This window comes from Prosopis cineraria, unplaced genomic scaffold (assembly GCF_029017545.1).
Source record: "Prosopis cineraria cultivar Desert tree isolate PC_DT_omini unplaced genomic scaffold, ASM2901754v1 PC7, whole genome shotgun sequence".
Taxonomy (NCBI): Eukaryota; Viridiplantae; Streptophyta; class Magnoliopsida; order Fabales; family Fabaceae; genus Prosopis; species Prosopis cineraria.
The window spans coordinates 17,692,234-17,764,322 of NW_026555338.1; the positions used below are offsets into that span (position 1 = coordinate 17,692,234).

At 32.1% G+C, this 72,089-nt stretch overlaps 5 protein-coding genes across 11 annotated transcripts; 4 read left to right on the forward strand and 1 right to left on the reverse strand.

Moving 5' to 3' along the window:
* The first annotated feature begins 15,716 nt into the window (after positions 1–15,716).
* LOC129315132 (U1 small nuclear ribonucleoprotein C-like) lies at positions 15,717–21,379 on the forward strand. Of its 3 annotated transcripts, XR_008594394.1 has the most exons (8): positions 15,717–15,913; positions 16,029–16,085; positions 16,157–16,199; positions 18,813–18,854; positions 18,985–19,255; positions 19,594–19,851; positions 19,965–20,023; positions 21,101–21,379. XR_008594394.1 is itself a non-coding variant. In XM_054958691.1 (7 exons), the coding sequence occupies exons 2-6, from the start codon at positions 16,078–16,080 to the stop codon at positions 19,845–19,847; spliced, it is 618 nt and encodes a 205-aa protein (XP_054814666.1). In that variant the 5' UTR covers positions 15,717–15,913; positions 16,029–16,077; the 3' UTR covers positions 19,848–19,851; positions 19,965–20,232. The 3 variants fall into 3 exon arrangements, 2 of the variants coding, with proteins under 2 accessions (XP_054814666.1, XP_054814665.1); XM_054958691.1 differs by lacking the exon at positions 21,101–21,379 and having other exon boundaries at positions 19,965–20,232; XM_054958690.1 differs by lacking the exons at positions 19,965–20,023; positions 21,101–21,379 and adding an exon at positions 20,024–20,232.
* A 9,871-nt stretch (positions 21,380–31,250) lies between these two features.
* LOC129315886 (uncharacterized) lies at positions 31,251–39,663 on the reverse strand. 2 transcript variants are annotated; one of them, XM_054960020.1, is made up of 6 exons: positions 39,399–39,663; positions 35,691–35,854; positions 35,048–35,163; positions 34,056–34,672; positions 33,154–33,262; positions 31,251–31,508 (listed from the first exon to the last, which is right to left on the reverse strand). In XM_054960020.1, exons 2-6 carry the CDS (start codon positions 35,763–35,765, stop codon positions 31,466–31,468), a joined length of 960 nt encoding a protein of 319 aa, XP_054815995.1. In that variant the 5' UTR covers positions 35,766–35,854; positions 39,399–39,663; the 3' UTR covers positions 31,251–31,465. The 2 variants fall into 2 exon arrangements, with proteins under 2 accessions (XP_054815995.1, XP_054815996.1); XM_054960021.1 differs by lacking the exon at positions 39,399–39,663 and adding an exon at positions 36,586–36,947.
* Positions 39,664–44,633: 4,970 nt separating this feature from the next.
* On the forward strand, positions 44,634–52,247 carry LOC129315712 (pentatricopeptide repeat-containing protein At2g15980-like). Its single transcript, XM_054959679.1, has 2 exons — positions 44,634–44,954; positions 51,471–52,247. The coding sequence occupies exon 2, from the start codon at positions 51,484–51,486 to the stop codon at positions 52,093–52,095; it is 612 nt and encodes a 203-aa protein (XP_054815654.1). The 5' UTR covers positions 44,634–44,954; positions 51,471–51,483; the 3' UTR covers positions 52,096–52,247.
* Positions 50,620–51,484, forward strand: LOC129316538 (pentatricopeptide repeat-containing protein At2g15980-like). The gene is made up of 2 exons (XM_054960958.1): positions 50,620–51,316; positions 51,471–51,484. Exons 1-2 carry the CDS (start codon positions 50,620–50,622, stop codon positions 51,482–51,484), a joined length of 711 nt encoding a protein of 236 aa, XP_054816933.1.
* A 6,617-nt stretch (positions 52,248–58,864) lies between the features above and the next one.
* On the forward strand, positions 58,865–69,024 carry LOC129316145 (uncharacterized). 4 transcript variants are annotated; one of them, XM_054960431.1, is made up of 17 exons: positions 58,989–59,041; positions 59,890–59,974; positions 60,773–60,851; positions 60,930–61,032; positions 61,173–61,275; positions 61,550–61,615; positions 61,742–61,809; positions 62,014–62,125; positions 62,345–62,805; positions 63,373–63,454; positions 63,559–63,732; positions 63,810–63,863; positions 64,125–64,217; positions 64,302–64,370; positions 66,430–66,476; positions 66,601–67,317; positions 68,079–69,024. In XM_054960431.1, the coding sequence occupies exons 3-17, from the start codon at positions 60,812–60,814 to the stop codon at positions 68,455–68,457; spliced, it is 2,568 nt and encodes an 855-aa protein (XP_054816406.1). In that variant the 5' UTR covers positions 58,989–59,041; positions 59,890–59,974; positions 60,773–60,811; the 3' UTR covers positions 68,458–69,024. The 4 variants fall into 4 exon arrangements, with proteins under 4 accessions (XP_054816403.1, XP_054816404.1, XP_054816405.1 ...); XM_054960428.1 differs by lacking the exon at positions 60,773–60,851 and having other exon boundaries at positions 58,865–59,041; XM_054960429.1 differs by lacking the exon at positions 60,773–60,851 and having other exon boundaries at positions 58,865–59,041; positions 61,173–61,269.
* Positions 69,025–72,089: the final 3,065 nt, after the last annotated feature.

Below are 72,089 nucleotides of genomic sequence, written 5' to 3' on the forward strand. Positions count from 1 at the left end.
ACACCACATAGGCTAATGTTAGACTTGTTTTAGATACAATCAGGTAAGGCATATTGCCAAGTATTGCCTCAAAACATAGAGCACCCTAGAGTAGAAGTTGATCATTCTCGGTTGAGTATTCATATTGTCTAAGGAACAGTTCGAGACTTAACCGAAGCTAAATTATATCTCTTTATAGCCACTATACTTATGCATTATTTAATTCTAGAGCCACACATTCATTCATATTGGATGACTGTGTTAAAAGGCTAAATTTGTATATATATGTACTACGTTTTGTAATGAAAGTGTTTACACTGGCTAGTGCCATTATACACATCATCCTTGCTTGTTTAAACATTGAGTTGAAGTTTAGTAGTCAAGTTACAACAATAGACTTAGTTTGCTTACCTATGAATAGGAGTGATGTGATTGTAGGCATGAATTGATTTTCAACAAATGGGGCTATTCCTGACTATAGTAAGAAAATAGTCCTTACCTATGTATATTGCCTCCAACCCTATCGTGAAGTCATCAGAGCTATTGTCTACTACTTAAGTAGAGAGATGTGTCAGCACGTATGTTAGGCATATGCTACTGTGTTCTTTTCTGTTTAGTCTAAGTTAAAATGGAGTTAGTAAGTGTGATGATGTGTTTCTCAAAGAGATGTTTGGGTTACCACTTGAGTGGGAGGTTAAATTTTCAATCAACTAAGTAGCAGGAACTGAGCCTATCTTTAAGGTCTTATTGGATGTCACCTTTTGAGTTGGCAAAGCTTAAGAAACAAATAAAGGATTTGTTAGATAAGGGTTTTATCCGCCCTTGTGTTTCACCTTAAGGTCTCCTATATTGTTTGTGAAGAAGAAGGATGGTAGCTTACGGTTATGCATTGATTACCATCAACCTAACAAGATGACTATGAAAAATAAGTATTCCTACCTCTTCTCATGATAGGTCGCCATTATGTCTCCTTAAAGCCCGTTGCCATCTTCACTGGTTGCTGGACTGGGTGGTCTGTTGGAGTTTCTCTTACTACCATTGTAGTTCCTCCTAACTGTTGTCCTCATGACAACTTCTTAGTGCCTTAAGGTTAGAAATTCTATCTTTTAGTCCATGGTTCTACTCGCCTTCATTTCAAATTAGTGTTTTGAACAAGTGTAAATTTCCTGTACACTATAAACATGTGTTTAGTTCCTTTAAATCCATGCAAAATCATTATTTTGTTGTTAAGTCTGAACCGTGTCTAAAAACCTTGCTTAGACCATGGATCAACTTGCTAGAGGTTGTCACAATGCCCACCTACAAGCTTATGAGGAGTAAAGAGTGTGGCAGTTGTTTGAAACATTCCTCTCACTTCAATATAATTTTAAAAAAAATACAAGCATTATGTGTTCAATGTAGTAATCATTTCTAGTCATAGAAGTTAAGCAAGCCTCGAATAAGATATCTATTTGTTAGAAAAAAGTATGAACAAAAATTTTAAGGAACTGCAAAGTCATGAGCCATCTAATGGGTCAAAAAGAAAAGCTGGAGGATGAGAATAGTGCTGACAAGGTTCATGAGATAATAAGTTATTATTGGAGTTAGATGGATTTTCTGATCTATTTCATACCAACAAGAAACATATATCTTGCAACTATGGTTTATTCACTTGGTATTAATCAGGCCATTTTTTTAGGGACCCATAAGTTTAAGAAAGCAAAGAGAACTAAAATACTAAATATATAGAACTATATACCTTATGACAAATCAATTTCTTTTTTTTTTCTCTCTTTGGGCAAAAAAAGTCAAAAGCAACTAAGAGCAAGTTTTTTACTAGAGTTAGTAATTTGAATGGGTTGAGCTTATTCGAGCTAGATTTATTCAAATTGAGCTTAAAATATTATATTCAAAATGCCTATATAGTTAAGCCTGGCCTTAAATCTTCGAGTTTCAAGCTTATTTGGGCTAGCCTGAATACTTAAAAGTTTTTAAAAATATTTTTTTGCTTTTTTTGAACTAATTTCAATTTTTAATTTAAAAATTAATTTTTCCTGAACAATATAAACATAATAGTGCATTCTAAAATAGTAAACTACATGTGATAAATCGTAGAAATTACATCAATATGAAAATATTAATAATAAAATTTGGAAAGTTAATTGCATAATTTAACAACAAAGTCATGTTACCAATAAAGCCTGCAAAGGTTCAAACAACATGAAAGTAAGAGTTTAATAGTACATAACTATATAATTCCTTCACAAAGAAATATGAAAATTTAACCATAAAGTTCAGAACATCATGCTATCAATTTTGTCTAATTCCTTATTCTTCTTGACTCTCTTAATTGACATTGTCATTATCATTTGAAGCTACATTTGAACTCTCAGTGGTAGGCACATCAACATTTGAAATGTGATCAAATGATTTCCTCTCATTTTCAATCACCATTTCATTATCTACAATGAATGAACAAATTTTACAATATAACTAAACGAAATTAGTTCCTAATCAAGAAATAAAAATATATATAAGAATAATCATATATTACCATCATCTTGAAAATCACACAATCAATTATGAGTGCAAATAAGAGCCTAAAAATTATTAAGAAGAATAGTACTCTGGTACTTTGTAAGAACATATGAACTAATATTGAATGCAGATTCACTTGCCACTATAGTGATTAGAATGCTAAAGATATTAGTTGCCATCTTCGAAAGAATTGAAAATCTACCTTTATTAGTATTCCACCAATTAAGTACATCTAATTGTTGATATACATGAGGCTAAAGTATTACTTCATCCAGATAAAATTCCAACTCAGAGTTGCCAATAAACATAAAATCTATACTTGTATAATTAATCCAATGCAGCATTATGTAAAAATTTGAAGTAATATATTTCTTAAACAATTAAAATAAGATTAAAAATATGGAAAAAAAAATTAAACTTACATCTAAAACCCCTTGAATATTGCTTGTTTTTATTGAAACACTAGAAGTAATGGAGGATTGAGATTGATTTGGATATTCCCAATCTTCATGACACCTTATAGGATCAATCTTGGCATACATATACTTTATCATTTAGAGCTTTATTTGTGGATCAAGCACAACTATAATTATAAGGATAGTATTATAATCATTCCAATACTTATCAAACTTTTCTTTCATTCTTTTAGCCATTTCACTAATTATAGGATCACCATTGAACATATTTTCATATAATGAGAGCCAAATTTTTGATAATTGAGAGAAATATAAATTTGAAGTGGGATAACATGACCCAGACATCAACCTTGTCTTAACATCAAATGGCCTTAAGAAATTGCATATCTCCTCCCCTCTCCTCCGCTCTTTATGTGTGGGCCAAGATATGAAGCTATACCATGGCAAGATAATCTATAAAAAGCACAGTGATATTTTAATGCACTTTCAAGCATTGCAAAAGTTAAATTCCATCAAGTGGGCATGTCTATTTATTAGCCCATTGCACTATCAATGCCACCAACCTCTTCAACACATTTCTTGAAAGCAATCATCATGGCCTCTGATCATCTCAATACTTAATGCTTTCTCTAATCTTGTTTAAAGCAAAACTTGTCACTTTTAAACCCTCTTAAACTATCAAGTTTAAGATATAAGCGCAACACCTTATATGAAAAGATTCCCCTTTATAAGTCAAGCTTGCACTATCTTGCAAAGCTAGCCTCTCTTTCAATTTCTCCTACATATTATCATTTGTAGAGGTATTGTCTAGAGTGATAGAAAATACTTTCTTATTCATCCCCCATTCCACCAAACAATTATATACTTTTTTAGCCAATTCTATCCCAAAATGTAAGGGTTCCATATGACAAAAAGAAAGTATTTTTAACATCCAATTCTCATCAACAAAAAGAGTAGTCAAACATAAATAACTTTCAAAGGTTACAGTAGTCCAACAATCAGATGTCAAAGAAATTCTTTTAACACTATTTAACAATTTTTGTTTCAAGGCTTCTTTGTGCATATGATAGACTTTCATGATATCACTTACTACTATTTTTCTAGTAATGCACTTTACAATAGGATTCAAGACTATAGAATAGTGCCTAAACCATTTATATTCAATAGTAGAATAAGGCAAATCATGTTCAATTGTCATCATAGATAAAGAATTCCATGCCTCCTTTCATCAAGTTTCCATGACCTTAATTTTCTATCTTTATCCATCAACATTAACCCAACATCTTGATAATTAGCTAGTTGTAGACAATTCTTAACATGTCATACTAGATGACACATTCCATCAGCTCCAAATTTTGCTAAATCTTTATTACAATCATAACATCTAGCCTTTATTTTTCCATCAATTATAACTTTAGAAAAAGACTTCCACACATTAGACGTGCAAGTTTTGGCTCTTTTACTATAGAAAGCTTCCCTTCTAGTTCAAAAAGTTGTTATTTTACAAGGACAAATAAATTTTTTCTTATTCTTTTGAGATGCAGACATAGCATTATCTACCATACTAGTATGTAAATGATCACCCACCTTACTCTATTAGCACCCACATTTTTACTACTAATAGAACGCCTAATTTCAACATATTTCTTTTGACTTGAAGACATTTTTTTATTGCATATAATTGGGACACACAAGGAAATTAAATAAAATTAATTAGCCACTAGATAATAAATTTAAATCAGATAGCAATGGAATAGCAAAAAGGTAGAAAAAATCAAACAATGGAACACGATTGATGACAAAAAATTAAAAGCACAAGATCATCATAAGGCATCAAGGCAATTAGATAATTAAATTAGACTTTAGAGAGATGAAATCAAATCTGAGACTCTGGGAGAGAAAAGTGAGAGCCTGAGAGATGAATACAATTGATGCTTGATGGCGAGAGGAGCAAAATAGAGCAAATTGTTGAACACGCAAGACTACATGAACACCCACAGTTACTCGGATAGAGGAGGAGTAGGAGGATTGAGGATTTCAACACTATCACAATTGCAAGTTATGAATGAGAAAAAGCAGGCAGAGAAGGCACGAAAGGGTTTTGATTTTTGTCTCCCTCTAACTGTTAACACCATTAAAGTACAGAAGGGGTGACAACAGGTAAGCTTGAGTTGGGCAATAAGTGGCGGCATTAAACTCAAAGCTGAGCAATGAGAGGGGAAGGGTTTGAGTCAAAGTTAGAGGAAGATGCTCTCATCTCATTCGTCTTGTCTCGTCTCATGTGGGGTAGGGGTAAGGTCTCTAAGGGATGTCATTTTGTCGTGTCTCGTGTGTTGGCAACCTATAAGGGACCTCCTAGGTAATTTAATTCTTTTTTTGGTCTTTTTTAATATAAGATGCAGGTATTTGGCCTAAGCCTAATGCTTGGGCTTGGCCCGAATTTTTTTGAGCTTATTTAGGCTGGTTGAATAAGCCCAACATTAAAAAGTACTATTTTGTAGGGCTTAACCCTAAATTTTTTAGGTGGGTTCAAGCTAGCCCATCAAGCTTAACCCAAATTATTTCTATTTTTTACACATCTTATACACTTTTGGATAAAAAATTTTAATTTCCATGGTGTCACACCTGGAAATGTGATGTGGACGGCGTGCGAGGGTGAAAGTTTCGGCCTTCAGGGCAGGAACCGGCTGAAACAGGAGTCACCACTAAAATTTTAAGAGAAATCTTAGGAAACCAATTAAAGGAGAATAAAGATGGTTTGTAAAATCAGAGAATAGGTTTGAGAGTCGAATAAGTGTGGGAAAGGTATTAGACACTCCACAACACCCATTCATAAGAATAATTACCTGAATTTTGTTATTCTATATTAATATGATTTTAAAGTTATTTTAATTATCTTTGTTTTTATTCATGTGTTTGATATAAAAATGATAAAAATTAAATGAGAAATATTCATTTATTTACAAGGAAGGACTTGACTCAGAATCTAACTTTGAGACCTACGTACTCTATGATGGAGATCAAAGTCCACGTAGTTTGGGCTTAAAAGTTATTGGTGAAAATATTTTTTTGAAGAGAAATTAATTAAAAATAATTCACCATTTTACAAATAAAATAATTTCTAAAATTTTAATGTGTGTTTTAAATTACAAAAATTAATTTAATTTTAATTATTTTCTCAATTTTTGATTTTTTGGGAAAAAGAAAAGAAAAGGGTAAATTATTATTTTTTTTTATATTTTATGATTGAGAATTTAACCGCTATACTTGCAAAACATTATTGATTCATACGGTAATGTAATTGTTCTAAATATCTGTAGAGATTTTAAAATCTCACATGATAAAAGAATTTAGCAACTTAATTTATTTATTTATATTCTTATGTATATTTTTAAGTATCAATAATAATTTTTTAAGTATGTATGTACATAAACACTTTTTTAAAAAAAATTTAATTATCATACCTACAAAGCCTTATCGACTTATACAGTAATATGATTATTCTAAATATTTGTGGAGATTTTAAAATCTCATATGATAAAAGATTAAATATTATACACTTAAGTACATTTTTAGTTTAATTAATTTAATATATAATTTATATATATATATATATATATTAAAAACTTAATCATTATATCTGTAGAGTCTTATTGACTCATACGATAATACGATTATCTTAGAAGTCTATGGAGATTCAAAAATCTCACATGACTAAAAGATATAATCAATAAATATAATTACAATTTAAATACATTAATTTGATTAATTAATTTTTTTAAATTGTGTATTATATCATTATTTACAAAAAATCATTTATTTATTATGAAAATTGAGAATCATTACATCTGTGAGGACTTATTATCTCACACGATGATGTAATTAATTTAAGTCTCTATGAAAATTCTTGAAATCTCACATGGAACTTAAATAAATTATTAATTTAGATTATAAAAAGAGAATTAATTTTAATGATGGGCCTTTGGAACCCATATTAACATATAAATTTTACTCTCATATTTGCGAAACCTTATTAATTTACATGAGACGAGATTATCCTAAATATCTGTTGAGATTCAAAGTCTTATACAATAAAAGAATTAAATAATATTCACTTTAAATATATTTTAATGCGTAATTATACAACGTATATTTTTAAATATAGAAATCTCAATCGTTTTACCTGTAAAGCTTTATTGACTCACATGATAGTACGATTATCTTAAAGGTCTACGGAGTTTTAAAAATCTCACATGATCAAAAGATCTAATTAGACAATATAATTATAATTTAAATTTATTAATTTAATTAATTAATATTATAAAAAATGTTTATTATTTTATTTACAACATTTATTTACTTACTACTATGTGAATTGAGACTCATGATATCTGCGAGGATTTATTATCCCAGATGATAATGTACTTAATTTAATTCTCTACGAAGATTCTTGAAATCCCACATGAGACTTAAATATTTTATTAATTTTTAAAATTTAAAAAGAAAAAGAATTAATTTAAATAATGGGCCATGGGAACACCATTAATATATACAAGTTTGATCCCTATACCTGCAAAACCTTATTGATTTACATGATATGAGATCATTTAAAATGCCTGTGAAGTTTCTTAAAATCTCACAAGGTGAAATTTTGAAAGCGGGATGTGAAGAGTAAACACAAATTCTAACATTAATATGACTACATTAAGCTCTACCAAATGTGCATAACATGTAAATTTGAAATTTCATGCCTATACAAAAATGGCTTACTTTTGGAAGTAACTCTAGATTGATGAAGTGGTATGAGTAACATGAAGATCGAACTAATATATAATAACTATAAAATAAAATACTCTAATGCACGCCTTATGTTCAAAGTCATTTAGAAGCAATTTGCGTTAGGCCTCATTTCATTAACAGCACAATTTCAATTCTCATGATTCCACCTCAAAACAAACAACTGAATCGAATCCTTACCTTTCTCCATTCATTCGCTGATGATTCTGAATAACTAGTTTGCCATGATTAGAGCTTGAGAATACAGAGGCCAGGCTCTCTAAGAAGCTCTCAATCCCAAGGTTAATTTTATTCTTGGACTTCACCTTATCTTGTTTCATGTATCCTTCCATTGCTGTAGTGAACTCTCCGAAATGATGCAGATGAGATAGAACCATGAAACTCTCCATTCTCACTTCCTTCCCCACCATGTTCAACAGATTCCTCCAACCTTCTCTTTCTGTCCACACCTTATTGTATTGAGATACCATTCCACAAAGAGGAATGCGTGCGTACCTGTTCACGTGGTTCAGTACAGCAGCTTCAAACATCTTCCTTGCGTCAAACCTTCCCGGTCACTGGTTCAACTCAACGTAATGTAACAACATGTGCGTGGGCGTTCGCAACATGTCTGTCACTGCTCTCTCCTTCTCGGTCTCTCTCTTTCTCTAACTTCTTTTCCATTTTTCTCTCGTTCCTCCTTCCCTTCAAGTCCTCAACTCCCTCTTCTCTCTCGCTCAAACGCTCCGCCGCCTCCTACCCTCGGTCTCTTTCTCTCTTTTTTTTTTTTTTTCTATCTCTGCCATTGCTCTCTCTCTCGTCCTCGGTCCCTGTTAGGACTTTCTCTAGTTCTCTCGGTCTCCTCTCCCCCTCTCTGTCTCTATCTTACTTCAGCCTTCTCAACCCAGCTCTCTCGTTCTTGTTTTTTTTCTTTCGTCCCTCCCCCGTGTTGTGTCTGTGCTCTCTTTCTTTTTTGTGTGTGCGCTCTGTTTTTTCTACTTTTTTCGCAACGTGCATCTCTGCCTTCTTTTATTGCATGCGTCTCTAACTCCTTTTCTTTGCGTGCGTGCGTGCTGTGTTTCTACTCCTTTTCTTTGCGTGTGTCTGGCATTCTACTCTTTTTCTCTGCATGTGGCTGAGCATTTTTTTTCCTTGGTCCGTGGCTCTATTTTTTTTTCCTTCTGCTGGCCGAAAGTGTATGTGTGTGCGTGTTCTAGTTTTCGTGTGTGCTGTCTACCCTCTTCTGTCCTTGTTTCTGCATTTTCGTCTGGCCGAACGAGTGTGGGGCTGTGGTTGCTTACTCTACATTTCTCTCTCTTTTCTTTTCTTCCTTCTCCTCTGCGTGCATGACTGCGTTTTCTACTTCCTTTGCCCGTGTGTGGTCCAAGTCTGCCCTCCTCTACCTTTTTTCTCTTCTGCATTTTCGTGTGTGTTTAGGGCTACTGTACCTTCATGTCTCCTCTTTTCTTCTTCATACGTGATCGTTTGCTCTCTCTCTCTCTCTCTCTATCTCTCTTGCATTTTGTCTCTGCTTCTTTCTGAAATGCTCGTGTGCCTCTGGATCCATCTCTTCTCTATGCCTTATCTCGTGTGCGCCGAAAGCTCTCTCATTTTTTTTTTCTTCTCGTTTGTTCTTCCACGTGTGACTGGCTGTGGGTGAGACGCTGAATCATCAACGTTTCACCACCCCATTATTCTTTTTTTTAATGCCTTTTTTTTCAATTTCACAAATTAGATTGATAAAGATCTAATTTTGAATTAAATGATGATATTTCTCTCTCTTTTTTTGGAAAATAACAAGATTTAAGGGAAGTAATTTAAAAATAGTTAACTTTTAAAAGTTGATTTTCAATATTTTTGAATGGTTGTGATAATTTGGGAAAGATTTTTCAAGATTTAAGCAAGATATATTGTTTTGATTTTGTTAGATTATTATTTTCTTAAAATATAGGATTAATTTTATTTTTGTATTTTTATTTTTTTAGTTAAATTTATTATTATTTTATTAAATGTAAAATATGCCCGGGCAAAATATAATATTCACACATGAAAAACTATATAAGAATATGGCATCTCAAGTTTAGGCATTATATTTCAAATGAATATGACTGTAACTATTTTTTATATGCTGGTGGTGTTGATTGACCTTTGCCCCCTCTCTTGACAATTTGAAAGCAAGGATGGTGCATAATTATCTCTTTGCTTAATGTATATTGTTCAATCTTAATAAATATCAGGTAAATAGCTCTTGCTCTTGTGTGGCTGTATCATGAAACTTTTTAGACTGTTTTAGAATTTTCTTTTCAATGTTTTGTCTTAATGAACTCAAATAGGAGAAAAAATCTTTGTCTAAGATATATAGACATTTAGATGAAATATGAATTGTTTTGTGAGGAAAATCTACACTATCAAATTATTCTATCATCTTCTGTATATAGTAATTCTTTTTCATGTTTGAAGGAGTAGTTGGCATTAGGATTCCTTCACATAGCATATGTAAAGTCCTGTCTCAATCCAGGCTTTATCATTCCCATCACACAATTGACCAACATAAGAATAATAAAATATCATAGTAATAACTCTTTATTTATTTTCAAATTGTAGGATCCGGACTTCTTAAAATATATATTCAAATAAAAGGGCAAGCAGAAGTGCAAACGCATTCAAAAGACTCAAAAAGTCATAACTTCTCAACCCTGAAAAAGGACCATGCGCTATAACATGCAATATGTGTGTTATGGCATATGGCACAGAGCCATACGCCTGATTTCTCTATGTCATGCCTGCGGCATGAGACGCCATGCACTGCAGCTCGCTTCTGAATTTTCTATTGTCATTTGACAACAAAAATGACAAACTATCAACGTGCACCATTTTCACACTCGATGTCTGATTAGAGTGATACAAGCACCATAGGAAGCTTACAATGTATACTAACTAATGTAATAAGTTTGGACTCGATCTGATGATCCAATCTAAAATTGAACACCCGAGTGTAAAAAGTTATTTTTTCTTTCAAAACTGACACCCTAATTGCTTAATTATCATTTCTTGTCCCATTAGACCACTTCAGGCCTTGAACCAAGTTTAAAAGGACCACATACACTTAATTAACAATGCAATACACATATATCACATCAATAGCCCATCTTCACCTTTCAAAGCCATATTATACAATTGTGGTCTTATATGAGGAAAATACATATACAACACATATTCATAAACACAACTACACTTGTTCCACTTTCAACCCTCGGACTCTTACATATGGGGCTCCACCTTACCATATGGTCGAGAATTACAAATGTACTTGACTATTTCAAATGGGGCTCTGCCTCACCATTTGTGTCAAGTTCTCACCATTTGTGTTAACTTCTCACATAGCAATACAATCCACATTCAATTCACAATCAACACATATATACACAAGTGGAACAAGTTACAACACAACATACTTGCTTGTTTTGCATTTAGGCCTATCCACGTACCCTCCACTAGGACACCCTCGACTCAATGCAATATCATATACATATATATAAGCAAGTTTCACAACACAATTAACTTTCTCATATTCATGTATACTTATGCATCCTAGTTAGCAACTTAACTCTATCAACATATTATACATTCATTTTTACTTAAAGATAGTCATATCACTATCAAATGAAGCTACTCTTTCCTTGCTTCCTTTGCCAGTCTTCTCGTGCTCTCTTCACATGTGTTCAAAACTAACGGAGTAAAACATACATACTAGTAATTCAAAGGTAATCCCAATTACCGGTTAGTAAGCAAAATCATTAACAAGCGATAAAGTAACATGTATATCAAATAAAACAATATCAAATGCATATACAAGAATTCACTCTTATTAATCTTATTATGCTCATGCAATGCATTCCTAGTTTCCCCTGGTAGAGTAATCTCTACACCCGAACCAAGACTTCTAGTAACAAGGAATAAGGCCCACCATACCACTGCTCACACCAGGTAATCCTCTTTGCATATAGGTAGTCTCCTAGATCCTTCATGACAGAATTAAACTCTATGCTCTGGATCATCAGGACTTCCTAACCTTATATAGAGTAGGACCACAACTCCTTACCCTAGTCTAGGGTAACCTCGTGGATCATTCAATATTCTAAGTCCATCATGGTGGAGTCAAGCTTTATGCTCTAGATCATCAAAATTCTTCTCCTAAATCCGTCCTGGCAAAGTCAAGTTCTACACTCTGGATCATCAGGACTTTCTAGACTTCCTTATGGTAGGGCCGCTTCCCCCAACCATAATCCAGGGTATATCTCACGAATGCAATACATGTCAGTGCACGTGTTACTTCAAATTTATCTCTATCAATAATCGCACACCCACATGCATATGCTTTCATAATGTTACTACTCTATCAATTCACAATACAATACACGTAATTATATCAAAATACTTGTAAATAATTTCACAAACAAATAAATAAAAGGGTTACTCTAGTTATCTTTAACTCTTACTATTAAGGGTTACCAACCACACTAAGCTCCTAGGGGCACAGATTCTCACCAACAACTTCACATGTGCTCAATTTACACAATACAGTGCCCCTTAGTCAATTCTCAACACTTTTTACAAGTATTGATTTGGCTAAATCAAATCCCTTAAAGTATAAAACAGTTCAATTGAACCATTTTCAATTCACTTATCAGTCATTAGCCTTATAGACTACTCAAACAACCATAACAATCTCCCAACACATCACTCAACCAAAATTTTTCATTTAACCTAACTTTCTTAGGCCAAATGAGCTTAAATCTTCAAAGCCCAACCATTCAACTCCATACTAGTCACAAAACCTCAGTTCTGTATTCAATATTCTATTTTAACCTTTTCTTTTATATTACAACGCCTTAGAATCTCATAATTTGATTTCTCAACTGATGAAATTAAATAAAAAAAAGGTGGAATTGAACTTAGGATTGCGCAATACTTACCCAACAAGTTATCAAATGAAGCAGACTCCCGAGCTCCAATTATGGCTTGCCCTAGTAGCCTTCTCTTCCTCTCTAGATGCGTCTCCAGCCTTTTCCTTTCTGATTTCAAGAGCTAATCACATTAGCTTTAGGTGATTCCTGAACAGTGTGCCACGACTCGTGGCACTGTGAGAAAATTCTCACTTATGCTCACACGTCTTGCCCCAAATTGTCTTTCTACCCTTCAATCCTATCATTACAACATCCAATCAACACTAATTATTAGCTCAACATTCAAATCACAATCAACCCCCTAATTACTAATTTACTCCTAATTAACAACTAGTTCCTGAGATTGAAATTCAAGATGTTACCTGTCCGTTTGGATTGAGGATTTAATCAATTTTAGGAACAAAAAAATCGATTAAGCCATAATTTACCCAAACATTTACTTTTTTCTAAAATCGATTTTTTCCCAAAAAATTGATTTTTTCCCAATGCTCCAAATCTCAGCTTCTCCGCTTTTGCATTTTTTTGTTACAAAGTTATATGAGCAAATTACATAAAAAGTCCAAGAAAAAAATCACAAAAAAAGCACAAAATTTAATAAAACTAAAACAAAATTTTTTCTCTTCTTTTTTTTCTTAATAAAATTTGAATCTTTAAAAAAATTACTAACATGAGTATCCAAACAGATTGCGTTATAACATAATCAATTATGATTAAAATCTACCACTTAATCAATTATTTTCATAATCTATTATACCCAACTGAAATCCAAACGGACCCTACATCCTATCTATTCTAACCTCTAGAACTAGGAGGGCAATATTTGGATTTTACACCCAACCCTTACCCTCAATGATAGTATCTACTGCAAACAAGATTGCTGAAAAAAAAATATTGTGCTTGTTATTAAACTTGTAAAGAAGTATCCATATATTGTACTTAAATTCTTGTGATTTTCACAAGATATCATTATATGATTGTACTCATATTCAATCCAATTATTCCATGTAACTAGCTTTCCAGTCTTAGGTGGGAATAGCATCAATTGTCTAACCCCAACAACCAGGAAAGATTAAGTGTGATGTAAGTACTTAATTTATTCCAATTGGGATTCTTATCCTTACTTTCAATTGCTTGGGTTACTTGGTGTTAAATAATCTAAAATTTAGGGTGTTAATTTTACAGTTGCAAGTGTTCTATTAAGGTCAAGTAACTCAGATTGTTATGATAGGCAAGTCTAAAATCTTTTTTTAATTTAACTGATAGGGTAACAGAAAATTGTTTCATAAGCAGGTAAATGATTGAGATAATATGCTTAAAATAATAAAAAAATATGCTTTTTTAAGGTTTTGATTATTTTAAAAAATTTAAACAAACATTATAAAATTCATAAAATAGATTTCTTTAAAAAAATAAGTGATTTTTGTTATAAAATAAGTTGAAACAAATGGGCTCTAAGTACATAACTCAACTTTTACCTTAACAATAATGTGTATTTTACTTTCTTTTCACCCTAATTTTCCTTGAAACTAACATGTTTCTTCCATTCAAATTGGAAAGCGTATTTTTACCCCTAACTACTATAACAAAATTTTTAAAAAACATTTTCAACTTTTGAAATAATATTTAAATCTCACTTGTAGTATGATTGGAAAGCATGTATAAATATATAACTTTGATTGGAGAACATGTGTAGTTTGATGGGAAAATCACTTATTTTAATTTGATTGGAAAGAGGCATAAGGTTAAGCATATAAATTTCTACTCAAATAAAATTGAAAAACAATCTTTTGTAAAGATAACTTTAAAATAAATGAGCCTTTTGCATATATAGCCCATATTATAGAATTAAACTAAACAAATAACCCAACATTTATTAATTTTGCATTATGGCTGATTTATTATATTTGTCCATGATATACAATTATATATCAATAATAAACCCTTTATAAATTTTTAAATTTTTAAAAATAAACTATTGAATATCAATATGAACCAGTCATAGTCCTAAATTTTTAAACATTTTATCCATATTTTTTAAGCATAAGATTTTTTTTCAACCAGTAGGTCAATTTATCTATAAATATATTGATAGAACAATTGAATCACTCTCTATAAATTAATTAAATAATTAATTAATTAAAAATTAATATTAATAATAATTAACAATAATTGTTAACAATTTGTTTTTAAATTTTGATGGTTTAAAAAATAAAAAATGATAATAAAATTTTTTTAAATTATATAAATAACAATCTAATCCTTTAAAATGCCATTATTCCATTGAAGTTCTTAAAGATTTTTCTATCATTAATAAATTTATACAAATGACCATCAAATTGCCCTTGTAGCAATATCAAAATATAACATTTGAAGTTGTAATTTACCATTACATTGTTATCAATATAAGAAAAAAAGTTGTAATTATTTAAATAAAACTTGTAATCATTACTTGTTATTTTTTACACTTGTAACAATATCATGAATTTGATATGTGAATTTGTGATTTGCTGTTACATTGTTATAAATATAAAATGAAAAGTTGTGATTATTTAAACAATTTGTAATCATTACATGTTATTTTCAACACTTGTAGTAGCAATACCAAAATTTTGATATGTGAAGTTGTAATTTGTTATTACATTGTTATGAATATAAAAAAATTGTGATTATTTAAATAAAATTTAATATCATTATTTGTTATTTTAAACCCTTGTAGCAATATCAAGATTTTGATATTTGAATTTGTGATTTATTATTGTAAATATAAAAAAAATTGTGATTAAATTTTTATTTTCAACAAAGACAATTTAATTATTTATATAAATTTATTAATGATAGAAAGCATTTTAAGATATTAAATTATTATTTATTTAATTTAAAAAAATTTATTATCATTTTCTTTTCAAAAAATTCATATGGATATGTCACGTTGTCATACTATGCGAAGTTAAAATTAATTAAATTAAAAGACCTTTTTAGCCCTTCTCTTTTTTTTTTTTTTTTTTGTTGGGGTCAAATTTAGCCCTTCTTAATTTCGAACAATTTTGGCGATGCAGGGGTATCCATCTCTGCTGGGGGATATGAAGTAAATGATCACGGAGGAGCCAGATACAATTTTGGCGATAGGGCGCATAGACGACGTTGCAGGTCCTCTGTCTGAGTCTTCTGCTGGCCATTCCATTGGTGGCATTCTTGTCAGCTACGAGCACAGTTACAAATTCAGCAAAACCTAGGGCTTGATTCTATTTGCAAGCTCAGGTAACATCCTTCTCTTCAGTCTGTCAATTTGGCGAAACCGTCTTCATCTTCCTTCACTTCGCAAAAGATCTCATTCTTCTTCTTCTTCTTCTTTTTTTTTTGGTTCTGTGGCTAGGATTATTTTTGTGTCAGCAATTAGCTGCGGAGTTGCCATAGAAACAACGATGCCTAGGTGTGTACTCTGTGTTATAAGTGGTTGATTATAGAAAAACTTGTCAACAAATTTTTTAATCGAATATGCAGGTACTACTGTGACTACTGTGACACTTATCTGACCCATGACTCAGTAAGTTCTATGGCTCATGAATACTTTGCACCAGTTATTCACTGATATAATCTTGATTATAGTTTTGGGACAGCTTTATTCTTGTTTACTCAAGCTCATGCTTGTCAATGCCGTTATTATTTTCCGTTTGCAGTCAATCCATATGTTTATTCTGATCAGAACGCTATAGATATTGATACAAAAAATAGACAATGTCCATAATCGTGTTCAAAGCGTTGGACCTCTAAAACATCTTAGGGGCAATGCATAAAAAGGCATAAGCCCAGGTGAAGCAAGAAAAGGTGCAAGTTCTCATTAAGCCAGACTTAGATTAGAAAAAACGTATGCTATGTAGAATAATGCATAGGTTTGGAATAATATTTGCATACGAATGAATTAACTATTCAAATGTATTAATTAAGTCATCATTACCACTACTAAAACATAATCATCAAGAAGTCATGACTCATCATAGTATCAACTGTAATTCTTAAGTTATAGTTTAAACCATATGTCAAAATATGAAGTGAACAAGTCAATATAAATTATAAAATAGAAAAAGTACAAAGAGCCATAGTAATCACAACTATCAAGCCATTAACAAGATATTTAAAAAAAAAAAAATTGAAGTAGCCCAAGCCATTAATATTGTGACTTATTTTAGGTTCCGTGCAAATATGGTTTAACTTTATGACTTCAAAAGTGAAGTAGCCCAAGCCATTAACAAAATAATTAAAAAAAGTGTACCAGTCATGTCAAAAAAAAAAAAATCTTAGAAGAAATTAAAATAAAAAAGAAAAGCCGTATAGCCTGTTACTTGAACCATTAGATTCAAATCCATAATTGTCATCTCCATTATCGGACATCTGTTACTGAACAATCCCTTACTCCTTTGAATCAACTGCTATACCTTCCATGTTAGCAACTGAAGTTGAATATTTTGCTGCCTTTGTGCTTGATTTTGGTGAGCTAGCTCTTTTAGTCTGGCTTCTTGTTTGGCTGTTTGCTTTTCCAATGCCTGTTGCTCTTGTTGTCTCATGTTATATTTTGATGATCATTACTAAGAGCCTGTACTGTTCAACCCCATTGCAACTTAGCAATGGTAATAAGGATTGCATTACCATTGGGAGAGCTGTTTGGTTTCCTTTTCATGTGGGCCAATGTGATTATCATTGCCAAATCAATTTTAATACTCATTCATACCTCCGCCCTATGAATCTTCATTGCACCTTGCTACCATTTCCCATTCCACAATTGCCCTTTCCCATTTCCTGTCATACAACTCTCCCCTCTCCCCTCTTTGCCATCTCCACTGCACTATCCACCTCTCCCCTCATCTCCACTGCCAGCCTCTTCCATCATCTCCGCCTTCTTTGAACTCACTGATGGTGGTGGCCTTCTTATGCTTCAAACTCACTGACAGGGCCCCTTCTTCATCTTCGAACTAATTGACGATATCCTTCTTCTTTGATATATGTCTAACTAGTCAAGTTCATTGCCCTTTCTATAGTTCTTGATACTCTAAGTATTTTTCCAATATCTTCTAATGAAATATAAGCACTGTGCTACACAGGGTGTCCAGTAAATGGAGTGCCTTGTCATTTCTAATAACCCAGCAACTGCATTAAAGTTGGATCCATGATCATTAAGCTTCTGTAGCCATTCTCTTTGCCAGCTTAATCTGACTTTTTTAATTGTTTTCACATTTGATTATGTGTCAATGGATTTTACATTAACTAGTCAAGCAATGAGCTCCCATTCGACATAACAGAGCACCCTTGTTCTTTCCGTAAATCTTTGTGATTTTGCATCATATCATTAGTGAGCTCAACTTTCTGTAACATTGGAGCCCTCACCTTAGGGTAACTTGGGGTTCAGATTGGGACCATCACCTTGGGGTAACTTGGGATTCAGATTGGGGCCATCACCTTGGGGTAACTTGGGGTTCAGATTGGGCCCATATTGTCCAATGGCTTTAGTCATCTACTTATAAAAGCTTCCATTCAAGCAACACTGAGTGAAATCCTAGCGTTTTATATAAACCTACCAATTTATTGATACACCAGAGTCTTTACCTTAACTAATTTATGAAGTTTGACTATTGCAACTTCCCTTCTTTCTAGAATTAAACTACTAATTTCAATTTTATTCTTACAAAAGAATTTATTGGACCTTTTTGCCCAGGCTTCTTTGACAATAGTACCACACTTCTTACCTTGTCTGCCTGTGTTCTTGTCAATATTTTCAGTCTCAATGGCATTGCCAATCATTTCAAAATCAATATTTGAAGGTTTATCATATGTTGTTTGGTTCTGTTTTTCCTTTCCAAGTATCCTTTCAACTCCTTCCTAACATGCGTGGGAAAAGAAAAAAAGAAAAAAGAAAGAAAAATATGCTGAAGGCGTTTGCTTGACAGGCCAAGTTGAAGGCAGCACCTCATGATGTGAGAGGTGCTAGCCTTCAATAGCGCCTGGCCTTGTTGAGACAAGCTGCTTTCACTCACAACATTATTATGTTCACCATTTTAGAATGCTGTTCTTATGCTGGAGCCTGGATGCTTATGTTTGGTATACTTCCATGAGAATTTATTGTCTGCATTTATCTCTTGCTAACAGTATTTGTCTTATATTGCAGCCATCAGTAAGAAAGCAGCATAATGCAGGTTACAAACATAAGGTACTGTGTCTGTGTACAAATAATTTCCTCATTTTTACGGTCTATACACTACATGACATCTCTCTCTCTCTCTCTCTCTCTCTCTCTTTCTCTCACTCTACTCATTTTTACTTCCTATTCTTAATGACAGGCAAATGTGAGAACCTACTACCAGCAATTTGAGGAGCAACAAACCCAGAGCCTAATTGACCAAAGGATCAAGGAACATCTTGGGCAAGCTGCAGCATTTCAGCAGGTTGGTGCAGCTTTTAATCAGCACCTGCTGACTCAGAGGCCTCGCTTTCCAATCTTGCCTACACCAGGAGTGCCAATTGCTGGAAATGCTCAAATTCTGGGAAGTCAACCACTAATGCCAGGGATCAGACCTCCCATGTTGCCTAGACCAGTTCCTGGTGCTCCAGGTGGATAATACTCCCTGGCACTCGTTTCTTGACCTAACTATTTTTGTCCTCTCTTTCTATTGAGGCACGGGTCAGGCATGGTTGTCATGTTTTTGCATTTTACATGTAAATGTCTGCAGTTACCTATGCGATGCCAATGACTACGATCATCTCCATCTTAAATGATTTTCCATCATAATATATTCTTGTTTCCATTACTACATTTGCCTTTTTAGCCAAATTTCACATTTCTTCTGCGTGACCATTTTTATCGGTGCTAGTTCTCTCTACAATTTTGGTTTTCTTCCAGATTTAATTCGACCCATGTGTGGTTTGAATGATTTTCAATGTGTTCACAGGATATGCTTCTGTACCTACCATGCCTCCCATGGTACCTCCACCAGGTGCTCCCATGGCACCAGGTCAAGCAGCTATACCCAGGCCTTCTACACTAGCACCCCCAGCTACTGGTCCGGGCAGTGCTGCTACGCCAACTTCTAGTGGTACCCCCTCCATGGTGTCATCAGCTATGTATCAAGCCAATCCATCAGCATCATCTGGGGGCTATGAAGGTTTCAATGCCAATGCTCAGTCAACTGAGGGCAATCACTGACGTGGTAATATTGATGCCATGCTATTTTTTACAGCGTATAATGCAATAATGGTTTATCGTCATTTTCATCCTAGCTTTTATTTCCTTTTTTATTTATTTTTATTTTTTGGCCTTCAGTTCTCTGCATAATTCCAGAGGAGAGTTATGACCGGAACTATGTTGTGTTCTTCCTACAGGTATTTGATCAACGGATTGCACTTTTGGCAATATCCAGAGTAATCATATACTGATAATTTCGGCACCTAGAATGTAGAGTTTTACTTACTGTATTTTTTGACCAAAGAAGGAATTTATATCCAAGGGCTAATGGTTCAGAATTTTGGTGACCTTGTTTTGTTGATAAATCCTATTTTGACTGGAAGGGCGATAAAGAATTGATATCTAATGCTGTTGTGTTAGTTGTCATTTATTTATGTTTAAAAAGAGTAGCATTTGCATGATTGCTAAAAGCTTCAGAGGTCAACATGCTGAAGTGATTGATCTTGTGATTAGATTGGATGTACTCAACATCCCTTCAGAGAGTGATTAAGCGGGCTAGAGTGGTAGAGTGTTTGAATCATTTTATAGTAGTGTCTCTTAATTTCATGTATAGAGAGGTTAATTTCTGTGCTCATTTTCTAGCTCAGCATGCTTTTGATGTAACAGGGTGCTTTTGCGCTTATGCTCAGCCTCTACTTTTTTTAAGAGATGGTGGATGATACTAAGATTAGGGTCCATTTGGCTACTAGAAATGAATATCATGAAATTGTTTGAAAAAATAAAGGTCAAAATAAGATAATAAAAAAAAAAAGATAGGTGATCACATTCATAAGAGAAAGGGGTAATTTAGTTCATGAGATTTGAAATCATGATTTGTGAGATTTTTAGAGGGTGTAATGATTTTCATATTTATAGTATATATTTACGAGCTTTATTATGCTTACCATGATAGGGAAATGTGATTTAGCTTGTTTTCATTTTAATTTTTTTTAATCTATTTCATTTTTTTTCTAGTAATTAAATGAGACCTAAGTCTTTTGTTGTGACCTGATGACTCTTGTATCCTGGTTAGATAAATGTAATATTTCATATTCAAAAAAAGAAAAAAAACGCTTCAAAGGTCTTACTTGGCAAGAGGACTTTTCTCCCGTGCTAGTTTCATGCACAGTGGGTCCCATCTCCTTTTCTTTTATGTTTGGCATAGGATAGGAACTATACCCATGTGACCTATTTTGTAAGCTAACAATTTCCTACCTCCAATTATTTACATGCAGGAAATTTTTTATCACACATAGTTTCAATTGGATGACCCGAGAGGACTTAGTGCTACGTATGGCATGTTAAGGAACACAAACTTGATCAGTTGGTAGATCTGGCATAACATGGTTTGCTTACTATAATTCCATACGACGTGAATCTGACGTGGTCAGACTGAAAGACAATACGTAAGAGGCAATTTATGGGCTGTGTTATCAGAATCCCAATAATTTTGCAAGAGAACATGACAATAAAATTCATTTGAATAATATAAATGATATTTTTATCTTTTAAAATGTTATAATTTTTTTAAATTTTTTAGAGACTTTTTCGTTATTAAAGAATTAATGTAAATGATTAAATTGTTTTTAATTTAAATATTAATTTTTATTCATAAGTTGTTTTAAAATTTACAATTTTTATTCTTAAAATTGTAAATATTCATCAGTAATTCGCAAGTTTGCATTTAAAATTTTAATATTCCTTAAGTGTTACAAATATTAATTGTTATTGACAAGTTTTGTTTAAAAATTTATAACTTTTCTTATTAAATTTGCAAAAATTCAATTGTAATTTTTAAGTGTGAATCAAGAGCAATTCGGTTATTTAAATTAATTCTTTGATAACAAAAAAGCCCCCAAGGACTTAAGAAGAGTTATGATATTTTGAGTGGTTAAAATGTTATTTAGGATTTCATTATTATTTGTTCATTTAACAATGCACATGAATAAATTTAGCAAAATATTTCCTGCTCTCTACCCTATCTTTTGCCATCATTGTAATTTCCTTGAAGTAGGATGTACAAAAAGACCATTCAAACTGTGGCTGAAAAAAGACCGTTAAATTTTGTAAGTAACTGCACAAGGCACTAGCATGCATGCTGAAAGTCCTCGAGAAAATGAGAACTCCAGACCCACCATCAAAAGGTGTGTTTGGGTATTCGTAGGAAAAAAATGATTAACAAAATTGATTATGTTATGTAGTATATAATTAATTTATAAAATTATTTTTAATCAGAATTGAAAAGTATAATTAAAAATAAAATTAAAAATTAGGTAAAAAGATGGTGTTGGGAAAATATATCCAAATATTTTTGTTATATATTAAAATTAATTATGAACTCAAAACCATATTTTTTAAAACATATATAAACACTTGTATTATACTATATAAAAATATTATTACCTCAAAATAATAGTTTCCTTAAAAATATCTAAACACTTTTATACATGTCAAAATCAGTTATTAACCCAAAATTATAGTTATCTCATAAGTTATTATTATTTGTTTTTCAATTCAGTTTTTCAATCATATTTTCAAAAAAAATTTTATCAAAAATCATATTTTATGTTATAAATCATGATTTTAGGTTATAATCGATTTTGGCATGTACAGGTTATTTGGATATTTTTAATAAAATTATAATTTTAAATTCATAATTAATTTTAATACATAATATAGGTGTTTGGATATGCTATTACAAAATTATAGTTTGAACTTTTAAAATTGATTATTTGATGTGTACAAAACATGCACAAAGGATGGACAAGTGGATCAGTTTTGGTAAGCTCCACATGGACAAGAAAACCGTCATCTTTCATATCAGTTGTGACTTGTGATCCACATACAGGTTATAACGCCCTTTTGTGGACCTTCCCAAAACGACGTCGCAACTTGATTTACGAAGAGTTTTTTTTTTTTTTTTGGTATATAAGAGGGCAAAGCCCGACAGAGAATTAAATTAGAGCAAGGAATTGAAATTCCAAACACTCTGAATTTATAAGGCTTTTAAGAAAGAAAGTACTTTGCAGCCCATCTTTTGCTAATCTATCAATTCCTGTAGACAAAATCCACCCAAACTTCCCACTCCATTTGAAGCATCGAGTGTATCTGATGTTTGCCATAGGCCACATAAACTCTTCATTTTCCAAACAGGAATAGACTTTTGCTAGTCGCTACGTGTTGCAAATATTTGCAATCCAAGGGATCCTATTTGTTGCCACCATTTGATTCTAGAAAAAGTTACATACAAGTCTCATGTAAGAAAATTAGTTACTAAAAAGTCTGTTAACAGCTGAATTAGAGTAGTTGTGTTGTCAATAATTTTAATTCAGTTGTTAATAAATTTTATAATAATTAATCTCTTTATTTGAAACTTCAACATAATTCTTTATTGATTCTATTCCTAAAATTATCAACCTGATTTGGATGCTTGGATTAGCATCTCAACTGAGATTTGGATGTCCAAAGTTCAGTTGAGGTATCAAAAGCTTATTGGAATGTTAAAAATTTTCATTAGATAAAAAATTGGGAGAATTTCAATGAAGGACTAAGAAAGAGACTTAATTTCATGTGGGTCTTAAAACATTTTAAAATTTCAATTCAGAGAAAAAAAGTCAAAAGATTGTCAATGGTGAAAAGATCAAAATGTCCTTCACCTATTATGTAGAATCACTAATTGTTAATTTTTTATATTCATTTGTTAATTTATGAATATGAGTTGTAAATTGCATGAGTTGATATGTCAATAATTATATAAAAATTGACATTATTTTTTCAATTATAAGTAGCAATATCACTTATTAAATTGCTAACTTTACTAGTTAATTTACTAATATTAGTTATAAATTATTAATAAGTTTTGTAATTCATTAATATTAATTATAAATTGCTGACAAGTCTTGTAATTTACTATTGATGTTAATGAATTGACAAATAAAGTTAACAATTTATTAACTAATATTACTGATTGTTTGATAAACAAATGTAATTTACAAGTGATATTAGTAAATTCACAAGTATAATAAAAAAATTAACAACTAATAATTCAGCATAACATATGAAAGGTATTTTGGTCTTTTTATTGTCGAAATTTTTTAACTTTCTTCCTTTTACTGAATTGAAATTTTAGAATAATTTTTAAATTTTAAAATATATTTAGACCCATCTAAAATTAAATCTCTTGTATGATCGTTAACTAAAATTTCCCCTAAAAAATTCTTGGAAAGAGCATTGAGGAGTGAATGCCCATTCTAATTAAAGATAGGAAGATGAGCTTTGGACGAAATCTTCCCTCTTCTCTCCTCGAGTATATCTGTTTAATATTTCTTCTCTATTTGCTTTTTTGTCTTTTGCCATAAGATAGAGAAAATTTATAGTAAAAACAAAACAAAACACTTAAAAATATTGAAATAAAAGTTAGAAATAATAATAATAATAATAAACTTTATTAATGTCAATATATGTGTGTGTGTGTGTGTCTATACATTATGGGGAAAAAAACTCATTTCTCAGTCCTTTTTTTTTTTAATTCCAATGTTCGATATTCTTGGAAAGCTGGAGGTATTACCACCTCATGTCCAAATTAATCTGAACTCCTGCTACATTTCTCAGTCTTTATACAACATGTTTTAACTTAAATTGTAATTGTAATTGTAACATAATGCTCATAACTTATCAATGTATTTTATATTCATAATTGACAAACTGACTTTTGATAAATAAAAAATTAAAAATAAATTTAATATTATCCTATCCTTTTCTTTACCCCTTTTAAGATGCAACAAACTACCTTATGAGTGGCTGATAACCACATGTGATTGATAATACTCTTCTGATTCTATTTATAAGTCACTTTTAATATGTTTTATTAGTACTAGAGAAAATTTTAAAACTTATTAACTCTATCTTAAAATTTAATAAATTTTTAAATTTATCCCTATTAAACATACATACTTCAATAATATATTTTCTATTCCCAACATTCAATGGAGGGTAAAAAAGAAAATCTATAATAAAAATTTAACAATATAACTTATAAATAGGATAAAAAAAAATTTTCTCTTTCTACCCTATAAATAAGACCAGAGGGAGTAATTGGCTAACATACCAAACTTAGAAAATACCCCCAAATTCTTTTTATAAATCATTTCTACCAATCTCACTAATACAAATGCAAAAAAGGTATAAGGAATAAAAGTATGTAAAATTTCAAATACGCCTCTATATAATAAATTTAAAAAATAATGTCACATTACTTTTTTTCTCATAAAAGTAATTTTAAAAATACCTTTTAAATATCACTTAAAAAGTTGCATTTTGGCTCATAATGAAATTAAATAAATCTTTTAAAATATAACTTATAAATGGAACAGGAGGGAGTATAGCTCATATTCTATTGTGCCTCTTCTCAAACTCCAGTTTCTGGGTCACTATTCCACTCAGATGAAGCCCCGAACAGTACACAGCAATTCCTATATTGAAATTTGACACAGAATGATCACAATAATTCTCAGAAAATATAGATTGTCTTTCGCCATATACCTCTATGAAGGAACGGGCAACATACTTTGAAGTCCTCCCTCCATTTCAAAATACAAGCGATTTGTAACAAAATCTAAATCTCAATAAAGTAATTATTTATCTTTAAGTTAATTTTATTTTTTTACATTTATTTCTAACAGGGTGTTTCACCCTAAAAAAATATAAAATGATATATTCAATAGAGAAATTTTTTAAAAAAGGTAATAATTATATTTTAAAAGACTAAAAATATTTTATATTTTTTAACTTTTAATTTATTAAAAAATACCTTATATTTTTTAACAAAAGGAGTATCATTTAATAAGACCCAAAATGTCTATAAAAGGCAAGATCTCACCACTTTTTTTTTTTTTTTGCTGCCTGATTATAGTATGATACTCTCATCCAAATGCCAGCTTAATAGAACTCAAACATGTGGCATAGAGAGGGGAATAAGAGTTGGATATGATAGGCCACCTATGAGGGTTTAAATTTAAAAAATTGGCACATTAAAAAAAATCAACTTTGAAGTCTGACCCTAATAAACCTTAAAAAATAAGCTCGGGTTTAGGCTCGAGCGGCCTATTTAGACTCATTTTTGTTTTTTCCCTAAAATAATACTTTAAAATTTAAAATTAAATTTAAACTTCAAAATATATGTTTATATTTTAAAATTAAAATTTTTTATTTAATTTTAATTTTTAAAAATTATAATTTGTATTTTAAAAAATAATATGAAATATTATAATTGAAAATTTTAATTTTAAAATAATAATAATAATAATAATAATGAATTTATGGGCCCAATCCTAAACCTTATGAATAAAAGTCAAGCTTCAAAAATGATTAATTTTGAAATAACTAATCTTATGAGCTTGAATCCATAAAAATCAGGTTCATACGGGCTCACAGCTCACTTGTTTTTGTTGTCTCAGATTTTTCCCTATCAAACCTATTGCATGCTCCGAAACATCTAAAATAATAAGCTCCTTCAAAAGGTAGGATTTTGGTGGGTTTTTTGTTGCTTGGCTCTTTGTGACGCTTAATTATACAAAGAAGCATTGGCTTTTGAAACCTTTTTGCGCGCTAATCATCCTTCATCCCAGCACCATTTAGGTCTAATTTGATTACTAAATATGAATGGAATGAAATGAATTGAAAAACTTAATATAAAAATAAATTAAATCATTTGTCCCTTTTATGGTAAATATGATAAAATTCATTAATATATACTACAAATGTAAAAATTATTACACCCTTTAAAAATATTATAAATCATGATTCCTAACCTTATGAAATAAATTATCCATCTTCCTCATAAATATAGTTCATCATCCCTTCTAATCATATCATTTTTACTTTTATTTTTCAATCAATTTTATTAAATTTCTTTATAATAACTAAACGGGACCTTAGTGTTTGATTAGTTGGAGTGATTAGTGTTGATCACTTAATTGTTGATGATTTTAAAATCTATATAAAAGGCATCACATTTGATTAGAGGTTAGGGACCTGTATCTTACCTCATAAGAGAGGCTAACAAAAATCCTCACCTCATTATTTCTAGTTTTTACCTCAAAATAGTTTTGGGATTCACCTTCAAGTGAAGGATTATGTTGTAATGCTCAATAATCATTTTCATAACGTTCATTTTATTCTATCTGTTCAATTGTTTACTTTCACAGCATTAGAAAGTGGATGGATGTTAGGTAAACATCCTTCATTCTCATTATCTTCGCCTTCTACGTCTTTCTGTTGCAATAGAAATGATATCATTTTCATTTCCATTGATTAATGTAGACTGAGTACTCCAATTTCTCGACTTTTTGTTTTTCCTCTTGGTCCTTTCAGATAATGCCATTCAAGGAATATTATAAATAAATAATGTGTCAAAAAATGGAGTCAAGTTAGAGTCATATAACATATCCAAATATAGTAGAATACACCTGATTAACTACCCACACCGGATTGGACTACGAGTCCAATTTAAATTGCACAGCAAATACATTAAAGAGAAAAAGACAGGGAAAAGAAAAATGAACATTGACAGAAAGGTGTTCACTTTGGAATGAGTTTTTCCTTCAGCCACCCACTTTTATTTATAGTGCGGAGAGGCCGTCGCAGAGAGGGAAAACCCAATTGCCATTAATTTGCCTTATAATAGAGGAAATAAATTGATTAGAATAATCACATTAATTACGAAGGAATCATTTCCTATTTTGGAATCAACCAGGATTTATTTCACAATTAATTCCTGATTTTCAGTCAATTCTCATAATTTCAGAATATGCCAAATCTCTTCTGATTGACCCGACTCCCATAATGGACAGATCAGTAAATTCCAACAACCATGAATTTAGACTTAAAAGGCTGTTGGTAGCAGACACACTTGAACCTGACAATTCAAACTGCTCTTCGTAGCCATCCCAAGTACACTCAGAGCGGTCTTAAGACATTCTGTATCACAAACCAACTTGAATGGATTGGCTGTTAAACCAATCCTTTTCCTTTTGGATCTCACAATCATTCCTCTTTCTTTCTTTGCTTGATGTGATCCTATTGTGCATCTGCTATCTATCAGGAGGGGCCAAATAAGCAAAGGCTTCCATAGATTCAGGCATTGTTTTAAAAACTGAATAGAATCGAATGGTTGGACTGTCATGTGAAGCCTTTAACAACTTAGTTTGGGCCAAAATATCATTTTTATTATTGAACCAAGTTAGACGTAGTTAAGCCTTTATTAAATCAGAAATGGGAGTTGAACCAGGAATTAGAATAGTTTTTAAAAAATTAAACAGTCCTAAACATAATATTAAAAAAGTTTGAAACATTTTAAAAAAATTCAAAAATTAAACTCTATTAAAAGCCAATTTCGTATTTTATAATAGATGAATTTTTCTTCATATTTTGTATTTTTTATGTTCTTGTTTAATTTTGTCCATGACTGCAGAGAACATAGCTGAAAAGAAGGAAGATATGGATGAATTTGAGAGTCAGGACAAAATGGACGTCCGGGCATTAGGGTGGGGAAGGAGTGAGAAACGAGAGTAGGAGAGAGAGGAAGAGTGCAATTTGACACCGGTGGAAATTGCACGTCTAGCCTTAGTTTTCTTTTTTTAAGTAATAAATATCTATGCCAATTTAAAAGTAGGAGAAAATTGTATTAAATTTAATTATTTAAAATTTAAAATATATTAAATATGAGTTTATAGTTTAAATCCCCCTTGAATTTATAATTCAAGTATAAATTACCATTTAATTCTTTTTTTATTATTGTAACCAAATATAAAACGATGTCTATTTTTTATAAAATCTCTACAAAATAAATATCTTTTTATACAATCTCTAAAATTTATTTAAAAATCACTTATTTTTTTAATCTTAAACAAATATGCCAATACAATGAATTTTAAACTTCTCATATCACACTACCAAATGATACGGATGCAATTCGTCAATTTGGGCTTCTCTCATGTCCTTTTGAAAGGAAAAACACTCATACAAAGAGATAACAAAATGTACTAATACAGTCATTAAAATGTTTGGAATGATAAAAAAGTAAATAATTTTCATATAATTTTTTAATATATAAAACTATAGTTTGAAAAGCAAAAAAGCCCTCATTGTAAAGTACAGTATGTTAGAACAAATGTTTTTTTTGAAGACTATGCTAAGAAACGTGTGAATATCACATTGTCCTTAAGGTGTTATTCATCACCACAGTATTTTCTGTAAGGCATCCGAGAAACCACCCCTAAGAGTCATCACAAGAGCTATAGAGACTAGCAGACAATAACTTCTAAAGCCTCCTTGGTCACATGAAAGAAAATAGGTGGAATTATGGAGAGAGACAAATTTTGAAATTGCATAAATTTTATAATTTCATTAAACACAATTTAATTTTATTGATGGCAATAAATATGATTTAAATTTATTATTGGACAATTATTTGGTGATTTCAAGAATTTGAAATTCAAATACATAGTTATTGAAAATAAAAATCGTTCAATTGTCCATCATTCAAATTTAAATCATGATTTATTTAAGAGAGAGAGAGAGAGAGAGAGAGAGAGAGAGAGATTAATATTAGATCTTATCTCCATTCAATGATCCCCTAGCTTCTCAATTTCCAAACTACAATACTAAAGGCTCGTTTGAATTTTAGTTAGGTATAATTAATTTTAAAAAAATTAATTGATATGATTAATTTTAATTAGAATTGATTATATTATAACATGATCTTATTTGAATATTATTTTTTAAAAATTAATTTTGACATAATTAAAAATATTGGATGATATATTTAGAATCAATTTTAAATGTACAAATTACTATAAAAGATATTACTTTTAAAAATTAAAATATTGATAAAATTATATATAATGATGTTAAATCTGTTCAACTCGTTTAACAAGTAACATATATTATTTAACTCATATATACACTTGATTAATTATAGGAATTTCAATTATATTATATTGTAATATTAATAATTTAATGTATGTAAAAAATAAATCAATATATTTAAGTTCAAATAAATTTATATGAGATTTAACATGTATGATTAATTATGAAAATTATATTTAAAAATAATATTAAAAATAAAAGAATATTTTGTAATTTTAATAATTAATACTCCATCCGTTTCAAATTATAAAATATTTTTAAAGGGATTTATATTTTTAAAATATAAAATACTATGAAAAAAAAAATTTATTAAATAAATTTATTTTAATATTACTCTCTCTCTATTTCAATTTAATAATTAAATGTAAATTTAAGATTATATTAAATGAAGGATATTTTTAAAAGTTTATATTTTTATCTTAAAAATAAAATTATTAAGCATTTAATAAAAATTTATTAATAGATAAGATTTTATTTAAAAATATTTTATAATTTAAAATGAAAGAAGTATTATAGTATAATATTTAAGAGGTATGATCTTATTATATTATAACGTTTTATTTAATAAATTTCACAAAGAAAAGCGAGACTACAACTCTACAAGTGCATACAGGGGTGTGTTGGGACAGCTAATATTTCTGACAAGCAATAAATGAAAGTAACAGTAAAATTACAATTGACAAGCTCCTTAAGCAGCTTAAAAGAAAACCAAGATTAGCATCCAATAATCGATTATGGAAGAATATATGTGTTTGAGTTTTTTAAAAAATAAAATAAAATAAAACCATGGTTTGAGGGTTGAAAATCGATTATTTTCCTTATCCAAGCAGGCACTAAAACAATCCACTACCATCATCGTGCTCTTACCTTTTTAATGGGTCACATTAGACTTGTTACCTTTATTCCATATTACTACAGTATCATTCCTCGCGTTTGCTGAAAAGGAAAGGTAGAAAGAAAAGATTCCATCATACCGAAGATGGCTGTTATTAATTTTACACCTTTTCCCATTAGACAAGCAAAGACATGTTGATTGCTCGACACAATAACCTCAAAACACCTCTCGAGCGACCCGGCAATCCAACCGCTAGAGCCGTAGCTTACTCAGGCTGCATGAATCCAAATGAACTTCACCTAAATATTCAAATTATTTTTTATTAATAATAAAATTAAACTAAATTATTATAAAAATTGAAATCCACTATAACATAAAATAAAATTTAACAACTCAAACATTTGAGCTACCCCAAATTAGCCCAAATGTCCGAAGTGTTAAAATTAAACTTAACTATATGATCTTTTTTATATGTTCAGATATTTTATGCCCAACCCAAATAAACTTAACCCAAATTAAATTCAGTTTGAATAAATCCAATTTACTTGAATTACTGATTCTAGTAAAAGTTAGTCATCACCAAAAAGAAAAAGAAAAAGAAAAAGAAAAAAAGGAAAGAAAAATAAAAGAAAAGAGGGTAAACCTCTATTACCAAACAGTTTGGCTTAGATCTCAACCAACAAATTCATGTCAGAAGTAAATAATGGGAAAAAGGCGTCGACTAACAAAACCCAACACTCTACATTGTGAAAATATGTAGACTCGTCACAGTCGCTTGATACTACTAGGGTTTTGTATTACAACCATTTGGCTTCACGGGAAGTTCAAGCGGCGATTGTTATTCCTGTCTTCTGTTTGCAATGGATTTTTCAGTGAGGAACCTGTTTCCAAGACAGTTTTAATATCTCATATTATCATCAGAGCTCAAAGATTACACAATATGAACAAGGTGAGGATTCAAAGGAAATGACAAAAATACTTCATCTATACATTAACAATTAACAAGTGAAATTCAAATTTTAACAATTATCCAATCAATCTAAAGTCCTTGTCAGATATTAAATCATTTCGGAGCTCCTTTATTGATTTTCTCTCTAAATAGTTCCAGTTGATCCAAAATAGCATACCAATGATGTGCAGACCCAGCAACTTGTGGAGTCATATTGTCAACCATTTCACAACTAGATGTCAAGACAAAATTGATATAGCAATACTATAAAATTTTATCCAATCAAATGTTATACAGCTAAATGCACAAGCAGTTAAACAATTCAAATGTCATTTTTCCCACGGGACAAGCAAACTAATACCGTGCTTGGCTAACAAGAGAAAATAAAAAGGAAAGAAAATGATAGGAGAGAAAACAGAAAGATAACATGAAAGGATGTGATTTTCTCTTTCTATGCTTGGCTGACCAAGAAAAAATAGGGATGAGAGAAAATTTGCTAATTTTATATGGATAATAATAACTTCATTATTTGCAAACAATATTTAGATATAATAAATCCTAAAATTTTTAACATACTATTTATATTTCATCATACATTACTAATGGAATAAAAATATATTTATTGCAAATTATTTTATCTAATTTTAAATTTTATTTATAAAATTATTAAATATACAATAATCTAAAAATTACAGCAACTATATATAAGGATGAAAATAGATGGAGGTAAAAGCAGGGAAATGAAAAACACTCAGATAAATTTGGAAACAAATTTTCTCTCCCACTTTTCTCTCCCTTTCACTTTTTTCTCCCACCAACCACACTATAAGTGTTACAGTACTGTATGTACTATGCATTTTAGTACTTTTATGAGAAGATTTGAGATAAAGACCCTACACGTTGAGAATCAGACAAAAACTTTGCCGACAAAAGCGTTACCCCAAGTGCATTTAGTTTTGAATCTTTTGATAGCTCATTTTAGAAGGCAATTAGATAACAATGACCATCAGATAAGAGGGCTTAATACCTCCCTAGTTGAGGAGGTTGGCCCGTGTGCCCGCCAATAAAATTAATCGAAGTTAACCAGAGAATACAGTGATTTTGACTAAAATGTATAATTAATCTCTACATAAACACCTAAATGCTTGTTAAAACCATTATTATGTACTCCATCCATCCTGTATATCGGGTATTTTCTAAATGTTTATTTTGTCCCTAAATATAATGGGTGTCATTATATTTTTGAGTAATTAAACAATTTTGTCCTTGCCTTGAAAAATAGAGAAGATATTAATTGTGTATTTACCCACCACCATCATGATATTAATTGTGATATTATTAGGGACAAGACTAGAAAATTACTGTGATTTCATGTGATTTCAATTAAATAACAAACTTTTATTAATATGCGAGATTCGATTAAAAACACCTTATAGTAGATGACTATTTTGGAAGATGCACATAAAAATTCTCATCAATAACCTAATGGACACAACTAAGGAGTTCCCGTGAAAATAGAATTAAAGTTCTGCAATCACCAATGGGGAAAAAAACTTGGGCAAAAAGTGAAGACATACTTTCCAGTGAAGAAGCCAGCAGAATACCAAGCATTCAAAACAACTGTAAGATCTGTTTCCATTTCCATGCCACGATGTTGATCCTGTTCAGAGTGGCTTCTCTCTTTCTCTGAATATCAAAGAAAAAAAAATTAATAAAGAAAATAAAATTTGGCAGTGGATCGTGAGAACCTCTAGAATCAAGATAAAATTCACTGGTAGTAATGAAAAGCCACTGAAACAAAAGAGCGAAGTGCATGATTCAAGAATTCCCAGATTTGTACAGTTTCGCCAATCAACTGAACCAAAGAAAGGAAAAGGAATATAGCTTGGACAAAGTTTAAAATTCAATCCAATAGACAGCGAGACAGCTGACTGCATACTTCTATTCATTAATGTAGTGATGACCTGTTATGGAAACTATATAAACAGAAATAACGTCTTCACATATCAATTTAAGCAACTACAACATGCTGCACATGCCCTCCAGTTTATTATTCAAAGGCCTTACAAGGCTACAACTACAATTGCACAAAACAGAGAAACCTACAATGGAAGTCCAAAGAATTATAGGCTTGAATCTCCGAGGAATATCAAAACACATCAACCAAGTTAGGAAAATTTATCATGGGTTTTAAAGGACCAGAAGTAGATTTTTTTTTTTTTTGGAAAATAAAATAATTCTAGCTTTTGACTAAATTTGTTTGAGAATTAAAAGCTGGGACTATGTTGAAATTATATTTTCATTGCTGCAAGCAGAAAAATGGCTCTTGTAAACATCTCAGAAAGCCAATTTATATCAATGATGAAACTATGAAGATACAATAGAAAACTATAAGAAGGGATAATTCCATCTATAATTAATTCAATCTACTTACTGCAACCATGATATTCAAGCATCTACTTTGGGGAGGCATAGTTACCTTCATTTTTATCAGAATTGCCAGAAATGGTTGTTTTAATGGTAGACATTGCCTTCTCAGCAGCTACCATTGCTGTTTTAAGAATTTTATCATCTTCACATGGAAATGGCTTTTCAGGACACTTTGTCACAGAATAATTATTACAAGGTTTGCCAACAGAAGTTCCACCCAAAGAACAGCCAGGTACTGATGTACATGGAGGCACCAAGCATTGATCACAACATGGGCAACATGAACAGGGTACGTTTGGATCAGAAACATGGCATGCAGACATAGAACAACTCTGGAAATTAGAATATGGTACACCAGAATTAAAAACAGAATCTGCATATTGGTAATTCAATCCGCCATATTGATTAAGTTGCTCTAAAATCTTCTGTCGCCGCTCCTCAAGTTCATAGTACTGACCAACTAACTGGTTATAATCATCGACACCTTGTGCATGTGAATAGCTGTTCTGCCCATCCACAGAGTGTCCCATGTTTTGACCAACTGATGAGTCTAGACAAGATTGGGCTACTTGTGAATCTGTATGATAAATTTCTTCGAAGTATGAACCATTACTAGTCTCTCCTGCTTGTGCATTGACCGGAATGCTGCTTACCTCACCAGCATTGCTGTGTTTAATAAAGCACAAAAGATGATCAAAAATATAAAATAGTTACAATTTACAACATTGCCTTGATTATTAATGCAGAAACAACTAAAGAAAGACATACTGATGGAGGATGGAAAGAGATAAGAAGCAATGCTAATTAACTTTAATTGAAGCCTATTTAAAGGCATGCTTAAATAACTTTAAATAGGCTTTTAAATAAGCTTTTAGGCTGGGCTTTTAACAAGAATGGCCTTGAGCCTTAAAAAATGCCTTGTACAGGCTAATAGGCTAGGCTAAGGTTTTAGGCCTACAAAACAAGCTCAAGCCTATTTAATTAAAGCCTGACATATTTTCATCCTACAGGGGAGAGAAGGCATAATGGAATACACGTTACCTTCTAGTCTCAAGATTTTCATAAACATGTTCAGACTTAGAATCAATTTCTCCAGTGCTGCTAGTCATTTGCTTTGTCTCAGCTGAGTTATTATTGTTTTTGCTGATGTGCATCATCTGTTGCAGGGTTTACAATGAAATGATATACTTAAAAGGCCGCCTCAAAATCAACAGCACCAAAAAAAAAAAAAATCTAGATCCCATAGAATAACCGAATATCCAATTTACATGCAAAGATGAAAACATAACTTTAACAATTCATGACAGACATAATAAGGAACTACAGCTCCCATCTGACCATGCTCGATTCATTGATTGATTGTGCAATAGGTGAGGTGAACATATGCTACAAAATGGCAAATAAGCATGCATAGATCACATTGCGAGTGCTTCAAATTAAACTTGAGATGCACCAACTAGAGATGAGCCTTTCATCAAGGGGGAAGTAAAAGAAAGAAAGATTGTGGATTCAACGCTTTCAGTTCCTTTACCAACTGATATTGGCAGTGGGTGAATAGAAATATGCAGAAACTTGAGACTACGTTGAACCTAAAAGCTAGTGAAACAACTATGATGAAATAAATACGTCAGATTAAGGAAAGAAATTGAAATATGCATGTATGATGTCTCTACAGGTTGAGAACCTTGTAAGTAGAGATAGCCTGATCAAAGGCACTGATAAGAGCAGAATCGTCCCAGAGATCACCTTCCTTCCCCATTGTGAGTCAGCTCGACTCTGTCACGTGCCTTGTCAGAATCTCTTTCTTTTGATGAAGCTTTCTATTGTCATTAAAACTGTGTTTAAGTTCTGCACAACATAAACATGTTGATACATTTTTTAATAGCCATTAATCAAATTATACTGGATACTTTTAAAAATATCATCCTATTTTCTTAACATTTCAATCATTTGATATACATCAAGAAAACCCCATATAAGATCCCTTCTATTAACCAAGTTACCTTTTTACACAACGAATTCCATTGGAAGTATCTCCATCAATTTTTTAAGTATTCTTTCTTTGCGCTCTAACTGTTTTGTTGTGTATATTTCTCTATGATTCATGCTACAGTCTTTTTTAGGAAAAAAAATTGCTCTTATGTATGTGCTTTCAATAAACGTGCAGCAAAAATCAATTCATGTAAACATGCACTTATACTTGACAAGTGCACTGAAATCAACCAAATCAAGACTTATTAATTTGGTTTGTCCCACAACATTAAATACCAACAAAAACCATATTCACTTGTGCAGGAGTTCAAGAAACATCTCTTATTTCTGAAGAAATAAAATGGCTTGTGATTGAGTAAATGAACCGTTGATTACAGAGAGGAAATCCAAGAAGCTTGTAAAAAGATGATAGCAACCGTAGATTTTCTTTCCAAAACACTAAAACAGGATGTTTCAAAAAATAATTCCAAAACCAAAATATGTTACACAAATCCCTATCCCACCCATAGAGTAAGCCTAAGTTACATGACTTCTTGAAAATAAAGCATCTATATCTTTAAAATCAGAAACAATATTTGCAGTCTCACATGCAGGGGACATGCACCTCCCAGGTCACAAAAAGGAGCCAGGTAAACATGCTAAATAAGCACCCAACCTAAGAAATTGCAGCATGCCCCTTCATTCTAACTCAAGTTAGTTTCTGATATAAAAATTCTGGGGTTCAGCACTAAGCATCTCAGCAAGATTCAGCCTCCACTATTTATGAGAAGCATACAACAAGCCTTATTCCATTAGGAGGGGATTTATCATAAGCATACATAATAAAATGGGGTTACAGGGCATTTTTGCCCGTCAACTATACATGCAGAAATGTCTGGTGTTCTAAACTTTTTTGCAATGCACTGTCCTCTTTCAACATTTGAAAACAGTGCAATTTTACCATTACCATTAAAAAGATTAAGTTTGACCAATAGTTGACCTAGAAAATTACATAAAAAAACTCAAAAATTACATTGAAATATCCTATAAGAAAATCAATATTGATCAATCCCTTAAATTATAAATAAATTCAAGAGACTAATATTATTTCTTGTCCACATAAAAGACCAAAATTTCATTTTGACCCACAACTTTGACCAACTATCAAGTGATTATCGATTTATCATTGCTTGAAATAATATCAGTAAAAATGATTAAATATTAAAGTGTTAATGTTTTAATAATATATTATTGAAAAATATATTATTTTATAATTGATTACTAGTGTTGTTACCAGCAATGATCCGGTAATTATTTTACATGATAAGAAATAATTTGTCTCTTAATATTTATTTGTAGTTTAAGAGACTTAATCAGCATTAATTTCCTTATAAGGTACTTATTTATAATTTTTTTAGTCTTTTTTTGCAATTTTTAGGTCCCTTTATGTAATTTTTTGAGTCAACTAATAGTCAAAGTTAACCTTTGTTAATGGCAGAAACAAGTGGGCAACATTTTAATTGTTGAACAAGAACATTGCACCACACAAAAATTTTAAGATGCTAAATGCTCTTGCACAAATAGTTAAAAGGCCAAAAATTCCCTTTAACCCAATAAAAAACATGATGACATTACTTCTACATCAAATTCACCATACACAGGATCCCATTCAGATGAGGGAATGCATAAAAAAAGGTGACAAACATAAACAGCTCAACAACATGCAACTTAAGTGAACTGCATTAAAAGTAGCAAAAGCTCACATTCACATTTCACAATAGAAGTACCATCAACAAATCTAAACTTTCCCATATGAGGTATGGTCTGATCAACCAATTAATGGAGATGTTGCACATAGGATACAAGCAGGGTGGTTTAATTGGAGAAAGGCTAAAAGAGTTATCTGCAATCGTAAGATACCTCATATGCTTAAAGGAAAGTTTTATCAAACTACTATAAGACCAACAATTTTATATGGTAGTAAATGTTAGACTTTGATGGGACAGCAAGAACATAAAGTTGGAGTAGTAGAGATGAGAATGGTAAGATGAATATGTGGATATACACATAAAGATAAAATTCAAAACGAGCAAATACGGGAAAAAATGGGCATGGCACCTATTGAAGGAAAAATGGTAGAAAATCATTTGAGATGGTTCAGACATATATAAAGAAAACCACAAGAGACACCTGTGAGGAGAGTGGAACAGATAACTTTGAGCCCTACCAAGAAGAGTAGAGGAAGACCGAAGAAAATACTTTTAGAGGTTGTTAAGCAAGACTTTTTAATTAAAAATATTCCTAAAAATATAATAAATGATAAAGCACAATGACGTCATATAATCCATGTAGCTGATCCAACTAGTGGAATAAGGCTTATTGCAAGTTGCTGCTGCTGTTGAATTTGTACCAAATCCTCTATTTGGATACACAAAAATCTATGAAATCGAATCCAAATCCATTTCACATTCTAATTCCATTAAAAAATCAAATTCACTTGATGCCCTAGTTATTTGAAATTTCAGTTATGTCAAACCTTCCGTTCTCATCACATTTTTACCATTTTAGCATCCATCACTCTCGCATCTTCTCTCATATCTCCTTCTTGTCCATCATCAATTGAAAAATATAAGTAAGCTTATCAATTTGAATTTTCTTTTTCACTTTAAATATCAACCCATCTCTCTTCTTCCTTTAAAATTTTTTTAAACTACTTAAATAAAGGATTTTAAATGTGAGATTTGAAATGTAGATTTTAAATCTAAAATCTAAATCCTAATCCAACATAGTAAGATATGTGAGATTTTGCTCAACTTGTCTGAAGGAGTACGGTAAACTGCACATAGTAAGCAAAGCAAGCAGGGCCTGATGGAGCATACATTCCAATTGAATCAGAATCTAAGACAGAGTTATGAAGTTTCCAAACCAATATTAAAATTAATAAGTTTATGAAGTTCTGAATACAGGGCTTGAAATTCTGAAATTCATTAGTTTCCTTCGCGAAGATCAAATTTCAGAACTTTTTCCGCAGATTAAATTATTTTATCTCAACTTAAGATTAGTAATATTAAGCACGAAATAAGAGTTCTGATATTCACATTTAACAGACAAAAGAAAGCATAAACCAAAAGCATATAAATAGAGAAGTGATAGCGCTGAACTTTAATCCCTCCAAAGTTACAAGAAAGAGAAACTAAAATCGGCTCGCGATATACTTAATCCATAGGTTCGCAGGTTTAAGCAACGAGAACCTTCCAACTTTAATATCCATATAGGCGTTTTATCAAATAGATTGATAGCACTAGCTCCACAATAATCACTGGGAGATTATACAGTACGTTTCTCTTTTCTTACTAGATCCAAAAAAGAATCACTGAGATTATAGTAACAAAAATATCATCAGGAGTGGGAAGAAGAAAACCTGGACCAAATAAGAGAAAGTAAATATGGGACTTGTAGAACTAAAGAAGCCGCTATCAGAAAATTCCTTCTAACTCTGAAGAAGCAGGTGAAAGAGATCAAAGACAACAAAAACTAAGCAGCACGAAGGTGGGGATTGAATCGGGAACAAAGAGATCCAAGTCGATGAAGGTAGCTATAATGACGACAGACGACGAGAGCGAGTTTTGAACTAGGTTTTCGGATTTATCAGTGGCAATCTTAGCAAGGTGAAGTTTCAGGGCTCATTTGGGATGAGGAGATAGTTTTTAATGAACTCGAAATTAGGATTGAAATTATAATAAAATTAAATTTTAAAAGTACGTTTGACATGATAAAATTTTAATATAATATTAATTTATATAGGTATTTAAAATAGAAAAAGATTAAATTGTCTTTTTTTAAAAATCAAAAAGGCCTATCTTATTATAAATGAACAAAAAAAATGAGGATAGTGAGGTTCACAAATTAAATTCAAGGGAATTGAAGCAATTTCATGATTAATATAATGAAATTGGATTCTAACATTTTTGATGGAATTAGAATTCTTAAAAATTACAATTCTTGCATACCAATCATGCTTAAATTAAGATTCTATTTTTAATTTCATTTTCACCTTACCAATTCAATACTATCAAACATGGTCTCAATTCTACCTCGAGTATGTTCGAGGCCCAATTACGTTGCAGCTAGATTTGAATACCTAAATTTTCTGTGTTTTTATTTCTTACATATAATAAATCAAGACTCACAATTTTTCTTTAAAAAAATTAAGTCTCAAAAATTTGTTATACCAAAAGTATATTATATATTTTTATAATAATAAAAATAAATGATTTTAATGTAAAAATTCAAATTGGTTAAAAATGAAAATAAAAAATAGCTATTCAAATATTTAGATTAACCCAATTAAATGTGAAATTTTAATGTTGAACTTAAATAAACTTAATTCAAATTAAGCTTATCTTATTCTAATTGACTCGCCTCGTGAATGGTGGTGGTGTTGTGGAAGGAATGCTTAACGCCACTGGAGGTAGAAACTTGGGCTCGGGCTATCTATGAAGAGGTCCAATAAATTTTAGGCATGAAATTAATATTATATTAAGAGAAAATGATAATTAAAGACTCATAAAAATATTAATTATAATTTCAAATTTTAAATTATTAAAATCTCAATAATAGTTAATAATTTTTATTTGTAATAAAATATTTTTTGTTAATTAGCTTAAAGTTCACAATTGACTTTTATAAATTCTTAATAAATATTACAAAGATTTTTAAATATTTTTGTTGATTTTTAAAATGATTTATCTATATATTGACAATAAAAAATTATAAGTGAGTGACTCACGATTTACAACTTATTTTTGTAAATTTCTAACTGATATTATAAATAATTTTAAGTGTATTTTATGGATTATTTATATACTGATAATAAAAAATCACAAATAATTGGTTTGCGATTTACAACTAACTCTCATAAATTTTTAAATGATATTACAAATAATTTTAAGAATATTTTTTATATTTTTTAAGTAATTTATCTATATATTGACAATTAAAAAATTCAAGTGATTAGCTTGCGAATTACAAAATGATTACAAGTATGTTTTCTTAATTTTTCAAATGATTTCTCTATATATTGACAGGAAAAAAACAAGATTAATAACCGAGTCTAGTGAATTATCAACTCATGTTACAAATAATACTAAATATATTTTGTTGATTTCTCAACTGACTATTCATTATTTTTTTTTTGCGCATGAGCAACTAATATCTTGAGCATACCTCACTCGAGTTGTGAGAATTTAATAGGGCCCAAACTAATTCAAATCAGGCATGACAATCACCACAATGGTGGGCACCCCTAGTCACCTATATTATTGTATTCTCAAGACTCAAACTCAAGATCTCTGATTGACCATAGTCTATTATTGAAATTTTAATAATTCAAGATCCCTAATAGCCATTTCCCTTATATTTAATGCATTATAAAAAGAATTGTCTTCCTATCCTAATAACAGTGATTAAAAATAGTAATATTTTTAATTTTATTTTTAAATGTTCATAAAAATTATTAAATGATAATATTTTAATACAATCATTTTTTATTTTTTAAAAATTAAAACTTAATATATTGATATTAACTTATCAATGTTTGACCCAGTTCTATGATTTGAATTTCCATTCTAAATAAAATTCTTTTGCAGCCATTCAAGATCTTTGCAAACATTTTTGGGAATCTCCCCAACATCACATGAAAGATGAAAAGTTGGGCCACAACAAACTGGGCCAACGCATAAGTCAAATCTCGAACACATACTTTTTCTAATGCTTACATTTAGTTTTAAATCATGTCGCGAACATAATTACCCCTAATAAAAAGATATTCTTAAATGAAAAAAAAATGCTTAGCTTTTCTTGTGTTTCCTTAATAAGAAATTTGAAACCTCATTTACTATTCCTTTTTTATTCATCAAACTAAGATACTTTTCAAGCACTTCAATCTCAATAAAACTATATATTCTTATTCTGTATAAAATAACTTATATGTAATTGAAAATATTATAACATCATAATTCAACCACAACAAGATCATACACTAAATTAGTACCTTAATTCGTTCAACAATTAATTCTATTAATAATATCTTGATTTTATATTAGTTTTGGTTTTCTTGTTTTCTAACAAGTTGATTATATTATGTAAAAAGTAACTTGACAAGTAATGATTTATTACAAGTTAAATGTTCAACAAGTAACATAATAGACTAAACAAGCAATGATAGAGAATTAACAAGTATTATTACGTGTTTAAAAAGTCAAACATTACTTAATAAGTAATTTAAATAATGTATTTATTATAAGTAAGACGTTGAACAAGTAACACAGTGAACTTAACAAATAAAGATAGGGAATTAACAAGTAATATTATTCATATAATAAGTAATTTAATTGACATAATAAGTAGCTTAATAAGTAATGTGCACAATTGAAAGTAAAGTTATAGAAGGTTATGTGTAGATCATTTTTTAGCACATCCCAAAATGCAGCTTTGAAAAAAAGATGAAAGTGAAATTTTTTTTAAGAGCAAAATTATCCTTCCATTAGAGACTCTTCTTCTTATCAATTATTTATTAATGTGGAATAGTTGTAAAATTCACACATGATGATAATAAGGTATTTTGTCTATTTGACAAGAGTCAAAGAGGCTTGAAGTGGCAGTGGCAGGAACTAGACCTAATTTTAATCATGAACTGATGGCAAAATGAATCAAAATACCTTGATATCATTGTGTATATGCCTTATTTTATTTTTCTGTGTAGTTGAAGCAACATTTCTCCTCCCTTATGTTTCTCATACAGGATTTGAAATGGAAGATAAATCATAAAAGAGCTACCAGAGGTCTGAGATTGGGAAGTGGCCCACCTACAAGAAAATTAAATATTTCCTTTAGAAAGCTACTTAGGATCGTCTACAAGCCAAGTACATGTATACTAATGAGAATACTCCTCAACTACGCTCATGTCCCCTAAGTTGTAATTCTACTGACTCTTTCATTCATATTTTGCACGATTGCAAGAAACCTCAAAAGGTTTGAAAAAGATCAGTGAACCTCACAAAACTTAATACCTTTTTCTTTTGTAATGTGTAGGATTGAATAATTTAAAATGCTAAGAATGAGCCAGGCAATTTGATTATAAGAAGGATCCCTTGGTGAAACATTTTGCCCAAGCTTGCTAGAATACATAGAAAGCCAAATGTAGGAAGATTTACTTTAAAGGTGATTTTCTAAAAAGCAACACTGCCTTCTCTTGCACATAGCAGATAATGAATGACATAAAACTTTAATCCAAGATCAACCAATTGAGCAAAAATAACAACATGTATGAAGGTAAATAGAGTCCTCTTGAACAAGGTTGTGTTAGACTTGATGTTGATAACTCAATTAATACTAATTGTGCCACTACCTATGGAGGCATTATTAAAGATGACAAGGGAAACCAGATTAAGAAATTTTTCAAGAATCTTAGCTACTATCTCAATATTGCAACTGAGCTCTTGAGAATTTTAGAAGACCTCAATCTTTATTGAAATGAGAATCCTTCTAAAATTAACATCTACTTTGATTCCACGGAGGCGTTATCGCTCATTGATAACAATTATTGCAATTCGCATCCCCTCTTTTAAATTATCAAGAGCATCAAAGATCTCATTTTGAGAGATTGTGTGGTTTCTTTGGATCATGTCTACGAAGAAGATAACAAATGTATTGATTCTCTAGTCCACAAAAAATTTTATGAAGATTTTGATATTTTTATTTTTAACAATCCACCCCCTAATGTATAAATTTAATGGCTTTAAACATGACTCAACACTAATCTTTTTACATGGTTTACCTGTGACTTTGTATTAAAAAAAAAACCAAAAAACCTACCCGAGGGGAGAAGAGAAGATGCTTCATATTGGAAAAGCAGAGCCTTCAATCAGCGGTCATATTTTATTTCATAAGAATGCTATGATTGTTTTACATTTATTAAAAAGATATGACCGTACAGTCATCCTTCCATCACCATTCTGCTTCATTGAACTCACGCATGTCAAGGCAAATTTAGCCTCCCATTGCACATTTCTATCCCTGGGAATCCCCAATTTTTGCAACATCAGAAAACTTTATGGATATTAAATTGTTTAATATTGTTAACACTTTTAAATTATAACAATATAAATTTATTTTTTAATGTTATTTTTATATTCTTGCTTTTTATTTTAAATAATTTATCATGACCAGTTTGCTTTCACTTCAATATCAATTGAACCACTGTTTTATGAATTAGTATATCTTGACCCATTTAAAACCAGTCAAGTTTTCAAAATTGACACTATATTAAATGATAGAAGGAATAATTTAATTTTTAAAGAATGAAATGATAAAGTAGTACTTATATTTTCAGCTTATATTTAATAAAAGTTTATTTGGGGATCTAACTATTTATTGGATCAGGTAAAAGTGTATTTCAGATATAATTTGAACGTAATTTTGAGAATTATCCAAACATATCTCTAATCAACCCTGAAAGAATAAGTGTCAAGTCACCGCATTTACTTGTTGTTTCTTACCTCTTTATTTACTTCTCATAATCTTTATTGTTATGGCAGTGATCGTACTCTACTGACTGAGACTCTGCATGGCTGTGACAGCCTTATTTTGCTCGAGAAAAATGGGGTTAATCTCCATATGAATTAGGCTCTTTTGTCTTTTTCATTTCTCTCTCTAGCTCTTTGCTTGCCTCATCTATGAGGAAATAAAAAAAAAAAAAAAGAATTTTAGAGTTCAGACGCTGCGTATTGCTCCTGCTTCTTCAGTTACATCTCAGTTCTCATCTCCCTCGACCCTCGTCGTCGTCGTCCCTCGGCGGCTAACGGGCTAAGAGTAGCGGCGCCTCCCTAGAACCGTGCTTCCCTGGTCTCTCGAACTCACTGTGTCGAAGCTCCCTAGTCTCCGGCGGATCCGAAGTTCTGAACTCCGAAGCTTTCAGGTGAAGAATTATATTGCTGATGGTCTTCCTTTTACTGTGGCTTGCTCTGGAAACTAACTAAATATAGTTATTTTGCGGGAAGAAAGTGGTTATTTATCGAGATAGCTGATACTTATTATGTTTTACTAGGCATCGCCTCCTTTTCAAGCAGTGCTTTATTTTAGCAATATAGCACATTTGGTGTTCCTTTGTTCTTGTAGAAATTGCCAGGTCTAATGGATAATATATACCAAATCTTTTATGTTGGACTTTAGTTATGAGGAAAATAAGAGTAAGGCATCATAGTAATTTGTTTGTCTCTTATTCTATAGGCATTGAAATTTCTGGTTTTCAATTAGTTCTCAGTAATCTGCATCGCTCTTTATTGTCTTGGCCTTTTTCCTTTATTTTTGTGTTTTGAAGTATTTGCTAGACTGACTTTGATGTAGGAATATAATCTGAATGAGAGAGAAATAGCGAGAACGAGGGAGAAATAGAAGAGTAGAACAGAGAAGGAGAGAGTTTAGAGGGATTGAGTTAGAAGAAGAAGAGAAACAGAGGAAAGACTGAATTGTGTGATCAATTCATTAGAATAGCAAAGGATAAGAGGATTACAAATGTAGCTCTTAACATAGACTCTAGTCCCCATTTATCCCCTAACAGCCACTAACGGCTATTTCAGTAACTAATACTAACTAAAAGTAACTAAACTTCAATATGATAATTATATAACAGCCTTCAGAACCTTATATCTTGCCCTAGTTTTTATCCCACTTCTTTCTTGGCACTGTAAGATCAGTGTTCATTTCTTATAAGAAAAGAACTTATACTGTGGATGAAATTTTGAATTCATCAAGCCTATGGTTTATACTTACTGATTTTTTGTTTTTTAAGCTAGGCACTCATGAAAATGCATTGGTCCAGCACATTTTAGGACGTAAGGGCTCGCCCAGCTTGTTTTAGCCAAAATAGGATGGGCTATTGCAGTCTCTCAAGCTAGCCTGTCCTGTTCGTTGCACAACCCTAGTCTAAATTAATGGCATCATTTTCCAAATCCCCTTCAAATTGATTTTGAGTCTAGGTCTGGGGGCTCATTTTAATCTGGTTTAGGGGTTATTATATTGGGAGAATCACATCTAACCCCCCTTCAAATAAATTAATCACAGATAAGGACCAATACGAAATGGATTATTGTTAAAATGAAAACGTGACTTGTTTTTTCTCAAATGGAATTTGTTGTTAGTTCTTATTTGTTATTTGTGATTAATTTCTTTAAAGGGGGCTGGATGTAATTATACCTATTATATTTATCAACACTGAAATCATTCCAGTCATTTGGGTTGGGGGAGAGTGTAAAATCAATACCCAAATCACTAGTGGGCTTCTTTAAAGAGTTTTCATAAGCTTCAGAGTGGGACCCACTTTTCTATTACTTCCCTTGACAATTGTGTGGATTTGTTTGTTGGATCTATTTTTAGTGTTATTAGTCTGCTATTGGTTAATGGTCTTCAAGGAGTCAGCATCTAGAGAACTTGGGGGCCTTCCTAAGTGACGTTTAGCCCAACTTGCAACTTCTTGTTGCTCACATGTGAGGGTTTTTTTCCCCTCCTTGCATCTGGGCTCCTCATTGTTCTCATTAGGTAGGGCTTCCATTACCTCATCAATGTCATTAGGTCTGGACCTCTTCCCTCCTGTCAAGTCTTTCTTTCCCCATACTTTTCTGGCATGCTTGATGTGGTGAGTTGAGAATGTGATGTTTTTGGGGTTCATCTTTTCTTCTCTGCCATTTTCACTGTCAGGACCTTCTCAAGGTTAGCTAATATATCAAATTGAGATTTGTTAGGGTAGATTGTACTCGGTTTGTGTGATTTGATATGCTCTGTGCCTGATTTGATTTTCTTTCCGTTGGGTACCTTGGATTGTGATGTGTAAAGAATAAATAATTTAGTTAGTTGGGGGGTTGGTTAGTTAGGTTCTATTAGAATAAAGGGATGAAGGAGCCTACATAAGAGAGTTCTATATGTGAGTCAGATTATGCCTAATGTGAAAACCTTAGAAATATATTTAGTTCTCTCTCTACCTCTGTTTCCTTTTTCTCTTTTCTCTCTCGTCGCTCATCTTTCTTTCCTATTTCTCCTCTGTTTTGTTCTGTTTCCCTCTTCTCTCTTTCTTTTCTTTCTACCATGTCAATGGTATCTAGAGCCTATTTTTCATCACCTTTGTATGCCAAAAATGTGTTCCCAAGCTGCGTTCACAAGGATGGCAGATCGGAATTATGCAAGACTTTGTACCTTGGAGAATCAACTTCAAGCCCTCACTGCCCAAATAGCTCAACTTGTTGGAAGTTGTGATGAGTCCCGCAATGGTGGAGGGTCATCTTCCAATGACGGAGGCGGCATCCATTGACCCTAATCGGAAATTCCAAAAGTCCAGTGAGATGATGTTCTTGGTTGACTTTTGAAGTGGGAACATTATTTTCACTTCGATGAAACGCTTGATTCTTGGAAGGTTACCGTGGCAAGTATTCACCTAGACAAAAAGGCATTGCAGTGGCACAAATCTTTTGCGTAGACAAAGAGGGCTGAACAGCTTGAGAAGACTATGTGGAAGCCTTAAAGATGGATGTAGCAAGACTAGACAGGGGTTTTGCTGCTCAAAATCATATCTTGAAGCCTTGATCATTGCAAGAGGCTTTGAGCATTGCACAAGTGCACGACTTCAATCTTCAAAGAGCGGGAGATGAACAAAAATTCCAGAGGGCAACGAGTCTTAATTTTTGTGATGGGTTTCAGAATGCTTTGTTGGGTTTGGACAAATGGAAAGGATCGCAAAACACATCTGGTGGTGGTGGGTCCCAACATATGGAGGATGAAATAAAAGGTCCTTTCCTCTGAAATCCATTCTTTTTATTTGGAAACTGGTTTTACTTTCTCTGTTTCTTCGAGTGCAGAGGCCTCTCCTTCAAAAACTAACTTGAAAATCACAAAAAAGTTGAACGGAGAAAAAGAAGCAGAGTATGGAGCCAGAAATATTTGTCTTTTCTGTCCTCAAAAGTGCTGTAAATATAGATTTTCATTTGGGTTCACATGCTTGGGTAATTTTCAAGTTGAAAAGTCAAAACCCCTGCTGTCATACAGGTGGCATTTTCAAAATCAAAAGCTGTGTTATTTTCCTTTAATAGGCCTGAAGGAGCTTTGAAATTGGGTTACTCATGTTGGGCCGTACAAGGTGATAGGGATGTTAGAGAAAATATTAAATAAAAGGGTTGGATGGATGCAAGGCAGAATTATCACAGCATTATTGGTTTAGTGGAGAAGCTTGTGGATGAAGAGGCTAATTGGTTGTCTCAATGTAATTTTCTGAGACAATTTCCAGGTTTTTCTCTTGTTGACCCTTGAGGACAAGGGTGTTTGGGGAGGGGAGTATTGACATGTAAAGAATAAGTAAATAAAGAATAAATAGTTTAGCTAGTTGGGGGGTTAGTTAGTTGGGTTCTGTTAGCATAAAGGGATAAAGGAGCCTATATAAGGGGGTTCTATATGTGAGTCAGATTATGTTCAATGTGGAAAACCCAGAAATACATTCAATTTTCTTTCTACCTCTGTTTCCTTTTTCTCTTTTCTCTCTTGTCACTCATCTTTCTTTCCTATTTCTCTGCTGTTTTGTTTTGTTTCTCTCTTCTTTCTACCATATCAGATTGCTTGCAAGGTGAGGGCGTCCAACCTTGTTCCATTCACTTTAATCTTCCTCAGGTATGATGTTTTGTAGATTTTCAGTCGACCCGTTAGGATAGTTATTGTTCTCGTTGATAGAAACTCTTTAAGCTCTGGTTTCCTCGTGATTTTGCAATTGTGTTTTTCCATTGGCTTCGTTCTTCTTCATTGCTGATGAACTCTGGGCATTTTTGGCTGATGAATTCAGTGCATTCTTGGCTGTTGGGTTCTGGGCATTTTTGGGATTTTATGGGTAGTTGCTTTTGTTGTGACCAAAACATCTGCTCCCAAAATAGAAGAGATTTAAGCTTTCATGTTCAACATTGAAGAGTTCGTCTCTGACTAGGATTCTAGGAATGAGTTTCTTTTGTAAATCAATCTCAACACTGATCCTAACAATTTACCTCTCTTGGTTTTACCTATTTCATCCTTTGAATCTGATTCTGAGTGGGAGTTAGAATCAACTTTTAGATTTTTACCTATAGAATTGCCCATTTGCTAGAGAATTTCCTTATCATAACACTGTATGGGATATTAGCTAGTTGAACCTAGAGAGCGACCTTACCCAATGACAATGGGTTGGTATTTGGGGACCAGCATTGGGCAAGATTGCAATGATTAAAAAAATGGTCCAGGGACCTCCATTTAGGATGTTCTCAACTTCTCACATGCTGCTGCATTCTTGGTTCTCACAGTATAGTAGATGTTAACTTAGTCGATCAACTCAAAATCCTTAGGGCCCCAAATTTTTGCTAGTCTTGGCTTGAGAGATCTTGGGTTAGCTGAATGCTTAGAGTGTTAATGACTATTGCATCAATTCAAGGCAGGTAGAGATTTTTCCATTCATTATTTGAGATATGGACCACGGGGTAGAGATTCATGAGCTTCTTGGTAGTTTCAGAAGGTATCTGCTCTCTATCAAGCTCCTTTGCTAAACTGTCATTTATGAATTTAATATCAGCATCCTCCTTAATTCCATAGCAACCATTATACCTGATAAGAGAATCTTTGTAGGAGATGGGAGCTTTGCAGGCTTGAATTCCTTGGATCACATTTTCTTTACCTGGTGTGGGATATTTTCCTAGTAGTAAATTTGACTGGTGTGGGATATACTTCGTGGCTCTGTTGAAAAAAAAACTTTATTATGCTGATTTTGAGCTGTTGGATTTTGCTGCAATATTTTCCCTTTGTCTACCATTTCTTCATCTGATTTCATGACATTTCTTTTGAGTAGGTCTACTTCTTCCATGGATGGAGGGGAATTCGTGTTTTCTTGCAGATTTTTTTTTGAGCTAAGAATGAAAAATTAGGATCAAGTGCACCTTTGAAATTCATGGGAGGAAGTAGGAGGATAGAAGAGGAGAAGAAGAAGCAAGGAAGAAGATAAACCTTCTCTCCAGAAAATCTAGAGAGAAGGCGGAGCTTCTCTCTACATGATTTTGTAAGGATATATATAGATTGGCACCTTGAAGAAACCATCATGTCCCCATGTTCAGCACTTCGGTCCTTGTTGTTTGTGTCACTCCTAACGTTCTCCACTCTTTCATCGGTGAGCTCAAGCTTCATCTTTAGATTCTGATGTCACCCTCCTTCCCTAGCTAATGAAGCAGTTTTAATTTGATGTAGTGATTGTAAAATTTTCAAATGTTAATTAATCTCTTTTTGACATTCATCGTGTGAACTACAAAGATAAATACTTTTTCTGTATTGTTCTTCATGATTTCGTAATTCATTCATCCATATTCAAGCGAATTGGTTTGTCGCTTTCTTTATTTTCTTCTGTTCATGTTCTTTGTTGTAGAAGTTTCCCTGATCCTCATGCACTCTATTCATCACCTTCTGAGTTTCGCATCTCTAATCCGCATTATTTATGAGCCCATTTGTAGTTTCTTAGTGTAATTACCTTTCTGCCAAGGCATTTCAATGCCATAGGGTTAGTTCTCTGTGTTGAGCTCACAATCACGTTCTTGTTAATGGCGACTCAACTTCTAAAGCGTTTTATGTTCACATCCCAAGCTCGCAAATACTCACCTCTCTTTTTTTACTCTTCATCGCCACTATCCTCCAATGAGGCCTCCACCGCTCAAAGTGCCATAACCACTGCCGTTTCTATCCTTACCCACCATCATTCAAAATCTCGTTGGAGCTACCTCCGTTCTCTCTACCCCAAAGGCTTCGATCCCAATGATTTTTCTCAAATCACCCTCCACCTTAGGAATAGACCCCATCTTGCATTCCGATTTTTCCGCTTTAGCAAATCCCTCTGTAACCACAACCTCGCCTCTTATTCCACAATCATCCACATTCTTGCTCGTGGTCGTCTTAAGTCGCATGCCCAGGACATCATTCGGATGGCTATTCGAGCATCAAAATTGCAGGAGGACGATGTTGAAGACAATCGCAGGTCAACGCCATTGAAGGTATTTGAGAATCTTGTGAAGACTTATAGAGATTGTGGATCGGCTCCATTTGTGTTCGATTTGTTGATCGATGCCTGTTTGGGATCAAAGAATATTGACCCTTCAATCGAAATCATGAGATTATTGCGGTCCCGTGGGCTTAACCTGAATGTTAGTACCTTGAATTCTTTAATTCATTGCGTTTGCCAATTTCGAGGGATTGAAGCAGGATATGAAATTTACAGAGAGGCCTTTCGGTTAGATGAGGAAAGTGAGAGAGATAGGAAGAGGGATGGGGAAGTTAACCCGAATGTACATACTTATAACACATTAATGTTATGCTGTTACCAGAATGGTTTGGTTGAGAAGGTGAAAAAGATTTGGGACGAAATGGGTAAATTGAACTGTGTTCCCAATTCTTACAGCTATACTGTATTGATGGCTGCATCTTGTGAAGAAGGAAGAATGGAAGACGCTGAGAAGTTGTGGCAAGAAATGAGGGCTAAAGACTTGGAGCCTGATGCAGTGAGTTATGAAACCATGATTGGTGGATTTTGCAAGACTGGAAATGTTGGAAGGGCTGAAGAATTTTTCAGGGAAATGGCAATGGCTGGTATAGAAGGTACTGCTGCTACTTTTGAGCATATCATCAAGGGATACTGTAATATAGGAGAGATAGATTCTGCTATTCTTGTTTATAAGGACATGTGTAGGATGGGTTTTAAGCCAGAGGCTTTAACCCTAGATCTGATGATTAGGTTACTTTGTGATAAGGGTAGGGTTGATGAGGCAGTGAAGTTTCTGAGGTGTGCGATGGATAAGTTGGATTTGGTCGCCAAGGAAACGAGTTATGAGGCTGTGATAAAGAGGCTTTGTTGTGAGGGGAGGATGGAAGAAGCATTGAAGCTTCAGGCAGAGATGTTAGGCAAAGGGTTTCAACCAAATTCAGAGATATATGGTGCTTTTATTGATGGGTATAAGAGACAAGGGAACGATGAAATGGCTGGAGCTTTAATGAAAGAGATGCAGCAAATTCAGATGCAGAGCTAGGAGTGTATTGATCATTTTTTGTTGTCTCTGAAAGTGAAGAGTGGTTGCAATGTTGTCTCTGAAAGGGGGTTCATGTCATGCCAAATGATCTGTATTTAGCTTTATCTGCTGGAAATTAAAGTTGAGAGTGGTTGAAAAATATGTTTTCTTTATGAACTGTTGGAGATATGCAAGCATCCCTACCCCCCCCCCCCCAAATAACTTGTTCAGAAAAAAAAAAAAGCACACTAAATAAAATAGAACTCTTAATTTGTCAGATAATCTTTCTGGTTAAAAAAAAAATGCAGGACAATCTAAATTGATTCAAGGATCAGTGAAAGTGCTAGTAGGTTAAGCAGGAAGGGATTTCGGAAGAACCAAAGGAATTCATAATTTTCTTGATAATTAAGCAGCATCTTTAATTGATGTTTTTTAAATGTAAAAAATTAAAAAACCGAACAATTCCCATAAAGAAAGAAAGGGAATTTGTACTTTCATTGGTCATTTTTCTTCACACAACGCCCTTTTATTTTCTCAACCCAATCGCGCTCTTGTTTTTGGTGAATGAATATCTTTAGGAAGGATGACAATTAGATTCTAAAATATTCAATTAATGATAGTTAGGTTTTTGATACCATTTTAAAAAAAAAATATGAGTTATAAATATTGATTCAAGCAATAACAAGTAAAATTTTTTATTGTAATATAAAAGTTATATTTAATACTTAAATATTTATTTGCAGTTGAAATTTTTAAATTTGCAATTATTTGGACTGATATTTTCAACTCATTTTTTTTAAAAAATTATTTGTTGAGCACTTGACTGTCAAGGTTCTAGGATTTAACTGCCGTCCTTCCATATCTTTATCAATACACTCTTTTTTCTACAAATTTATCACCACGCCATAATATAATGAAGAATGATTAATAGTTAGGATTCATAACAAAAATCCATATAAACTACGGTTTCCTCAGTAGGCTTCTAGTTCTTCTTCCAACTGAGGGCTTTGCACAAGCCACTATTACAGCTTATCATAATGTCTAATTAACTGTTCTAAATTCTCCTTCTCTGAAAGGTTATTACTTGTACAGGATCTGAGAAGATGATGGAAAAAACTCTTCAATATATCCCCGTCGTTTGTCGGCTAGAATATATCTATATTATAATCATTGAATATCTTTTCTTTTTATTTTATTTTAATCCATTTTGCATAGTTTTTGAGTGACTACAGAAATATTGCACGCTTTCAAAGGGATAAAACATGTGACTGAGCCGTCAGGCACGTACTTGTTGTATGAAACATTAAAAAACGCAAGGTTATTAATGACAGAATTAATTGATAATCGATAAAATTTTACAAAATAAGAATAAATAGGGAATAGTTTTAGGTTATTATATATACATATATATATATATATATATTTTACCAGCGAAAGAACTTTCTTAATATTAGAAGTAGACAGTCTACAAAGATAACAAACGGCATGAAAGAGCCAGAAGCCAACATGGCAGAGACATAGCAACAAAACTAAAATAAAAGACAAAAATCATCCTATACCTTCCCTATCTCTGTTAAGCACATGTTGCTGGTCTGATGAATGAAAAGAGCCTGAGTCATGTAATAAAATAGTAGAAAGAGAGAGTGGTGAGTTGAAAATCCAACCATTTGGAGCCACACACTTAAGAGAAGAGGCTGTCAACTAGTCAGCAGCTAAGTTTCCAACTCACTTAACAACTAAAAAAGAGATAAAATGTGAAGACTCAAAGCTTGTAATAATGTCACCCAAAATCCCCTGAATAGAACAAGGGCAATGAGACAAATCCTTGAATGAGATAGCACGGAACAGCTCTAGACAATCCATCTTGATGACAAAATTGTGACAACAAAGATCTGTTGCTATTTTGATGGCTTTCTGACATGAAAGAAGTTTATACATGAAGCTTGAGTCAGCATGAATTTGATCCCGCCATCCATTTACAAAATGACCAGAGTTATCCCTTACTATTATTCCTTTGGCTGCCTTCTTTTTATGTTGCATAAAAGCCCTGTTACAAATAATTTTAATAGTACCAACATCAGGGGGAGACCAGAAAGTTTTGAAATGCAATTGAGAAGAAGAATAGATAGTAAGTATGGCGATTAATCTTCCAATATTCCTCAATTGCAGCACTAGTAGAACTAATAACCTACAAAGGATTTAGAGCAGCAACAGAAAGATTGAGGTAGATCTGGTTTTTCATATATTCCAACAGACACAAGCTATGTATGCCTTGTCATATTCCTCTAGTGGGCTATCGTCAATAAGGACAAAACAATACCAAGATTCAAAAGATGAGATATGCAAAGCATCCATGGTTAAAATTAAGGGAGAGCCAAACCAGATTCATCAAGACCATTCACAAAGCAGAAGCAAGTGTTCTATAGTCTTAGGATGCATTTTACATATCGAACATAAGGGATTAGCTACACATTTGTGAGAAAAGAGGGCTTCTTTCGTCACAAGAGAGTGAATAAGTGCTCTCCAAAGGTTATTTGAAGCTATCAATTTCTTTTTCGCCAAAGAAGTTACTCAATTTAATGATAAAATTTATCTATTAAATTAAACTACTATCTCCATTTAAGTAACTCTAATTAAACCCAATAAGAAAATTGAAAGGAAAATCATTTTCTCAGTAAAGTATGCAATAATCCCAAAGGAAACGTCATCATTCTAAACTAGGAGGAATTATATTTAAGGACTACTTAAGAAAATTATTTATAGATAAGGATTAACAGTAAATCCCATTTTTTTTTAAAAGAAAAAAGAGTCGTGTTTTCATTTTAGCAGTAATTTATTTTGTATTGATCCTTATTTGTGAATTTTTTTTTTAAGTGATCCTTAGGTGTGATTCTCCCTTTAAAATAACATGATATTTAGCTACAAATTGCTGATGTATGATGAAGCTATTCATGACTTATCACAGAAAAACATGATTCATTATATTAAATTGTCAAATAGCCACATCACGCTGCTGGCTACCTTAATAAATGAAAATCCACATGCTTGAAGTCAGAACATATGACAGCTTACAGTGCAAAAACCTGGTTTAGATATCATATCTATTGTAGGCAAATCTCTTGCAGCTGCTATAATCTAGAAAATTGATGGTTTCTTTTCCCTAAACTGAAGCTGGAAAAAAAATTACAGATTATTACTTGTCTTTTTCATAACAAGGGTTTAACAGTTCTGCATTTACTCTGCAGTGTGCTTGAAATTGAACCTAATGGTACTTTTGGCTACTTGTTAAGCATTTCACTTACATGTGCTAAAGATTTGCTTACCGAGTTTGAATCTTAATTTTTCTACTTACATTCTCTAAGGTTTGATTCATGTCATGTTTGGGGAAATCAAACATGTGTTTCTTACTTTTGATGGTTTGAATTTGATTATTATTTCTTACAAGTTTGACGCCCACTTTTTTCCAAAGTGACATTGATAGATTTATTTTATGAACCGGAGGGCACAAGTCTAAGTGCGTGTTTGATTTTTTATTTGTCAAAATTTATTTGATAAAAATTAATGTAATAAAAATTAATTATTATAGTAAAATTTGTATTTATATGCATTTTACTAAAAGTCAGTTTGATAAATTAAAAATTATTTAAATTATATATAGTGAAATATGTTTTTAAATGTATAATTATTAAAAGAATATTGATTTATAATGATTTATAATTTTTGGTATGCAAATATAATAAATTAGAAATATTTAAAAAATATGATAAAAAATTTTAAATAATAGAATATTAATGGTTTAACATAATTTTTTTAGATAAAAAGTATGGACAAATCATAAAAAATAGAAATTCCATTACCTAATAATTTTTGTACGAAATCGATTTAGTTAATTTGACTTATCAATAGTGTTAATGTTTAAAATTAAAATATTTGACTTATTTTAGGTTTCCTATTTTATTGTTTTCTAAGATCATTTAATTTTTTAAATATAATTACAATTCAAGTTGTATTTTATTGTATTTATTATATTATTATTATTTTTGCGAAAGATATTGTTGAAAAAGCAATGTGTGTTTGCCTTCACATGCCAAACCATCAGACGTTGCCTTTGCTTTGCCTCCTAAATGCACATCTCAGAAGCTCTAAGTGTCTGTTTGAGTACATTACTTTTAGCATTTGAAAAGTACATTTTCACTTTTAAAATGTCGAGTTTAAAAATTTTATGCTTAACCAAATTGACTTTTTGAATATACATTTAACAATCCATTGAAAGTAGATTCGGAACTTGCCAAGAGGAAGCTTTTAAAACGCAGCTTTTGAAATGTTAATGGCATAACATGCATGGCATATGATGGGTGGTTCACGTGGTTTTTAAATGCATATGTGGAGAAGAAAAATAATTTTGGATGAAGAGATGCTCTATTACCAATTTTTTTAAGGAACTTGATAAGAAATATTTATAAAAATTACTTTTGCATGTGAAAATTAATTGGCAAAATTTTTGTGATGAATTTTGAATATAGTTATAAAATAATAATAAACTTTTTCAACATATCTAACTTATATTATTATTATTATTATTATTATTATTATTATTATTTAAGATATTAAATTTTATATTATTTAAAATTTTTATCACATTTTTTAAACTATCTAATATATTACACTATATAACAAAAAAATTATAAATCATTATAAATCAATGTTCTTTTTGATAATTATATATTTAAAGGCACATGTTACTATTATAACCCAAATAATTTTTAGTTTACCAAATTGGTTTTTAAAAAAATATATTTAAATATAAATTTCATTACAATAATTAATTTTTACTATACTTTTATCAAATGAATTTTTAATAAATTGACTTTTGATAAATTAAAAACCGACACACCAGTTGGTAAAATCTAATTTCAAATCCATTTAAATGTGTTTTGAAGAAAGTTACTTTTTTGGCTAAAAAGTGTATCCAAACCACTTTCTCCATTTGAAAAGTTGGGAAGTATTTCTCTAGAGTAGAATGCTATGTACCCACATGGCCTTTAGATATCAATGTTTCTAGTTATCCTAATAGTGCTATACCTTTCGTTTTAGATCAAGAACATACTATATGATTGTTTTGTGTTCCTCAATACCTCCTTGTGAAAGAAAAAGAGGGTCTCAATTCCTCTTTATGTCAAATCGGTTGTGATCCCTCACTACTTTAAGGGACCTTGTGGACGCTGAACATTTGGGATTACAATCCCATCATATTTGATTTTCTGTTGGGCTCTGCCCTTTTATGTATAAAAAAGAAGAAGAAAAAAAAAAGAAATGTTTTCCTGCTAATCAGCTAGTATCAAGTGAGTCACATAATATTAACTGGCAGGATGCTGTTGCTGCCAAGTGATGCAGGATTCAAGGCTTCACGCCACACTTCATTACTGTTGCTGCTGGTAAGGTATGCATACCTGACAGTCCTTTAATAGATCTTTGCTAATTATAATTGTTTATTTGACATGTAATACAGGTAAGCTCTTCTTTTAGGAAGCATAATAATCTCAACATACCTATAAATAAATATAGTAGGAGTTCCACATGTTTTTGTTTGCTTATTTATAAAGCCACTTAGAGTTGGACAAATGAGTTATGGGCCAACTCACATGAGTCAGAGTTTTGACAAGTTAGGTTGGGTCAGATTGTCAAATAAATAGATTAAAAAAACCTTACCCAACTTACATACTAGCGAGCTAGCGAGCTCATAAAGTGCGGCTTTAATTTTTTTAAATGATTTAAAATTTATAATTAACATATCATATATATATTTAAATTAAATCACCCCTCTAAATCTTGTTAGACAAATATGCACAATAGGATTTATTTTTTTTTTTTTACTACTCTTGAGTAAACTCAAGTTATTTTGGCCAAATGGACAGTTTTTTAACAATGGGTTCACTATATCAAATTTAATTTTTCCAACACCTATTTTAATTTAAAATGTTTTATTTTATATTCTTGGAAAGCTACTGTACTTTAAAATTTTTTGTAATCCAAACCCTTTTGATTTGGATATCCCACTAAAAGTAAGTTTAATTTGAATAATAGAAATGGGTATGAGATAAAGGAAAAAAAATTAAAATTAGAAGTAAGTTTTAAATGTAATTTTGATATTATTTTTATGTGCTTTTTTATGGATTATGAATTAAATAGAAAAAGGAAGCCAAAATATTGAAACAATTTTGCTAGATTTTTACTATTAATTATCTTCTACCCTAAATGTGTTATCTTTCTCACTTAAAAAAATATTTAAACATAAATTCATATTATTTTTCTTAATAAATTTATATTTACAATTTCAAACAATAAATCTTACGAAGTTAATAAGTAATATATTTTTATATAATAAATTATATAAACTATAGTAAAAATTTCATTTATAAATTATAAAAAAGATTTATATTATCTTTTAAACATAAAAAACATATTTAAAAATTATAAATTATAAATTTTAAAAATAATTATTTTTGTAAATTTATAAAAAAATGTATTGTAATTGAAAAAAAATAAATTTTTAAAAAATGGGGTAGCTTAGTTTGTTTTAGCTTACTAATTTTGTTTTAAAAAATAGATTAATTTTTTTAACCCAAGTCTTTAAATTTAACAGGTTAAACAGGTTATCTTGTTGACTCAACCCATTTTCGGCCTCTATCTATACGTGCTTGGACCTTGCATGATGTATTTTAATTTTTATAGGATTAGTTTTTAGTTTTTAATGTTTGATTTTATACGATTATAATTAATAGTACAGGATTACCCAAAGAACGAGCTTCTTCAGTTCGCTCTTGCCTCTCTGCGCTCCCTACTCGCTGCAATGGCCTCTCCATTACAGGCCGCGATGTTGCTCGGTTCGCCTTCATTCCCTAATGCCATTGCCTGGTCTGACGAGAATTTGATTGCCGTTGCTTCTGGTCACATCATCACTATTCTGGTACCAATCTATCTCACTGACACACTGTCTCTCTCATTCTTTCATCTGCCATATTTTGTGCCGGTTCCATTGCTTCGTGCATCCTCTGACTTGTGTTTTTAGTTTACTAGTATTTAATTTGTACATTGCTACGCCACGACTCCTTCTCTCTTTGTCTTCCTTCAATATTACCAACTCCTATAGAGCACGCAAGACTCAAGATAGAGCACGCACCTCACTTGCGGTTCCCTCAACCGGGGCAAAATTTCTTCAAAAACAAATTAGGGGTAGAACATTTTAGTCCTAAGCCATTGAACTAGTCCGCCCAAGGATATAAGCATGACCTCGTTGAACGAAGAAGACAACAAAGTGGGTTGTTGAAGGATGGAACCGTGAGCTCTCGATGACCTCTTGACGGTGACGATGACGGGACGGCCGTGAAGAGCTGAGTCGGCGAGTTGAAGCTTGAAGGGTCCTTTTGTCGTGTCTGAATTGAAGTGTTTTGCACTCCCCCCTTCATCTCCTTTCTGCCACCTTTCAGGACTGAGTCCAATCTGTTTGAATTGGTTCTGATATCAAAGTCTACAAAACACTAATATTATGTCTAATCTATTTGAGTCAATGGGTTTGTTGTTGTGAAATATCCTTCAACTTTGTGTGGAATCTTCCTGGAATTTGTTGGAATTAGAGTACATGTTAATACAAACGAGGAAAAATGTTAATCCATAGTTAATATGCTTTGCTTCCATGGTTAAATATTGGAGCTTGCCATTCCTTTGAAATCCTACGGAAAACAAATTTACTTAACAATTCGTATAGCATTTACTTTTAAGTTAAAGAATCTCACCCTCCCCCCCAAATTATTTCAGAGACCAGAGTTGCCTCATGGACCACGTGGCGTGATAACAGTCTCAACCAGTGAACCTCTTCCCTTTGGGGTGGTAGAAAGAAAAGGTATATGTTTGTTACCTTGTTTATTATTTGTGTTACGATTGTTGTTGACTTGATAATTTGAAATAATGGCTTGCATTGAATGGGAGAATTATCAAGCACATTTGTCGTGAGGAACTTTCTTTTTCACTCCCATATGCTCCTTTCAATTTGTAGATGCTGGTTCACATGATGATCCTTTTGCCCATAGCAAGTGGCATCTAAAATTCATGGACTATCTTTTATATTTTTTTTTTTGGAAAGTTTTTACAACATTATCCTGGAGCAGGAAATACTTAAATATATATATATATATAAAGAAGGAAATAAGTAAACTTCTTGAAGATGGAATCAGGTTGATCAATTCCTGCACATATCTGATAGAGCACTCCTTAAAAAAGCCTGAATGTGGCCATAAACAACTCCTAGTCCCTAAATAAAACTATAGGCTAATCACACCCTAAATGTATGAGCATTTTATTCTAACTATATACAACAAAATCCAGAGAGACTGCAAACTGCCAGAGAGCTTTGACATATTTTCTCCATCTAAAATGTTTAAACAAAGTTGAAAGGAATTACTCTAGATTTTCAGGTCTCACCCAAAGCTCATCAATGATACCAAACAACCATAATTGAGTAAGTACAATTAAAAAATAAGAGATCAGCTGTTTCAGAGCTTTTCCCCCTCCTAAACAAATATTAGGGTAAAGAGCCAAATCTAGCTTGCATAATTGCATCATGTAATTAGTATTAATTTTATTGATTATCTCTGCCCATTGTCATTCTCAAGAATAAAATGATACCTGTTGGATTTGACAGGTAAGGGAGAGCTAAAATAGGATTTGTAAAAATACCACAATGGAAGGATGCATAGTTCAAACACTTATTTCTGTTTTAGGTAGGCTGAATTGAATGAAAGAGAACCGAGAGAGAGCTACAAAGAATTAACGTGCCATGTAAACTCAATTCTACGCAGACTTACTCTCTGGATGCCTCCTGCCAACATGTTTGGCCCGAGATGATAAGCCTGTTGTCCGATCATTATCATGGTCTCCGCTTGGCATTGCTGCAAACGCAGGGTATGTACTTTATATTCAATTTTTGAATGATTTTTTGTCTTAACCTGATCTTAGAAGGCAAAAGAGTGACAAGTTTTTCATTTATGAATCAATAATATTTTTATGCATGTGATGAGTATTTATGATTTAACTTGCTATAGGTGCTTGATAGCTGTTTGTACTACAGAAGGAAATGTGAAGGTTTATCGTCCGCCTTTTTGTGATTTCTGTGCTGAATGGGTTGAGGTACATGCGGCAGTAATGGTTTGTCATGTGAAATTCAAAATGGTGGTTAATGTTATTGCCGCTAGAAGCTTATTTGCATCAACATATTATGGTTTATAACTGGAGCATCTTTTGATACATTTAGGTGATGTAAAAATACATGCACAGGTTAGATGTAAAATAATAGTATTTTGTGCCAAGCCCCTTAGTCAACCATGGGACTACTCATTGCAAAGAAATAAAATGTTCTAATTACTTCTTATCTATGTATTTTATTGATAGTATAATGCTCCATTCTTTTCATTCGCTCTAGGTTTTGGACTTGACAGAAAGGCTGTTTGAGTATCTCCAATGTACTGGTTTTGGAGATTTAAGTATAGTAAGTTGTCTTAATCATTCATTTCTACCATCGGTTTTCACTCTACAACTCTTCTTTGGGAGTCTTAGTTGACATGATTATAATCTATTTCTTTATCAACTTTGTAACATCCTCAGTTGGATGCAGGTCGCAAAGCAAAAATCAGCTGGTGACATGCTAGATGTTTCAAGGAAGGGACGTAAGAAAAGAAAAGCGTATGCAATTAATGCATTATAATTAATATATTAATAATATATGTATAGTAAAATCTATTGTAAGTCACACTATTTAAAAGTCATGAATATTGATTGTTTCTCAAAATTCATGTAATACATTGTAAAAAGTGTCTAGTTTATTATGCTATGCAACATTACATTGAATAATTAACTTTTAACTCTGTTTTAATATTTTTGTGGCAGCAATTATGTCTCCAGTGATTCTGGGAATCAATTGTTACTGCCAACAATTTGTAGGGATGGAAACTCTTGTTCTAGCCCCTATAATGATACGGAAGGATGGAGATTGAATGCTGTATGGGACTTTTTTAATGAAAAATAAGAATTAATCTTTTTGTGTGTTTTTCTGTTGTATGAACAAGAAACAAATTTTATCACTCCTCCTTTGCTGGATGATAAAAAGTACAAAATATGCTTGCCAATAGTTGTTCTTTCATCCTTACAACATTAAATTATTTTAGTTCATGATTTAGCTCTATAAGAAACGCTCATGTTTGTGGTTTCTTGATTTCAGTTGTCTGAGATTATTGGGTCAGACCTCCAGATAACTGCATCAGCTCAGATGGAATCTATGTCTGAATCTAATGATAAATCCTCGGAAACAATATCTGAGAACCACATGTTGTTGCCACTGATTGCTGCTGATCAATATGCTTATCGTAGCGCAATGCTGTCTGCACTAGTTGTTTCTTGGTCTCCATTGCTGCATGAAACATCTGAATTTCATCCAGTTCCTAATGCTAATGCATCTGTTAGTCTCCTTGCTGTTGGAGGGAAGAGTGGTAAAATTTCTTTCTGGAGATTTTGTGCACCGGATTGCTATACTATTCAGGACAGCAACATTCAGAATGCTGTGAAGTTCGTTGGATTTTTGCAAGCTCACAGTTCATGGGTTACTTCAATAAGTTGGGTGTTATTTCCTTCTGATTTTTCAAATACTCAGATTTTATTAGCTACTGGAAGCTCTGATGGGAGGTGTGTTAGGCATGCTCATTAACTTGTTATATTTATTTTCTTTGTTACCTGATCTTGCTAAGCAACAAACAAACTCCTGGAGTCACATGCTGTGATCAATTGATTGTGCTTTGACTGCATCATCTTAAGAAAAATTGAAATGCTTCTAATGCTATTAAAATAAATCTATCTGTGCAAATTCATCCATTTTCCTTAATGTTTCCAGTTAGTCATCACTATTAGGTTTTCTGAAATTATTAACAACCTACCTTGGAACGTGTGATTGTAAATCTTCATTTTCTTGCTTAGCCGAAATGAAGTCATTGATATTATTGACTAGGAATCATAGTATTCTTGTCTAAATGATCAATGGTTCAACCCTCACCACCCTGATCCTCCTAATTGAATTAACCTTTTAGTTTGTGGTTTAAGTAGGCTTGTTTCTGGTCAATGCTTCAAGCCACAAAAGCCTGTTGTGCGAGCAGGATTAACAGTTCAAACCATTATGAAGCCTCTAGATAACAGCTTAAGCCTCTAAATGACAATCACATGTCTCAAAACCATTTCATTTACCCTATGGCTTGGCAGTGTGAAGGTTTGGCTGGGCGACAATGGCAAATTATTGAGATCATCAGAAGCGAATCAAGCTCTATTTTCTCTATTGAAGGAGGTACTTCCTACTTATTTTCTGCATCTCTTTTTATATGATTTTTCTTCTTTATGGATTATGCCTATACCCTATAGTCCTAATTCAATGTTCCATTTCCTTAATAGGTCATAACAGTCAATATTGCCCCAGTTTCTGTACTTTCAGCAACCATGCCAATCCAGTCTTCTGAGATGCTTTTAGCCATTGGCAAAGGTTCTGGCTCCTTTGAAATATGGCTGTGTGACTTATCTTGTAATGAATTTCATAAGCTTGGATCATATGATGCGCATGATCATATTGTAAGTATTTTTTTTTCCTTGAGTTCATTGAGGTTGCATTCCCTTGTGGATTTCTACATTTTTAAAATTTTCTTTAGGTCACCAATTTGGTCTGGGCATTTAATGGAAGGTGTTTGTGCAGCTGTAGCCAGGTAATAGTAGTTAAGGCTATATCTTATTCCATAATTGATTTGCAGGTTTATTTCCATTAAACTATGCTGAGTTTTCTTAATCTGTTTCATTTTATGCCTTCTACGGTTGTGTTCCTTCTCCAATTTGATCAAACCTGATTTATTTACAGTCTCGCTTCATTTTGAAAATACACTTAGAGAGAGGATGTATTAGTGTGTGACTAATTTTCTGGAAATTCAACAAAATAACTGCAGCTGGATGCCTGTTTGAAACGATTGTAGGACAATTTAGTGCGCAGCTGGATTCTTCATGAGAGACAACTCAATGAAGTTATCATCTGTTCTGACATCCTCAATAGTAGCAATCCAACTTGTGTAATCCCTAGCGTCTTATATACTTCCTATCCCTGATTGGGTATAAATTTGTTTTACTTGAACAAATGCTTTTGTTTGTTGCAGCCTTCAACAGATGTGTATGCTTCATGTTTTGGTGTTGCAGTTTCTCCTGGAAATCTTGTCATTGCCACGGTATGGTATGCTGCTTTGAAAATATATTTTTCTTTCTTCAAATTTTATGGGAAAATTGTTTGATTACCATTTCTATTCCTCTTTAGATATATATATATATACGTGTTGTTATTACTAGCTCACTAGAGTAAACATTGTTTTTGTTAGAGAACCAATGATCATGGGCCTTCATCATTTAATACCTCAAGCTTATGGTTGAAATGCTACAGAAATTTTTACCCTGTTCATAAAATGACAATAATGGGCATCTAGTGCGTTCACTTAGTTGTTATAAAACATGGACCACCAATTTTTAGGCATATTGGTCACCTGCACCACCACCATGACACTTTCTCTCTAGTTGAATAACATGCATACGTTTATGTCCTGATGTAAAATTTTTTTTGGGAAAATGACAATTAGGGACCCTAAAATATTGAAATCCTAATAATGGACCATGGTCCACACTTGGTATTAAAAATATACTTGTTTACAAAATTGCCCTCTACTAAATATAGAAAATAGCTGCAATTGCTTTGATAACATGACACTATGAAATTACTAGCATGGCATGGGAATATTGTTAATCTTAGTTGGGAAACCAAAGAGTAATAGTTGTGAATGAATTGTTTTCTAGTAGGAAACTAAAATTCACTTTTGAAACTTTCCAAGGACACTTTTGAATATACTATAGTCATTGGGAAATTTGTTAAAGTCACTTGTGAATATGAATACAATCACCTGTGAATTTTAATGCTTATTAATATATAAGTAGACAACTTGGAAAATAAAGAAATTTCCCTATATATCAATTAGCATAAAAATTTACAATTGATTGGGTTCATATTTAGAAGTAGCTTCAATAAATTTTCAAGTAACTATTGTATATTCACAAGTATCCTTGGAAAGTTTTAAAAGTGAATTTTAGTTTCATACAACAATCAATTCCCAACTATTGTTCCTTGATTTCCCAACTAAAATTAACAATATTCTCATGCCATGATAGTTGTTTCTTTACTTTTACAGTTGTTTACCTATATATTAACAAGCATAAAAATTCATAAGTAATTGGGTTCATATTCAGAAATGACTTTGGTAAATTTTCAAGTGACTTTTGTATATTCATAAGTACCTTTGGAAAATTTCAAAAGTGAATTTTAGTTTTGTACTAGGAAATAATCCATTCCTAACTATTATTCCTTGATTTCCATCTGAGATTAACAATATTCCTATGCCATGATAGTAATTTCAGTAGTGTCATGTTATCAAAATAACTACAGCTATTTTCTACATTTAGTGGAGGGCAATTTGGTAAACTCAAGTATATTTTTAATATCTAGTAAGGACCATGGTCCATTGTTGGGATTTCAATAATGTAGGGTCCCTAATTGTCATTTTCCCAATTTCTTTTGGTTACTTAGACATAAATTGCCTAAAAATAGATGAAGGAAAGACTATAAACTCCTCCTTGATGAGATAATTAAATTTTTCTCCCTATATATATATATATATATATTTGTTGTATGTGAATATGTTGAATAATATAGTTTAATGTTGTTTTCTAGTAGATTAGAAATAAGTGTCAGATGCTTAGAATAAAAGTTAATAATGTTTAATTTGTTTTAGAAGCCTCTGACAGGTCCATATCCAAGTGGACCCAGTATGTGCTACATAGTTGGTATGTCAAACCATAAATAAGTTGTTTTCCTTTGCATTTGTTTATGTAGCTTACTTGCACCAGCCATGAGTTGATAAGTGATCTTTGCGTTCTGTGAATACCATCATACAGCTCTCTTTCTTTTGGCTACCTCTATCATTGCTTATGCTCAAAACTTGTCAAGGCTGCATTAAGGCCTAAAATTTTTATGTTCCCATCCTTTGAATCTGTGTTATCTACTCTTGATTGGATCCCGGACAGTTCTTCAACTGCCTGTAGCCATATATGTGTGAATTATACTGTATGACATCATGCATACTACACTAGTTACTTGTATACATCTATTGTTTTATCAAAATTGACCTTATTGATTGTAGCCATATTATGCAAAATTTCACTGACTAATTTGCTTCATGATTTCAGGTTCGTTGCTTTGATATTGAGAAACTGAACCGAATGTATGAAGCAAGGTGAATCATATTTTCTTGGTTTACGTTTTTTGGGTCTTTCCTTATCTTTTTCTAAATTTAAGTAGAGCTTTGATGAAAAATCTATTAATAAGAAAATTTAGCATTTTCTAATGAATATGGGCAGGATTTTGAGGGCAGCTATTGAATACTTTTGGATTGGTGGGCAGCAAATGGGTGTTCCGTCAAGATTACCCTTTTCATATGCGCCTGAGGAATATTCCAATTTGCCAAAGAAAGAATTAATTAACTGGGGATCCAACATCATTTGCTTCCTTGAGCAATATCATTGCCTTGATAAGCCTCTGGTTCTTTGGGATATAATAGCAGCATTATCGGCTTTCAAGGGGATCAATTCAATGTATGTAGAACATATACTTATCAAGTGGCTCTCAATGTCCTTTCTGGGATCCCATATGGACCTTCCAGCTGAAAAGGTTTTGTCAAAGGTCTCTTCAAAATTGTCGGATATTCCTTCTCGCTTGCTTCACCTGCTCAACATAGTCTGTAGACGTGTGATGTTAGCAGAACTGGATGCTGATCAAATAAATAGAATAGACAGCAAACTTCTAAACTCAGGAGGGTCAACTTTTTCCAAGGAAAATCAAATTACTAAGTGGGTAGAGATTCTTCTGAGCAGTGAAAGGGAGCTCCGAGAAAGGTTAATAGGTTTTAGTTTTTCTGCTTTGGTAACCAACCTGACCTATGCAGAAGCAACTTCTTCCCATCCTGTCCATTGGCATCCTTTTGGAATAGCACAGATGAAACAATGGGTGGAATTACATCAGGATAATGCACGCGACCAATTGAAAGTCCTTGCATCAGAAGTTACAAATGAGAAAAGGTGCGGGTTGCTAGTTCTGGCGTTATGTTTTAAATGATACAGATTCATTTTTTGCCGTAGTGGTTTGAATGCTTTGTTTATACACGTGGACTTGTTGGACTTCATTTTGACTAATAACTTAACAGAAACTATACTTTATTGAAAGCTTTAAATTGATGGAAAATGATCGTCAGAATGTGACCATATTTAGTGGATCATTCCCTCAATTTCTTCTTGTTTATTCTTGTTGAACTTCGGAAGTTTCTTTCTATTTTTAGGAGACTTTTTGGCCTGTGACTCTACAGAATTCTGCATTCCTTTTTTCCCCTACTCGTGATGAGCCAACTAGTTTTGGGATCATTGAAGCATGGATATATTTTAAAGTGGGAGAAATTCTTGCATAGATCCAATGTACTACATCATTTGTAGACTATCAAATAAAAAAAATGTCATGTTATATGGCTGTAAATATAAATTGATAATAATAGGGGGAGAAATTGCAAGAAATCAAAGGGAAACCTTATTTCCAAATAAAAATCACTAGAAATAATGATACAAGATTTTATTTGATTGAAATAGTGCAATTTTATTAGAGTTTACAAATGGCATGGTGGTGCACTAGGTCCATGCAAGACTTTCTCTTTAAAGTGGTTTTCATGCATGAACTTTAATTGGCAGATACATGGTGAATTCTAGCTGCGAAAATCAGATGATCTTTTTCTTTCAAGAAGAATTTTAAAACTTCGAATATGCTAATTACAGTTTTGTAAATCTGTTAACAGGCTTGTGTCCGATGAACTTATAGCAGCAGAACGTTGCAGTTTTTGCTCAGCATCTGTTCCATTTGAATCCCCTGAGGTTGGTTTTTGCTCAGGTGAGGATTACAGTGGTGGCAAAGGTCAGTGTCACAGGTTATTGAGATGTGCCACCAGTATGCAGGTTTGCCCCATTACTCCACTATGGTTCTGTACTTGTTGCCATCGGTCAGCTTTTAGACTGGCGCCAGATGTACTCTTTAAAATGTCTGCTTATCCTGTAGAGTTTAACTGTTCCGTCAACTCATCTACCCTAGCAGTGGCCGCAAAACCCTTGTGTCCCTTTTGCGGGATACTTTTACAGAGACAACAACCTGAGTTTCTACTTTCTCCAACTTATGTGTAAGAATGATTAACAACATTGGCTATATAATTCAGGGTTAATATATGAATCTGCCTCTGAAGTTTTCAAGCAGGCATAATTGGTATCCTAATATATTTAAAGATGCAATGTTGCTCCAATGTTTTTCAAAACACTACAATTTTGCCCCGAGTTGATGGTTTGACCATGTTGATAATTTATTTTGATCTTTTAACCAGTAAATGCCTTGATGGCGGGCCACATGGGACTTCTTGTCTGAAAGTGAAATCCATTTTTTTTAAATCATTGCCACGTATTCAATTCGTTTTATTCTTCCTTCTTTTCGTCGTCATCTTCCCCAACTGTTATCATTCTCCTACACTTGCCAACATCCACATGCAAACCAAGCGAACAAACGACTAAGAGATTGAACGAAGTTGTTAAGCCAATAACTTTAAACAAATCTTTGGCATTTTGAGAAGAATTGTACTGTTTTTTAAAACATTGATGCAACATTGTGCGATTAAATGTTTCAGGATACTAATTATGCCTCACTGAAAATTCCTGGAGCATTTTTGTACTTTAGCCCAATAATTTATGTTGTTATATTTATAGTGGCTATCATGGTTGCTTTGTGTCCTCTTGTTCCGAAAATGAATTAGATTTGTACACTACCGATGCATATATTCCCACACACAACCAACCTTATTTGACTTTCTTACTTTGACAAGCGTGCCATGTTTCCAAAGGATGCATATGTTGCACCAGCTTGGTTTAAAGTGTACTCCCTCCAGTTCCTTGTGAGAAAGATTTAGGGTTTAGGGTTTAGGGTTTAATATAAGACATTTGATGTGATATTAATTATGTTTTTTTTTTCAATATTTCTCTTATTTAAACTCATTAACTACAAGAGAGAATGTAATGTAAATTTGCAACTTTTTTCATTTAAATAAGTATAAAATTGGAAGTTTATTCTAATCTCAGATAATATTAATGACTTAATCTTTAATTCCAGTGAGGTAGTTAGAAGTGACTTATAATAAGAATAGGATGGATAGGATGGAGTGCATATAATAACATATCGTTTGGTCTTTTTTGTATTGTTTTGAAACTCCCATGATCGATCTATTAACCGGTCTGGTGGATAAGGATAACTATATAATGAAATAATATTTGATTAATTACTTGGGTCTTCAATTTATGAGTTAATATAGAAATTGAACACAACCCTTGTATGGTGCTCTGTTTTCTTGTCTTTATTTTAATGGGCTTGTAGGTTATTCTTTTTTTTGGGGGGGGGGGTTAAAATATCACATCCTGATAATTAAGTTGGATGAGTCATTGTCCTGTGCTGTGTATATAAGTCCATTTGAAAACCTCGTGGGGAAAACTTGTAGGGAGGAATCTAGAAATCATTATGTGAGGAGGCCATAACTAAAATTTTATCATTTTATCAAGGGGCTAACTTTGATTTCTACATTTTCCTAAACAAAATTATGCCTATATTTTTTTTTAAAAAAAATTGGAGTATGGAGGCCATGACCCATGACCCTGCATGCCCTCCTCAATAGAGTTAGTAAATTGGGTTAAATTTGACGAACTAGCTTAAACTTGCTCGAAAAAAGTTAAGGTTGGACTTAGCTATATGAGTTTTTTAAAAAGAGTATGATATTTTAAATCCGATTCGAATACGTTAGCCTGAATTGAGCTCAGTTTGCTTGAATTACCGGCTCTATCTCTCAATTTGTGATTGTTGTAGAGTGAGAGAACAAGTAAATTTGATGGTAGATAGATCACCTTTTTTATTAATTTTAGAAAAGGAAAATAAAAACTTTTCTCCAACCATGGTGATGGTAAATAGATCATAGTACAAGCAAGAGTTTCTTGTACTAAACAAATAGTCCAACTTTTTGTTCAATGCATGATTCATTTAGAACAATTATAATTGCACACACTCACCCTCTTATGTTTATACTCATTTCCTAAACTCACCCGCTCATACACTATTTTTCTAAACTCATCCACTCATATTTACACACATTTTTTTCAAAAAGAGAACATATTCACCCTCGACACAGCAACGCCTCATTTTGGGTTCGAATGCCCACATTTCTTGTCACATAAGGATTGTTGGTGCCATTGTGGCACAAGCCTAATGCAATGGTCGTGGATTTTAGAAACAAATCATATCATAGCACATTTGTCTGCGGTTTCTCTCTTGATACAACGTTTTCTATATCTCTATATTAATTTTAAACTTTACATTTATATGTCTAAATATTACATTTTCTGAAGTAAGCACAATACCAAATCGCTGAGATATTTAAACAATCTTAATCATCCATTGATTATTAATCTCCATATTGTCCACAAAATTTATTTAACTATGACACCATTGGATGAGTTGTGTATTAGAAGTATAGAGAATTGGGATCCTAAACACAAGGGAGAATGATAATTGGATCTTTGAACAATAAATTAATGACAATTAAATCACTGACAACAATTTTAAAAAATAAATTAGAAATATTGATATAGATAATTGCAAATTTATGAGTTTCAATTGTGAATAAGTATTTAATTGTTAAATGTAATTATTACATTATAAAAAAAATTGTTTGTAACTATTTAAATCAATATTTACAGCTCATTTTTAAGAAAATTATATTAGAAATTTAACTGTCATTGATTTAATCTTTTAAAATCTAACTGTCATTTTTCATAAGTATAATTCAACTATACAACTGGTTTTATAGAACCTTAAAATCCAACATATCCAAAGTCATATCACAAAGCTCACGTACAGTACAGATACAATCTTCAAATTCCAAACATTTAAAACCAAACATCATCCAAATCAAAAACATAATATGCTCGTATTTGCCAAAGGGGAAGTACTTTGACAGTAAACATCCATCACAGTTATTGTCTAATGCCATTCATAACATTAACATTGTTTTCAAGGATCAAATCAAAGCCATTCGGCAATCAAAGTAGATTTTAAAATGGTTTTTGACTTCTTGATATGAGAATTCATCAAGAATACTTCATTTGATTCCAAATTTCCGCCAAGATTTGTTCGAATAATCATAAAGTGCATTACAAACTCATCCATGCATATCAACTAGAATGGTAAGCCTACCAAGCACCAATGGGAGAGACACGTTAATGTGAGGGGGGCGAATGCACCCCCTCACATGGGAATATTCACATACATAGCATAAAAAATTTACAATTTTGCACCTCATATTTTTATTATTTTGAACTTTGTAGGCTCAATAAAAAAAAAACATTTGAGAGTCCATATTATATATCAACCTTCTCAACATATTTTTGACAAAAAAAAGGCTCAACATATTTTGTCTAAATAAAAATATGTATAATTTTACTTATGTTATTATATTTTTTGCCTAATGTAATTAATTTTAAAAAATTAAAATATTATTTTTTTGATTATTAATTTTTAAATTATATTGTTCTGCCCCTTTGATTTAGGATCCTAGCTTTTCCACTGCTAGGTACTTTCAACCTTGACAAGGCATCTACCATAGGGATACTCTCTTCCCCACATTTTTGAGCTCTATATGAAAAGACTCTCACATGTCATTGATACGAAGGTGAAGAGAGGCAATTGGGAGCTTATCAAGCTTGGAAAGTGTGGGCCTCCTCTCTCTCCC

Bases quoted from the DNA above. Each gene is read 5' to 3' on its own strand.
- LOC129315132 (XM_054958691.1), top strand. The intron at 16,200-18,812 runs GTAAGTTCTATG...CTTATATTGCAG, and splicing joins CTTATCTGACCCATGACTCA to CCATCAGTAAGAAAGCAGCA. The intron at 19,256-19,593 runs GTGGATAATACT...ATGTGTTCACAG, and splicing joins ACCAGTTCCTGGTGCTCCAG to GATATGCTTCTGTACCTACC.
- LOC129315712 (XM_054959679.1), top strand. From the start codon at position 51,484: ATGGCTGCATCTTGTGAAGAAGGAAGAATGGAAGACGCTGAGAAGTTG.
- LOC129316538 (XM_054960958.1), top strand. From the start codon at position 50,620: ATGGCGACTCAACTTCTAAAGCGTTTTATGTTCACATCCCAAGCTCGC.
- LOC129316145 (XM_054960428.1), top strand. From the start codon at position 58,925: ATGGCCTCTCCATTACAGGCCGCGATGTTGCTCGGTTCGCCTTCATTC. The intron at 59,975-60,929 runs GTATATGTTTGT...AATTCTACGCAG, and splicing joins TGGGGTGGTAGAAAGAAAAG to ACTTACTCTCTGGATGCCTC. The intron at 63,733-63,809 runs GTAAGTATTTTT...AATTTTCTTTAG, and splicing joins ATGATGCGCATGATCATATT to GTCACCAATTTGGTCTGGGC.
- LOC129315886 (XM_054960020.1), bottom strand. From the start codon at position 35,765: ATGGGGAAGGAAGGTGATCTCTGGGACGATTCTGCTCTTATCAGTGCC. The intron at 35,164-35,690 runs GTTCTCAACCTG...ACCCTGCAACAG, and splicing joins AGGCTATCTCTACTTACAAG to ATGATGCACATCAGCAAAAA. The intron at 34,673-35,047 runs GTAACGTGTATT...TATTAAACACAG, and splicing joins GAAAATCTTGAGACTAGAAG to CAATGCTGGTGAGGTAAGCA.